Raw genomic sequence first — 72,089 nt, 5'->3', positions numbered from 1 at the left:
CTCATTCCTCCCTCTCCCCAGACTCATCTGCTGCCCGCAGAGCCAGGCTGGGAGGAACTGACAAGGAGCCTGCCTGCCTGTCCAATTGGGGCACAGCAGGGGCCAGTTCCCAGATCAAGGGATTGGGGTAGGGAGGGGTCAGTCCCTGCAGTGAGGGACCAAGGCTGGAGAAATCATGGTGGGACAGACAGGATCACAAACACGCACCGGATAGCAGCATCTACCTCTTGGTGCCGGGTCCGGAAGCCAGCCACTACTCTCTGTCAGGCTTTAGCAAGTGAGCAGAGAGCAGCTAATCCATGTGTCTCCGGCTGCAGCAGCTGTTCTTCCCATCTCCCAGTCGCAGAGTCCAGTTACTGCGACCAACCGGACTTTCAGCATCTGGTCAACTGTGCTGACTGGACACTGCCAACTTCCCTTTTCGACTGGACATTCCAACAAAAAACTGGACACCTGGCAACCCAGAAGATAGTGTCTGTTTCCAGACAGTGACAGACATCTGCATTGTTGTTTCATGTAAGAGTACAGGAAACAACAAAGAAGGACTAAAGTAAATTTCCCACAAGAGAGCACGAGGGATGTGTTTCCTTTGTATCATTGTGCAGCACCTGTGAGATCAAAATGGCTGCTCTTTACAGTATTAAAGCTTAGTTTACCAAAAGGAAACATGTCCAAGTATTGAGCTGTGTCTCAGGATGTGTGCGTAGAGTCTGTCATATCACAGTATAAAATGATTTGAACTATCATAGAAAAGCTCAAATAACTAGTATCAGGGGTTAGCTGTGTTAGTCTGTATCCACAAAAACAACAAGGAGTCCGGTGGCACTTTAAAGACTAACAGATTTATTTGGGCACAAGCTTTCATGGTTTTCATGGGGAGAAGTGTTTTTTTTACCCAGGAAAGCTTATGCCCAAATAAATCTGTTAGTCTTTAAGGTGGCACCGGACTTCAAATAACTAGCCATATGTCGGCTTCTGATTGATGCTAATAGTTTTAAACCTCTCAGGATTTTTATATGTCACTCTCCCAGTAAGGATCTTATTAGGATGTTAGAAAACATTATTTCACTAGGAGCGTGGTGAAGCATTGGAATGGGTTACCTAGGGAGGTGGTGGAATCTTCATCTGTAGAGGTTTTTAAGGCCCAGCTTGACAAAGCCCTGGCTGGGATGATTTAGTTGGGGATTAGTCCTGCTTTGAGCAGGGGTTTGGGCTAGATACCTCCTGAGGTCTCTTCCAAACCTAATATTCTATGATTCTATGATTTTCAGTAAGTACCTGAGGACACATTCAACCATGGAATTTTCTCATTAGTACTCACCATAATGACTCTGCCAGTCTGATTCCATTATAACCCCTTCTTCTCACATGCTTGTCCATTTCTTGAAAGGTCTCCTTTCTGGATATCATTTCTGGATTTGAAAGGTCTGCTGTCCTCAGACTTGGGGGGAGTCAGAGGGACCTGTTGTGAGTCTCTCTGGCAAGAAAGAGAGCAGGGAAAAGCAGGAGGGCTGATCTTCACCCCAAAATGACTTTAAAATGAAGCCTGCAAAAGCAAACTGAGAGGAGCTTAGAGAAGTGCTGAGCAGAGGAGAATTGGGAGCCCTACATGAAAGCAGCCGAGGGGAAGAAATGTTTACTCTATCTTGGAGGAAGCATCTCTAACCCAAAGAGTGAGTGTGTCTTTTTTTTTTAATTAATTTTGTTTTGCCCCAGATGGGGGAGGTTTTGGTTCAGCGAGGAAGTTAAATCACTGACCCAACAGGGGAAACTGAGGCACTGGCCAATTCAGATGATGAGAAGGGAAGCTGTGCCCAAATAACATGGATAAAACCATGATTTTCCCATAGTCAAACAAAAGTATTTTCAAATCATTCCACTCAAAACTGGAAGAACAATGAAACACAGTTTGTGGCCTGGACCTCACTGTAGAGTCCATCCACAATGACAGTGTGAAAACCTGGAAATGAACACAGTGATGAACATGTGAGGATTGCGGATAAATTATGGGCTGTGCAGCATTCTTGGAGCTGTGTTAAAGAACATTTGTGTCCAGATGCTGCAAACATGCGGAGCTGTGTTGAGCATAAAGTTGCTCCTATATGTGTTTGTGGGACGGAGGTGATTTTGAGCACCTGTGATGGCTGCCATGCCATCTTTGCCAGCGCTCTGTAGTTTGAACCAGGACCCTCTGGAGCTAAATGCTCATGTGTCCTCAGCTTGAACTAAAGAGCCAGCCTCTAGCTGGAGCGGGTAACGGATGTGTAACACGCACTGACTGCTGGGGCACATGTGCATTATCAGATCTGCTCACTCTTCAATGCAATTCCATAAGCACGAGTGCACTTTAAGGATTATTGCTACTTTCAGTCTTTAAGGTAGCTCAGTACATACATGGAGCCTTAACATTTCTCCTTTTAGCATTCCAGAGCTATTCCAAACCTTGCTGACTTTGATGCTAGCATTGTTCAGTATTCCTTTTTACTGGTTTAAACCTGAAGGTTCCTAGAGTAAAGTGAGTAAAGTTTGAAATGCTAAGGGATGAAATGCTAAGGGAAATTAGAGAGGCTATCAAAATTAAGAACCCAATAATAGTGGGAGATTTCAATTATCCCCATATTGACTGGGAACATTTCACTTCAGGACGAAATGCAGAGATAAAATTTCTCGATACTTTAAATGACTGCTTCATGGAGCAGCTGGTATGAGAACCCACAAGGGAAGAGGCGATTCTAGATTTAATCCTGAGTGGAGCGCAGGAGCTGGTCCAAGAGGTAACTATAGCAGGACTGCTTGGAAATAGTGACCATAATACAAAAGCATTCAACATCCCTGTGGTGGGAAGAACATCTCAACTGCCCAACACTGTGGCCTTTAATTTCAAAAGGGGGAACTATACAAAAATGAGGGGGTTAGTTAGACAAAAGTTAAAAGGTACAGTGACGAAAGTGAAATCCCTGCAAGTTGCGTGGGCCCTTTTTAAAGACACCATAATAGAGGCCCAACTTCCATGTATACCCCAAATTAAGAAAAACAGTAAAAGAACTAAAAAAGAGCCACCGTGGCTTCACCACCATGTAAAAGAAGCAGTGAAAGATAAAAAGACTTCCTTTAAAAAGTGGAAGTCAAATCCTAGTGAGGGAAATAGAAAGGAGCACAAACACTGCCAACTTAAGTGCAAGAGTGTAATAAGAAAAGCCAAAGAGGAGTTTGAAGAACGGCTAGCCAAAAACTCCAAAGGTAATAACAAAATGTTTTTTAAGTACATCAGAAGCAGGAAGCCTGCTAAACAACCAGTGGGGCCCCTTGACGATGAAAATACAAAAGGAGCGCTTAAAGATGAGAAAGTCATTGCGGAGAAACTAAATGGATTCTTTGCTTCAGTCTTCACGGCTGAGGATGTTAGGGAGATTCCCAAACCTGAGCTGGCTTTTGTAGGTGACAAATCTGAGGAACTGTCACAGATTGAAGTATCAGTAGAGGAGGTTTTGGAATTAATTGATAAACTCAACATTAACAAGTCACCGGGACCAGATGGCATTCACCCAAGAGTTCTGAAAGAACGTGAAGTTGCGGAACTATTAACTAAGGTTTGTAACCTGTCCTTTAAATCGGCTTCGGTACCCGATGACTGGAAGTTAGCTAATGTAACGCCAATATTTAAAAAGGGCTCTAGGGGTGATCCCGGCAATTACAGACCGGTAAGTCTAACGTCGGTACCGGGCAAATTAGTTGAAACAATAGTAAAGAATAAAATTGTCAGACACATAGAAAAACATAAACTGTTGAGCAATAGTCAACATGGTTTCTGTAAAGGGAAATCGTGTCTTACTAATCTATTAGAATTCTTTGAAGGGGTCAACAAACATGTGGACAAGGGGGATCCGGTGGACATAGTGTACTTAGATTTCCAGAAATCCTTTGACAAGGTCCCTCACCAAAGGCTCTTACATAAATTAAGCTGTCATGGGATAAAAGGAAAGGTCCTTTCATGGATTGAGAACTGGTTAAAGGACAGGGAACAAAGGGTAGGAATTAATGGTAAATTCTCAGAATGGAGATGGGTAACTAGTGGTGTTCCCCAAGGGTCAATCCTAGGACCAATCCTATTCAATTTATTCATAAATGATCTGCAGAAAGGGGTAAACAGTGAGGTGGCAAAGTTTGCAGATGATACTAAACTACTCAAGATAGTTAAGACCAAAGCAGATTGTGAAGAACTTCAAAAAGATCTCACAAAACTAAGTGATTGGGCAACAAAATGGCAAATGAAATTTAATGTGGATAAATGTAAAGTAATGCACATTGGAAAAAATAACCCCAACTATACATACAACATGATGGGGGCTAATTTAGCTACAACGAGTCAGGAAAAAGATCTCGGCGTCATCGTGGATAGTTCTCTGAAAATGTCCACGCAGTGTGCAGAGGCAGTCAAAAAAGCAAACAGGATGTTAGGAATCATTAAAAAGGGGATAGAGAATAAGACTGAGAATATATTATTGCCCTTATATAAATCCATGGTACGCCCACATCTCGAATACTGTGTACAGATGTGGTCTCCTCACCTCAAAAAAGATATTCTAGCACTAGAAAAGGTTCAGAAAAGAGCAACTAAAATGATTAGGGGTTTAGAGAAGGTCCCATATGAGGAAAGATTAAAGAGGCTAGGACTCTTCAGTTTGGAAAAGAGAAGACTAAGGGGGGACATGATAGAGGTATATAAAATCATGAGTGATGTTGAGAAAGTAGATAAGGAAAAGTTATTTACTTATTCACATAATACAAGAACTAGGGGTCACCAAATGAAATTAATAGGCAGCAGGTTTAAAACAAATAAAAGGAAGTTCTTCTTCACGCAGCGCACAGTCAACTTGTGGAACTCTTTACCTGAGGAGGTTGTGAAGGCTAGGACTATAACAATGTTTAAAAGGGGACTGGATAAATTCATGGTGGCTAAGTCCATAAATGGCTATTAGCCAGAATGGGTAAGAATGGTGTCCCTAGCCTCTGTTCGTCAGAGGATGGAGATGGATGGCAGGAGAGAGATCACTTGATCATTGCCTGTTAGGTTCACTCCCTCAGGGGCACCTGGCATTGGCCACTGTCGGTAGACAGATACTGGGCTAGATGGACCTTTGGTCTGACCCGGTACGGCCTTTCTTATGTTCTTATGTTCTTATGTTCACTTGGTCTCATTGCTTATCTGTGGCCATTCTAATCCCTGTTTTCCGGGTTGCTGGAACTATTTGTATGATGAGAGCCATTGAACCTGTCGAAGAAAAACTCAGTTCTCGCTTTTTGTTTGGGTACAGCAAAACCAAATACTTTATTATTTCTCCAGTAATTACCATGGAGGGAGAGAGTGCCATAGGACACAGGGTCCTGGACAGGTCTCTCAACTGGTAAACAATCACAGCAAGCCTTTATACCTTTTACAGACAATTTCTAACAATAATACAGACAGTAAAAAGCAACAAATACATTTTGTTTATACATAAGCTTCTCTGCTATCTCACTAGAAAAACAAGACTGCAAGACTGCATATTGCAAGGTCGTAATAACTTTCACACAATTCCCTCTGTCTTACATTATCTTGCTTCCTCACGTTACCAGGGTCACAGTTAACCTAACTCATGCTAACTAACATTCATTAAGATCTCTTTAAAACCTTGTTAATTATTTACTGGCTTCCACACTCCCCCCTTTTGTACTTCTAGTACAACAAACAATTTCAACTCTCAATTCGCATGAAACCATGGACTTCAGATTCTACAGCAAACATGTCAACCATCATGGGATGTAATGACAATGCAAGATTAGAATGAACATGAAAGGTATTGCTATTCTTACGTTATTTACAACAACAACAACAATAATATAATCCTAAATTAACTAACAACATTACAAACAATAACAATCCCATAGGAATAATATAATGGGGCTGTTGTACAATTGCGAACACAAAGCACAAAACATCATACCTAGTACATAAAGTAAACACTCTATAAACTGTATGAAAGGCATTCCTTCCAGCTTGATATATATTCTAAAGCATGGGAATTTGCCCTTGCAATTCAGAGATTCTTAGAACCTTTGGTAACAATGAAAGCAAATTTTGAAACCGATCAGGCATTATTCTAGTCCAATCAAAATATACCTAAAATCTAAGAGCTACTTGCAATATTTTATCTGCATTCTATCTACATTCTATCTGCATTCTATCTGCAGGCCAGTAAATGATATAATTGCCTGCAGCAGTGGTAAAATCAATATGTATATCCCATCAGGTGTTATTCTAGGGGTACTGTCTATAAATCAGGTAGGTATACCAGGTGGTCTAATTTCCCAGATGTCTCGGTAAATAATTCAGTTCCACATGCATCCTCCCCATGGACCCAGCAGGATTCGGTATGTGGGAGCCCACACCCCCTAACTGGTCCATATGCTTGGAAGGAGCACTGCGAATGTCCACACTTCCATCCAGAAAGTGTCCAAGTATGTCTTCATGACCACAGATCAGATGGTACTCCTGACGTGTCTGTAAGGGCAGTGGGCCAAGTCTGGTCCAGATCCCACTGCAATGCCTTCCCAGCCTCAGTGATATTCAATACCATCTCTGTCAGTCTCCTTCTGGGTCATAGAACTAAGGGTGGAAACGACAATCTGGGTATGTAGAAAACTGGATAAGGGCAATGTCAGTTAAAATCCAATTAGGGAGGGCAATACATACTGAAGGATTTATCCAGAACACAGGGCGCAGCCTGTAGAATAAACCCCAAAATCCAATTAATACCACAGTCCCAAGCATGGGTCCCACAAATTTCTTCCTGCCAGAATGTAATTCTTTGTTTCTTCACCAGGGTCAGTTCTCAATGTCCTTTTCAGTCAGGAATTCCTGGACTTTGGCAATGTCAGTGGAGTGAGTGCTTCTTCTTCTTTCCCAAAACAATTAAGGTTCAGCATCCTACAGGGGAGAGGTTTCCAGCACATATCACCCTGTAATAGCTGTGCTTTTTCTAGAAAAGTCTAAAGGCACAGTTGGTCTGTCAGTGGACAAGAGAGCTTTTTCCCTGCTGTCCAGAAGCTCAGTAGAACTAGAAGAAAGAATAGGCTAAGCATCAATAGGAAAATTCTTCTGATGTGGAGGGGTGTTTTTGCAGTGAGAATCCTGGGTCCAAGCAGTCAGTCTGTGGCACTGCACAGCGGTGTCGGTAGTCAGCAGGACTTGGAAAGGGCCTTTCCAGCATGGAGCCAAGGCAGTCTTTCGCTGATGGATCTTTATGTAGACCCAGGCTCCTGGTTCCAACGAGTGGCAAGGTTGCACAGGATCCTTTGGTAGTGCTTCCATCACCTGTGTATAAAAAGACTTAACACATTTCATTAGTGCCTGACAATATTTAAGCATTATGTTATCCAGCAAATGAATGTCCATCTGAGCTGGGGTTAGTGGGGATGCAGTTGGTAGTCACATTGGGCGTCCTGTCAAAACTGCATGAGGGCTGAGTCCAGTCTTTCGATTGGGAATGGCCCTCATACACATCAGTGCCAAAGGAAAGGCATCTGGCCACTTTAAGTGTGTCTCAGCACAAATCTTGGCCAGTTCATTTTTTGTAAGTCCCGTTCCGGCGTTCCACTGTCCCAGCAGACTGTGGGTGGTGAGGGCAGTGAGTTGCACATAACCCCTTTACAATCTGTCCAGTAAAATGAGTTCCACGACCACTGTTGATAGTCACAGGGATGCCAAAACGTGGTACAAAATCTGTAAGCAAAGACATCTACTGTCCTGCAGGGAAAAGCTTCAACCCAAGTGGTAAATACATCAATTAAAACTAATACATATTCATAACCACAACATTTAGACATTTAAATAAAATCAATCTGAATATTTACAAAAGGTCCCAAGGAGGAGAGTGGGCTAGCCGGTGCACACCAATCTCGTGTAACTGCAGCAAGCATTCCCCCCCCCCCCCCCTTCTCTTGGTAGGCAGCCAAGCGGTGTCCTCGACTGGGGCCAGCGCATGTTAGCCATTCTCTTGTTGGCTTTTTTTTTTTTTTTTTTCATTTAACCTACAAAGGAAACTTTTACTCTTCAATTATACACCTTTTTCATACCATGAACACATAAACAGTACTGTTATACAGTACAGAAGTATTATCATTCAATGTATGCCACATATACCCTTTCACTAAAATAACCTTATTACAGAACTTTGGAAGAACAAGCCAGGACAAGCACACCCACTTTGAGAAGTTCACTTAATATAACTTCTAGTCCAATAGCTATCCACCATCCCCAGCCCGCTGGCTAAAAGTCTGAGGTAGCCAGAAGGATCCCTTGTACAATATGGGGAGTGGGTTAACTTTTCATGTCCTCGCTTCCAAAGACTGTCAGTATGCAAATTTTAACAACAATTCTCAATTAAAAGATTTGGCCAATGTAGTTTCTTTCTCTTACTGAAGAAAATGTATTAGACTTTAGTATATCACATTTTCTGATGTAACCAAACACTTTGTATTCCAAATTGAACAAAACAAGTATCTGCATCTCAATCCAACATTTCCGCTTGATATCAAATCAGACCATCTCATGAAAATATTAAACACAACAATTCTGGCCACACAAAAAAAACACAACAAGACAGAACATAGAACACACAACATAATTTTTTACTGTGCCAGTAAATCAAGGTACGTTGAATGCTGTGCTGCTGGCATTAGTTTTCTTTGATTATCTGAAAGACAAAAACAGAGGTCCACCCCGTCTGGGCAATTAAATACTTAAAATATACAAATACTCTTGTTGATTCTAGGCAAAACAGAGGAATTACCTCATATTTTCTCGTATGTGTTTCTTAGACAGCCTTGGTTTCAGAGGCCTTTACCTTATCAGTTAGTTAATTTGCAGTAACACAGATTATTTCTGGCTTGCTTTTTATTTCTTCTAACTCCTGCTTTTAAACACTGAAAGAAAACATCACCACTTATAGTGCCTGTAGAGCCTAATAAAATTTTCATTACATAGCACTGTATACAGTCTTCAACTGATTTAACAAAATTAGTCACAGCCAAATTATTACAATCTAATAAATTTATTTGCCTGAAGTTATTTACAAACAGTTCAAAGACACCAAAACTGTTCTCTTAAAAATCACTCGCTTTTCCCTTCCAACAGCCACTTTACCAATTCAAATCACCATTCCAAATATCCTCTTGAGTATTTGAAATCCTCATGCTTATATTCACTTACTCCTTCTTTCCACTACACCCTCAAAAGTTTCCAACCTGTTTTCCAATCACTCTGTCTGTTGCCTGGTCGCCTGGGCCCGATCCTTTTTTCTCGCTGAATCGTCCCGTCCATGGACACTAGCTTGTTCCACAACCAGTTTAGCTAGGATGGTGAGCTTCTCAACTAGCCCCACCCTACTGGTCTTTTCCCCAAAACATTTCTACTCACAAGACTACCTGAGTCCTCCCTAGTAAGGCTTGCCACCTGGGCAAAAATACATGGCCATTCACTTAACACATAATCCAGACCCCTTTGGGGGTCTACCCAGAGACCCACCCATTTGTCTGCTGACACTTAAACAGAAAAGAAAATTACACAAAAAGCAAAAAATTACAGTCTAAGCCAAATTTTTCTACTTCTATTATATTGTCCGCTACGGGGGGGCGAGACTGTAAAAATCTCAGGACAACCTCAGAGCTTCATCGCACACATGGCTTCCACCCTGAGGAATTACGAACGAGAAGTTCAGTTCCGCTCACACACCTAACGCCCAAATGAACAGAGCAGAAAAACATCAGTAACCGGTTAAACAAAACAGAGCCAAAGCTAAATAGTGTTTCCTTATTCTATTAGAGCTCACCTTTAATCATGCAACCAACAATACCAAACAAAGCAAACACAAAATAACAAGGGTAAACAGAGAGATGGTGTAAATTCTGCAGGGCCCCCCCATTATTAATTGCACACCAAACTGTGACAAATTCCTGTTACTAATTTATCCCTCATGTCAGGTGATCAGACTGACAGAGCATACAATCAAATTTTAAAGCTTCATTAAAATAATAAAACAACAATGGAGAGTATTGGGAATGCTCCCACCTCACACAGGAAAACATGAATGCCCCAAGCCTTAAACCACTTCAATACTCACACATGTCTCACTGGGAAGTTAAGCTTTGCAAATATAATTCCAATTCTGTAACTTGTACAGCCTTTGCACTTAGCATAGTCCGCACTGATTCATGACCTTGAAGACAAAACAACTTCTCCTTTATCTCAGGGCTAAGCCGAATTTCAAATTAACCCGTTCCTAGACAAATTGCTCACACTGTGTCAGAGGCTTTTCTCTGTGATTAAAGCTCCACTGAGATATATGATCTTATCTAGATTGAAGGTACCTTCTAATGGGCATTGTTTAAATGAATTTTTCACGCATGTACAGATTCCAATCATTTAAATACCTGCAGATTTTAGAACCATAATGTACGTACATGTAATATGCTGGGGTACCCTTAGGGGGTGAGGTGGAATATTTAGACAGTCCCTTACCCATTTTCCACTCACACAGGAGAGACTCACAAGGAAAGGGGAGGGAAGATGGGTTCACACACTCCTAGACCCAGGCAGCTTCCTCGCCGGACAATGCCTGGCCGAGTCAGCCCACTGTGGGTCGGATCTCCTAAAGATCCACTAGTTACCGGGCTAGCCCGGTAACAGCCACTCACACTGGTGTACACACACACACACCAAGGCCTCTTTTTCTTCCTTTTTATCTCTTTTTAAATTTTTTTTCCTTTTTATCTCTTTAACCACGATGCATCTTTACCTGGTCCGGACCAATACCATGAGGCGGTATGACAACCCCTCTTGAGGCGGTAAAAACCCCTCAGCACCGGTGCATTCTAATGCATTTACCTATGCATTTACCTTATGCATTACCTTATGCATTTCCTTGGCCAACTCAGCAGTTCCCAGTACTGCTATAAACTAACCTTATTGGGGCCTCTCCCCAATACCACTTGCATCTGATCCTGCTGCACAGTCAATAAGTTCAGATGGCGTGAGCCCAACAGAGACAGACGTCCTCACGGAAAGTCCTCCTCCGATACCCCAATAGAGATTTCAAAAGGTCTCATACCTCTCATGTGGCGCCATGGGGTTCGAAGGGGAATGATCCGTAGTAGCCGTCTGTGGGTCCGTGGGCGTTGCCATCCCGGACGAGCCCCCAAATTGTCGAAGAAAAACTCAGTTCAAGCTTTTTGTTTGGGTACAGCAAAACCAAATACTTTATTATTTCTCCAGTAATTACCATGGAGGGAGAGAGTGCCATAGGACACAGGGTCCTGGACAGGTCTCTCAACTGGTAAACAATCACAGCAAGCCTTTATACCTTTTACAGACAATTTCTAACAATAATACAGACAGTAAAAAGCAACAAATACATTTTGTTTATACATAAGCTTCTCTGCTATCTCACTAGAAAAACAAGACTGCAAGACTGCATATTGCAAGGTCGTAATAACTTTCACACAATTCCCTCTGTCTTACATTATCTTGCTTCCTCACGTTACCAGGGTCACAGTTAACCTAACTCATGCTAACTAACATTCATTAAGATCTCTTTAAAACCTTGTTAATTATTTACTGGCTTCCACAAACCAAACTGTCAACTCTGTATATAATGGAAACTCCTTCAAGTCACGGGGTGCGGCAGCACTCCCACACCCGTAGTTCCAGCACCTATGACTGTTCTTCTTGTCACCTGGTGGATTAACCCTTAAACTATCCAGGATGCCCAGCTTCTCAAATTAGTGTCACAGCAGGGACAGTACTCAGAGAGGAAGTTGGGAGGGGTGAGACGCTTTCCCAGACAGTGTGGGCTTGTTTTCTACATCTGAACTGCTACAGTGGCACAGCAACACGGCTGCAGCTCAGCCAAAGCGCTTCAGTGAAGATGTTACCTGCACTGACGGGAGTGGTTCTCCCATCTGTGTAGGCACTGCAGCTCCCCAAGAGATGGTATGAACGTCAACGGGAGAATGCACCCATTGACCTAGCGCTGTCTTCACCAGGGGTTAGGTCGGTTTAACTGCATCATTGGGGGGGAGGGAGTATTTTTCATACTCCTGAGCGACATAGATAAACCAAACTATTTTCCTAGTGTAGACAAAGCCTAAAGCACCATAGAGACAGTTTAGGGCTATGAGATATGAAGATAGGAATTCTGTGGTTGCAACTGCACTGCTACTCTCTTGGCTGCTTCACTGAGCATGTACATTTATTATAATTAGGGAACTACCATCTGAATAAGGTCAGGCTTTAGGCTTACGTGAGCTGGAAGACAGAATAATCCAGGCATTCTTTATGAATAACTTATGTATCCTATAAGTAAATATTTATTGTTTTAGTTTTAGCTATGAACAAAAGTGTGTTTGAGAAGAAAACTATATGGACGTGAGTCACATTGTTCTACATCTTACATATTTTTGGTTTTAGTTTTCTATGTCACAGAGAGAATCAACATTTTTAAAGGTCACAATTTTGATTAATTCCCTCCATGGAATTTCAAATTTCAACTTATTTCTGCACTGCTGCTAGCGGCAACTCTGCCTTCAGAGCTGGGCTCTGGGCGAGCAGCCGCTGCTCTCCACCTGCCCAGCTACGAAGGCAGCACTGCCACCAGCAGCAGCAGCACAGAAGTTAGGGTAGCAGTACTGCAACCCCCCCCCGCCCACAATAATAATCTTGCAATCCCTTCACATCTCCTTTTTGGGTCAGGACCCCTACAATTACAACTCGGTGACATTTCACATTTAAATAACTGAACTAATGAAATTTACTATTTTAAAAATCTTATGACCATGAAATTGACCAAAGTGGACCATGAATTTGGTAGGCCTCTAATTATCAGGAGTAGATGAGCAACCCTCTACAGAGCCTTCTGGGGAATTTGCTACAATATTTTTCAAAATAATCCACAAGGGCTGTTGTATTGTTGAGGTCATTTCCAGCCATCTTTTCTTTTAGAACCCTGGAGCATATACTGGCCATCAGGTTTCTGAACAAAGCAATATGTTTTTTTCCAAATGTTTTTAAAATACTGAAGACTTATGGCTAGCTTACTGAGAGAAGAGACTAGTGCATAACAATTTTCAAATGCTTCCCAAAGAGATATGTGGGCATTACATCAGGTTTCAATACTTGTTCTTTTTATTCAAATCCCTACAGCGCGTGCTCTGGGTTTGTTAATCTGTGTGGTCACACTCATAATTTTCTCAGGACTTGGTATGGTGTTGACCACTGAAGAACTGAGATGGGTTTGCATGGTTACTTTTTAGCAGCGGCTTTTGTTTTGTCCTTTAGCTTTGGACTGTCCTGAAACCTTGTATGTGCTCCTCACGCTCCTGCCGGAAATGCAGGGGACTGGACTAGATGACTTTGCAAGGTCCTTTCCAGCCCTTAGATTCTGTGATTCTGTAGTTTTGTGCTGGCAATGTAATTAAAAGTCATAGCAGATTCCCAGTTCTTTCTTGGCGGTGTCTCTGTAGTTGACTATGGTATTATCAAGAGAGCTGCACAGGCTTGATTAGGAAATCACAAACATTCCAATCAAGTAACCATTTTACAAACTTCACCAAAAATACCCTCTCTGATCTCTCTTTCTCACCAAAACCCACCCACACCTATATATTTGATTAAAACCAAAATTGTTTAAAAAACCCTCCCCTCCCCCAAAAATCAAAATCAAAATATATTTACTGGGATTCAACCACCTGTCAGCTGTTGATGCTGGAGAAATTTCCATTTCAACAGTCTCTTTCTTTTCAATTGTGAAGTCGTTTACATTCGGGTCTAAGGGTCTGTGCTGTTTTGATTATATTGTGCAGGGGAGAACATTATTACAAGAACACGTCAAAACTCAAACAAATCCCATCGTTCTCATGGGGAGGGGGGTAGAAGGAGGCCCTGTTTCCTCTCAGTATTTCCATGATTTCTGAGAAACACGCTTTTGAAACAAGCCAGCCTCGTTCATGCACCGATGGTGCTGCGGTGCAGCCTAAACCCCTAGAATCATAGACTCCTGAAATCACAGGGATAGAAGCACAGCAAGAGTGATCTAGCCTAACCCGCTGCCAAGACACAGGTATCTTTGGCTCCAAACCAGCCAAGAGAGATGGCTATACAGCCTCTTTCTGAAATTGTCCATGAAGGAAATACCCTGACTTCCCGCCCTGGGTCATTCTGGCTCCAACTCTCCAACTGGGCCACTTAACAGTTCAGTTTCCATTTCTGGGAGTTTATCGCTGTCCGATTGTATCTCACTTCCACAGTGGCCTATGGGGGGAACCCTAGCTCATCCACTACTCTGGTTCCTAGCCTAGGGACACTTAGGCCTGGTCTACACTAGGGGGGGGTCGAACTAAGGTACGCAAGTTCAGCTACGCGAATAGCGTAGCTGAACTCGAACTACCGTAGTTCGAACTACTCACCCATCCAGACACCGCGGGATCGAAGTCTGTGACTCCCCCGTCGACTCCGCCACCGACGTTCGCGGTGGTGGAGTTACAGAGTCGACGGGAGCCCGTTCGGAGTTCGAACTATCGCGTCTAGATTAGACGAGATAGTTCGAACTCCGAGAAGTCGAACTCTACACGTCCACCTGGCGGGTAAGTATAGACCTACCCTTAGAATAGCAGCCATGCACTGCGATGTCCCTTTTCTTAAAATGCTTTCAGTTCCCTGGGCAACTTCCCCACAGCCCAGCCTTCAATAAAGCTTCACCATTTGATCAGAAGCAGCAAAGAATCCTGTGGCACCTTATAAACTAACAGACGTTTTGCAGCATGAGCTTTCGTGGGTGAATACCCACTTCTTCGGATGCAAGCAGTGGTATTCACTTTATTGCCACAGGATTCTTTACTGCTTCTACAGAACCAGACTAACACGGCTACCCCTCTGACATTTGATCAGGGCTCTTCTGTGTTCAGGCCCAGCAGCCAGCCAGGAGCTCCTTCTCCCTTCCCTGGGTCCCAGCCAGCACTGAACTGTTTGTGGTGCTGCAGTTCGCTTTGACCGCCCAGGAGCACCATCTGCTCTCATCTGAGTCTTTTGTGGTGCATATCCATTTTATACAGGCTTCCTGGGCCCTGATTGGATGTTCCCTGCAGCCTCTCTGATTGTCTAGCTGTTTGCAACCTCTCTAAGCCACTCGGAGAACTTTGCTCTCCTGCTCCTTTCCTGGGAAGGGTGTGGCAGGACCCAGAGGCTTCCAGCTGGGTGACTCAAGGCCTAGTCCACACTGTCACATATTGTTTGAAGCCACTGCATCTTGTTCTGCCCTCTGTGGCAGGAGAGAAAATTTCCCATTTCTAAACAGCGTTCTATACAGCTGTGCCAAAGTTGGACACAGTACTCCAGCTGAGGCCTAACCTATGCCGAGTAGATTAATACTATCACCTCCCGTGACTTGCAAGCTATGCCTCTGATAATGCAATGCAAAATTGTATTTGATTTTATTGCAACAGCATCCCATTGTTGAGTCACGTTGAGGTTATGATCCACCACAACTTCCCGATCCTTCTCAACAGTGCTGATGCCAAGTCAGTTGTCCTGTTGCAGTGGGGTCAGATATTATGAATTTGGGCCTTTGTTTATTCTTCCCTTTGTCCTTATTGAATTTCATTTGGCCCAATACATGTTCTGATTGGTATGTGTTTTCCTTCTGGTAGGGCCTACACATTGAGACCCACTCCGATTGGTAGAAGTTGGTGGGTGGAGGTCTTTGGGATAATGTGCCCCCATATGCGATGGGTTAGTTCTCCTCAAAACTTTCCCTGGCTGACCAAAGCCTCTCTTGGGTGGTCCTATGGGGCTGAAACCCCCTCTGCTTGCTAGAGGGCAGCAGGAAGAGTACTTTGAGGATGCACATGATCCTCTTCCATAGGAGTCAACTCGTCCCAGAACTGATGGGTCAAACCCGCTCTTGGGATGGTGCCAAGCGCCTGCACCGGGACCCCACTCTGAGTGGCAAAGTGTGTGTGGGAGGGGGGTGAGCTTTTAGTAGGGAAACCATGTCATATTTTGCTACTGGTTTCACCGGTCTTCAATTTTTGAGAAGTCGTCTGCTTCAGAGATAAAATGTGCTATTTATTGTGTATTTTGATGTGCTGAGTTCAAATTAACAATTAAAACAACTGATTGGCTACTGTTTCTAAGATATTAAAGTTTTTACATTTTATGTCTATGTATATTGTGTAGATAGTAGAGTTTTAATCATAAATTGTAAACCTAGGTCTTTTCATGTGTTTATGGTTGCTTTACATGATAAGATTTCACCTCTCCTCTTTATGTAACACTTTAAAAATCAGCAAAAGGGTTATCTAACTAAAATTTACTATGAAACAAAAGGCAAAAAACTATTATGTACATAGTTTAATCCTATTCAGTGTCTACTCGGCGCTTCTTGGCTTGTCTATTGTATTCATTAAATGGAGCATCTCTTCTCACTGTCCAGCAATAGTCTGCAAGCATTGATGGGCTCCATTTGCCCTGATAGCGTTTCTCCATTGTTGCAAAGTCCTGATGAAATCGCTCGCCATGCTCGTCGCTCACTGCTCCGCAGTTCGGTTGAAAAAAATCTAGATGAGAGTGCAAAAAATGTCTCTTTAGTGACTTGTTGCAACCAAGGCTTTTGTATGCCTTGAGGAGGTTTTCCACCAACAACCTGTAGTTGTCTACCTTGTTGTTTCCGAGAAAATTTATTGCCACTAACTGGAAGGCTTTCCATGCCGTCTTTTCCTTGCCACGCAGTGCATGGTCAAATGCATCATCTCGAAGAAGTTCACGAATCTGAGGACCAACAAAGACACCTTCCTTTATCTTAGCTTCACTTAACCTTGGAAATTTTCCACGGAGGTACTTGAAAGCTGCTTGTCTTTTGTTAATGGCCTTGACAAAGTTCTTCATCAGACCCAGCTTGATGTGTAAGGGTGGTAACAAAATCTTCCTTGATTCAACAAGTGGTGGATGCTGAACACTTTTCGTCCCAGGCTCCAATGACTGTCAGAGTGGCCAATCTTTCTTGATGTAGTGGGAATCTCTTGCACGACTATCCCATTCGCAGAGAAAACAGCAGTACTTTGTGTATCCAGTCTGCAGACCAAGCAAGAGAGCAACAACCTTCAAATGGCCACAAAGCTGCCACTGATGTTGGTCATAGTTTATGCACCTCAAAAGTTCTTTCATGTTGTCATAGGTTTCCTTCATATGGACTGCATGACCAACTGGAATTGATGGCAAAACATTGCCATTATGCAGTAAAACAGCTTTAAGACTCGTCTTCGATGAATCAATGAACAGTCTCCACTCATCTGGATCGTGAACGATGTTAAGGGCTGCCATCACACCATCGATGTTGTTGCAGGCTACAAGATCACCTTCCATGAAGAAGAATGGGACAAGATCCTTTTGACGGTCACGGAACATGGAAACCCTAACATCACCTCCAGGAGATTCCACTGCTGTAGTCTGGAGCCCAACAGCTCTGCCTTACTCTTGGGTAGTTCCAAATCCCTGACATGGTCATTCAGTTCACCTTGTGTTATGAGGTGTGGTTCAGAGGAGGAGGATGGGAGAAAATGTGGGTCCTGTGACATTGATGGTTCAGGACCAGAAGTTTCATCCTCTTCCTCTTCCTCGTCTGACTCAAGTGAGAATGATTCTGGTGCATCAGGAACCGGCAGTCCTTCTCCGTGGGGTACTGGGCGTATAGCTGATGGAATGTTTGGATAATGCACAGTCCACTTTTTCTTCTTTGACACTCCTTTCCCAACTGGAGGCACCATGCAGAAGTAACAATTGCTGGTATGATCTGTTGGCTCTCTCCAAATCATTGGCACTGCAAAAGGCATAGATTTCCTTTTCCTGTTCAACCACTGGCGAAGATTTGTTGCACCAGTGTTGCAGCAGATGTGTGGGGCCCACCTCTTGTCCTGATCACCAATTTTGCAGTCAAAATAAAGGTGATAGGCTTTCTTAACCATAGTGGTTATACTGCGCTTTTGTGATGCAAAAATCACTTCACCACAAAAATAGCAGAAGTTATCTGCACTGTTCACACAAGTACGAGGCATCTCTGCTCACTTTGGCTAAACAGAAATGTGTCCCTTTGCAAAATCAAACACTGACAAATAAGAGAGCACGAGACTGTATGATTTCTATAGCTGATATAGGGCAATTTGTTCATCAGAGTGATGTAAGCTTTGTTATGATTGCATCATCCATGACTTCTAGGAATAACATGATGCAATTCATATCATGTATGACGCAATACCATCTTCAAATTGCATCATTCATTGTTTTTCCTAAAAAGCAAGTACTGTCCAAACCCAGTCAGAGATTTATTCATAGATCCAGTCAAAGATGTATTTTTGTCATTGCTGGTTTAAATTGAGATCCCTTCCCTTTATAACTCTCTTATCCTCCGCTATTCCCAAGTCAAGGGTCGTATATACTGACCCAATAGCATATCAATCAACAATTTTAAGCATCATTTTCATTCTCAGTGACCCAGAATTAATAAAGTTTGACAACATTTATTTCAGAAGCATTTTGGCTGTAGAGCAGTGTTATATATCAATCTCTACGATGGAACTTGCCCTAATTTGTCAAACTCCCTCTTGGGGTCAGCCTTTGTGTCACCCCAGGTCTTCTATGTCCAGGGCAGTGCTCTTTTCACGAGGCTGTTTATACAGAAAGAAACACCTTTCCAAACACAAAGCCTTTTCCCAGTAAAGTCCCTCTAGCACCGCTCACTGAAGATGTCACAGCAAGGGCTGAGAGGGAGACCTGGGCGCAGGCCAGGGGGATAGGGCACTAAAAACGGGAGCTGGCTTGTGGAAAAACGATGCAGGTCACAATACCTTGCTGCTGCTGCACACAAATGGCAAAGGAACTGTGAGCTCCATTGTTTCTCCCTCTCCCAGGCAGGACCCCATGTGGCTGCTGCAATTCAACCCAGACTTGGAAATTTAGCCAGGTTTCTATACGGCTGGGTGTTTAGGGATTAGTGCTGCCATCCTGATTCCTGCACAGAAGCCTGTTGCACATGGCCATGTCTGGAAGCTCAGGTACAAGAGAAGACATGGGCACTGCATGAACCACCGGCTGGGGGAGGCTAGTCCCCAAGTCTGCCCCTTCTGCCCGAGGCCCCATCCCTTCCATACACGCCCAAGAGCCCACAGACCTTCCCCCCATGGCCACTATCCCAGTCCTGCCCAAGGTGAGCCCCCGAGTCCCGGAGGGCGGGTGGCCACAGCTCCTCCACTCCCAATCCATTGGGAAGGTTGGCAGCAGGATTTGATAAAGGAGGAAGAAACAGGTAAACATTGATCCTAGTCAGCTTGCTGAGACATACAAATGTGTGTCCCCTCATCCAGAGACAGAGCTGTGTGGATTTAACACATGACAGTGAACTTTTATTTTATTTATATTTAATGTAAAGAGAAGAAGAAAGGAATTTTTATCGAAAAGAAATAGCAAAACAGCCACATTGTGCTAATAAAACAGTCCCACACATGTGTGCAATACACCACCACAACCAGTTACTTTTATTGAAGCAAGAAGAACAAGATATTTTGAGTGACACAAGGGGTCTCTTGTGGATTTTTTTCTAGCTTGAGACATTCTCTGCAGCCCAGAGGAAAAGGATCCAGGGATTTTAGAAGCAAGGCGTCATCTGCCAGATTTCCAGATATCCTGCATTGATAATCTCTGCTGCCGTCATTCACTGGCTCAGCTGCAAAAAGGAAAGAAACTCTCACATTCTGTGTTTATATCCATTCACACAAGGAAAATGTGGCATTGCATTTCAAATCAAATCCAGAGCAGGAATTTCCCCATCACTGAACGGTGAGTGCAGCTATTCCCGGTTATCTCCAGAGCAGGGGATTCATTTCTCTCCTGCCATATTGTGCTACAGAGACTTAATCAACATAGTCAGATATAGCTAAACATGTGAGCTAGCTGCCTACCTGGCTCACCTGGTAAATATATTTGACTTTGGAACATGGATCTCCCCTCTATGCCTTACTCTCTAGAAAAAAAGGCAGGTTATTAAAAAATAAAATTCTTTCTATTAACATTCTAAAAAGATAAGAAACAACCAAAAATAGAGACATGAATTCAAGGGGTGAGGAGAGGAATCAGTGCTTATTGACTGTTCACCAGCTCTAAACATGATGGATGCCTACACTGATGGGAGAACACCTCCCATTGCACTAGGAAGCTTCCTCACTGAAGCACCTTGGCACAGCAACAGTGCTGACGAGGTGCTACAGTAGCTGTTTATGAGTAGACAAGCCCACACTGTGTGGGAAAATGACTCACCCCTCCCAACTTCTTCTCTGAGTCCTGCCCCTGCTGCAAAATTATTCTGAGCCTGCTGAGGCTCCTGTATAGTTTAAGGGGAAATCCAGCAGGTAACAAGCAGCACAGGGCTACAATGGACAAAAGATAAGCAAGGAGACCAAATTAACTTCACTCTAAGAATTTTCACATTTAAACCAGTAAAAAGAAATTCTGAACAATGTGAGCAATGAAGTCACCAAGGATTGTAACTGCTCTGGAATTCTGAAAGGAGAAACGTGAAGGCAACGAGTAGGTACTGAGGGACCTTAAGGACTGAAGGTAAAATCAGTCCTTAAAGTGCACTGGTATTTATTGAATTCCATTGAAGAGTGAGCACATCTGATAATTCACACGTGTGCCCCAGCGGTCAGTGTGTAACACATCCCCAGCAGTGGTGGCTGTGAATCTGTTACAGGCTCCAGCTAAAGGCTGGATGCTGTGAAGCTGTTTTGAACAAAAGTTGCTTTTGTTCAAACTGAAGACACTGGAGCGTTTAGGCCTGGAGGAATCTGGTTTTAACCACAGAGAGCTGGCCAAGCAGGCATGGCAGCCTTCACACATGTGCTCACAAGCACCTCCATCCCAGAAACACACTTAGCAGCAACTGTATTCTCATCATATTTTCAGGATCTGGACCCACATTTTCTGTAACCCAGCTGCAAGAAAGCAGTTCTCACATTTTCATCATTTTGTTCATTTCCAATATTTCACAGTGGAATGGAGTTTGTACTGAGGACCAGGCCACAAATTGAGTTTCACTCTGTTGCCATTTTTAAGTGGGGTGGTTATATCCGCACGGTGAGGGGGCAGCTTACCTTCTCATCAGCTTGGGTGGGTGATTTAGCCCCCATTGGAACCATGAACTGGGGAAAACAAAAGTCAAAACTTGAATAAACAAATCTTTCTGAACTGAATGAACATTTCTTCCCCACAGCTCTTTTCATGTAGGACTCCCAAATCCTCTCCTACTCAACTCTTCTCTGTGCTCCTCCCAGTTTGCTTTTGCAGGCTTCATTTTTGAGTCATTTCTTTCTGTTAAGATACGTTCTCCTACTCTCCCCTGCTCTCTTCCTTGCAAGAGAGACTCACAACAGATCCTCCCAACTCCTTGGAGTTTGATGATAGCAGGCCTTTCATATCCAGAAATGATATCCGGAAAGGAGACCTTTCCAGGAATGGACAAGCATGTGAGAAGAAGGGGTTATAATGGAATCAGATTTGAAGTTGTTAATATGGTAGGCGCTAACATTAAAATACTATGGTTGAATCTGTCCTCATCTACTTATTAAAAATAGAATCCTTCCTTCAGTGATTGGGAGAGTGATATATGAAAATCCTGAAAGGTTTAAATGTATGTGTGTCAATCAGAAGCCAACATATGGTTAGTTATTTTAGTTTTTCTGTAATAGATTCAATCCTTTTATACTGAGATATGACAAACTATGAACGCCCCTCCCCTCGCCTCTCTGCCCTAAAGACACCCAGTGAAACATAGCTCCAAACTTGTACACATTTCTTTTTGGCAAACTGAGTGTTAAAATTGTAAAGAGCAGCCATTTTGGACACATAGGTGCTGCACAATGATCTAAAGGAGAAACATCCCCCCTGCTCTCTCCTCGGGACTTTACCTTTGTCTTTCCTTCTTGTTTTCCACATTCTAAAATGAAACAACAAAGTAGACATAGGGGCGAGTCTGTTCAGAGACCCTGTTCATATGATGCCAAGCTGGCAACAGAGATGAGGCGTTGAAAGTGGTTGGGCGAGTGTAACTGCAATACATGAACAATACATGGCTCACATAATTTCCCATTTGCTACCTCCGTGCGAGCATTGTCCTCGGGTGGTGCTGGATGTTATTGGGTCTCAGAGGGGCAATATTCATTTCCAATATTTCACAGTGGAATGGAGTCAGTAGTGAGGACCAGGCCACAAACTGAGTTTCACTTTGCTGCCATTTTTATGTGGAGTAGTTATACCCACACACTGTGAGGAGGCAGCTTACGTTCTCATCACGTTGTGCAGTGTGTGATTTAGCAATAAAGTGGCAATCTCTGTAGCACTGAGCACTGTGGAGATTCTGAGTAAAGCAGCTATGAGGTCATTCAAATATGTGAACCCCGTATAGTCGAGAATGAGGGCAACATACAATTTTTTTTTGTCCCATGTCACAAGGTTGTGCCCTTGTCCTGAGCCTTCAAGATCATTAAATAACAGCTATGGAAATTAGACACAGAAAGATTCTGTTCACACAGTGACGTTTGCTTTGTGGAATCCTGAACTTACCCGCCACTGACAGCAAGAGGCCCCACAACCGCAGCTCCCAATCTCTCTATAAGGGGCGGGACATGAACCATAGCACAAGCCCCCAAGCTCTATACATTCACGGACGTTAGTAGGAGGACACTGGGTGAATCCTGCAGAAAGAAAAAGTCTTGATTTTCATTCACACAGCAGGGTAAACAGGAGCTGTGATTGCAGCATAATGGGCATTTCTCATTAACTGAATTTCCAATTCACTGAGCCAAGGCAAGTCGGCCCAGTTATCTTCCTGTGCAGCTTTTCACTAGATATTTGACAGTACATAAATGTCTGTAATTCTGTGCCCTTTCCACAGTTCCCCCTAAGAGTTGGACAGAGCGAGTTCATTCAGCAGATGTGCTGACTCCCCAGCTGTACTCATGGTAGCTGTTGAAGTGGTTTTGACTCTTTCTGATTCTTAACACTGATGTTCCAAGCAGTGTCATAAGTACTGATTGGCTGAGCCTGGTTGAACCAGCTCTGCACTGTGTTCAGTGGCTGGTACTTTTAGTAACAGGAGGGTTTGAACTAGTCCCTTCCAGTCTGAAGGCCTGATTGTCTGGAGACTCTGCACAGTGATGTTTGTGAAGACTCAGCACTTGGGAATACTTTCTCAATTAACAAATGCCAGGTTTAGACACACCACACAGGCCGGCCCTTTTTAATTGTAGCCCAAATGTCCTTTTGGGTTTTTAGATTATAATATTTTAAATTAGATTTTAGCTGTGCTTTCCTTCAAGTATCCAGAATCTGATACAATGGAGTCCCAGTCCATTATTGGGGCTGCGAGTTGCTAAGTGTATAACATTTTATTTATTATTCATAATAATAATGATTAATACTAATTAATTAATAGCAATAATACAGGTGCATTCTCATTTCTGCAGAACTATTCTAACCCCACATAACTGCAATTCCAGTAAGAAAGCCAAACACACAAATAAGACTGGGGGAGAATATAGGTAAGAGAATTGGAAAATGCTCTGCCACATCATACATCTGCTTTCTAGTTCTAGACGACGTATTCTTTTTTTGGGGTATAAGATACCACTTAATAATAAAGAGATCCTTATTAAATTGTTCTAATAGTTAATTATTGTCACTGTTCAAAAAAGATTTATCTTGTTTATCTTGTTTTCTGTCTGAATTTGTCTAGTTTTTAACTTCCAGCCATAATACCTTTTGCTATTAGATTGAAGAGTCCACTATAAAATATTTTTCCCTCACTTACGTACTTCTAAATTGTGATCGTCTTACTTTCATCTTCTCTTTATTTAGCTAAATCAATTACCCAATTACCCAATTTCCCAACCCTTGCCCACGCCTCTGGGCAGCCCTCCAGAATTGTAGTGGTAGTACATGTTCAGCTGATAATCCACCCACAACTCCCAAAACTTTTAGAATTACTGCTTCCAAGGATAGAGTCTCTCATCTTGTAAATATGGATGACGTTCTTTGTTCCTAGATTCATACATTTATGTTTCGCTGTATGAAAACAAATATTCTTTCCTTGTGCCCATCTTACCAAATGATGCAAATCCCTGTGTATCACTGAACTGTCCCTTCATTCTTGTCACCTGCCAAATTTATAGGTGATGATTTAATGTTTTCTTTTCAAGTCCTGGATAAAAATGTTGAACATTGTAGCAGCAAGCACCAATCCCTATGGGACTCCACTAGGTCGAATTTTGAGGATATTATTTCTGGTTATAGTTCAGCCAAATTGAATGGCTTTAAATAGACACATCAAAGGCACCTTTCTGACCCCAGCACAATTTTCAAAGAAAATGTCAAGTGTCTGCTGCAAACATGTAAGCCCTATAACTCTTGGGGAAAAAAAGTTGGAAAAAATTAGAAGTTTTAGGAAACTGTAGTACAGACTCCCAAACATCCTTCCATACTCCCCCTTCATATTATTAATGTCTTACCTGCAGAGCTTTGCAGTACCAGGAGGAAGAGAGCAAAGAGATGGAAAAGAATCTTCATGGCTGAAGTTTAGCTGGGAACTGAATGTCTCTGGAGAAAAGAGACACAAGATAGACAGGAGATGGAGAGTCTGTATTTATGGGCTGGCCAAGGGTTGGGAAATGCTGATCTGTTGAAATCTTGTTTTGAAGAATGTCAAATTTATTAAATTCGTGCTGCTATATGTTAATAATAATTATTATTATTAATTATATAATAATTATAATATATAATAATATAATTAACAATCTCTTCCCTTAAGGAGTTAGAATATGAACATTTATAGGTAGCAAATATCAACTGTCTGGTCGCAAACGTTTTGTTGTCCACGGAAGCCTCCTATTAAATTTAAATGAAGGTCTTAACCAAGGGAGGAATTCAAAAACACAGCTGAAGCTGGGAAGTATTATCAGAAAGATGTATGCATTTGTGTATTTGTTTTGTACAATATTTCTCAATATTTTCTTTGTATTTAGGGAATTTTCCTAATTTCATGTATCAAAACCCATTACAAAATTCCCTTTTAAGATAAGAAATTAAGTGAATAACATTGTAAATACTCTGTGCCAGGAATGTATGTGGTTTTGTTCTGTATCTAATATGAGGAATTTTACATTAAGTGATGGGTGAGAACCCTAAGTTTTCCTGTTCTTTTCCTCCCCATTACAGGCATGAGGCTTAATGATAATAGGCCACCATGTAAAGTAGAGAAATAAAATGTTGCTGCATCAAACACGTGGAAGCCAATGGTAATCGTAGGTGCTAATCACTTGTCAGGATTTGTCTCATTCTGCCAGGGAGGAGAGGAGGGGAAGTGATTGGGCTTAAACTGCAGCCAGGAAAACTGTAGAAAATGTCTAAGGGTTCTCTAGTGCATATGACATCTAAGTGTTGCCTGACTGATTCATTCTAACTAGGGCCCAGAACCACCCCACATAACTTCACAGCATCCTGTGGAATCTCCCTCCCAGTCATCTCCTTTCTCTTCCCCTCCCACATTTCCAGCCATTTGGAGGTACCAAATATCGGCAGTTGAGAAGAGCGGACCAAGAATGAGAATCCATTGGGAGGAGGTCATCAACAGGGCAATGAGGAACTGTGTCAGGGCAGTGAGTTGCCCCTCTCATCCTCTAGTCATTGCCCTCTATTTCAACTATGGCTCTGCGGATGGAGGTGGCAGGTCTCCTTACATGCCACTTCCTCCACAGAGACAGAACAAAGGACACTGGATGCTTCCTTGCCCAGTGGAGACACCAGGATCTGGTACATCAGCCTGGCTGGCCACCTCACTCCTCTTATTTCCTATTGATGTTCTTGCCATACGCAGAGAGAAGTTGAAAAATAAAAGCAATACTCTTGCGGGAAGTTGGCTGGTAGAAAAAAAATCCATAATGGCTTTATTTTATCCTCTCTATTTTATAAATGTACTGTGGTTAAAGGGGACACCTCGTATGCTGCTTTTTCAGATTTGAAGATAACATTTGATTCTTTTAATCTAGAAAAACTTTGGGTGAAATTAAGGAAGGTGGGTATCGATCAAAGACTTCTGCATATTTTGGAGGATCTCCACTGGAGCAAGATGGGTAGAGTAGGAGCTAAAGCCAGTGGAGAATGTTCTAACATTTTCTCTATTTCTAGGGGAAACACCAGGGTCACTTTCTAGCACCTCTTCTTATTAATTGACATATTAATAATGTGGTGGATGTTTTAAAGGAAGAAGATTTTATCCAATGCATGTTCAAGGTAAATCTCTCCATAACAAGAGGCACAATTTCTTGTCTTCCACTTCTTCTGTCAAGTACCCTCACCTTGACCTCTTTTCACAACCAGCTGGAAGTTGGAATGATCCTTAGATGAAGTTTGAGGAGAATTCACTCACCCATTGGCACCTATCTACCCTTCCTCCAAGTCTACGCCCATCTGTCAAGGAGAAAGGGGTCTACATTTTTCCTTCTGTCCACAAAAAAACCCACGTGTGCTCACCATGTTGAAAATGACACTGACCTCTGGTTTCTTGGTGTTGCTGTTGATGTTCTCATTGATGTTCTCTACTAAATGCTGAATGGTTGAATAATAACCTGCTTCTATGTGGTAGTACCGTGTTTCTTTTTTCAATGCTATCACAAACAGTATATCATGAGCGAGTATGTTCCACCAGTGACAATAACTAATTTCCAATAAAGCGACATCCCAGTTCCCGATCAAATTGAAAGACTTAGCCAGTTGTATTGAAAAGTTGGAACTAGTATTTTAAGGAAAAGCCCCCATAGATGTGTTGCTAGATAAGGTAACATAAAAGCCCCCGTCAGTCATTTCCCACCTCCTCAGAAGTGTTTAATCTGAGATGGTTCAACCCAATTGTTAAAGCTTTCAGGACACTCTCTCCATATCAACAAAAAATATGTGTTTCTCCCCTATCCTTTCTTTTCTAGAATCTTTTCTATTCTGTGAACATGGTCATTGTTTCGGTTTACTTTTAATAATTCTGTTTTAATAGGAGGCTTCCATGGACATCAAAACGTTTGCGACCAGACAGTTGATATTTGCTACGTGTAAATGTTCATATTCTAACTCCTTAAGGCAAGAGATTGTTAATTATATCTGCATTATATAATTAATAATAATGATGATTATCCCAGTTCCCGATCAAATTGAAAGACTTAGCCAGTTGTATTGAAAAGTTAAAACTAGTATTTTAAGGAAAAGCCCCCATAGATGTGTTGCTAGATAAGGTAACATAAAACCCCCCGTCAGTCATTTCCCCCCTCCACAGAAGTGTTTAATCTGAGATGGTTCAACCCAATTGTTAAAGTTTTCAGGCCACCCTCTCCATATCAACAAAAAGTATGTGTTTCTCCCCTATCCTTTCTTTGCTAGAATATTTCTATTCTGTAAACATGGTCATTGTTTGGGTTTACTTTTAGTAATTCTTCAGGGTAAAAAGTCCCTACAACTTCCTTTTCTCCATAATCTTTTAATGTGTACAGAGGTCGCTGCCCACATAATAAAACCCTCGCCTTGTTAAATATTTCATTGGCAAAGGTTTGCTGATATCCCTATTCTAAAGCTTCTTTTGATTTAAATGCCCTTGCATGCTCTGCTTTCTTAAAAACACTCCCGGCACCTTTGTTTTAAAACTATCCCCGTAGATGGCTTTCTACACACTCAGGGAGTTAGCGGGGGTAACATCAATCCTTTGATAGTTCTGTGATAACTTCTGTTGTAACTGTCTATGAAGGCTTGCAGTACATTGATGTATCTAAAAGTACTATAGACAGTAAAATATCTCCATATCTTTTATTTTAAAGTTCTGTTAAGCCTCTCTGAAATCTCTGCTTTGACTTCATTATTAGTAACAAAATGGAGTACACTTTACTGCTTAAACAAAGTCTTTAAAGCTTGGTTTAAAAACTGTTTTCCTTGATTTTTTTGTAATTTTTGAGGCACGCGGCCTTGTCTAAAAATCAATTTAAACAACTTTGCATCCTCTCTCTTGGTCCTATTCTCTACCATTAAAATCACGTGTATTTAGACAAAATGTCTATCACTGTTAAAATATATTTACAACCATCATTGTGGTTAGAGTAGGGGGAGACACATTGACCAAATTCAAATGCCATTATATGTCCACCTCAGACACAACTGGTTTATTTATTTTAAATTCAATTCATACCGCCTTGTACAAAGTGTAAGCATCTTGGCCTGTAAGCAAAGCTGCAACCTTGTTTCTGATCAAAGTTTTACCTTTTTTTTTAGTGTCATGAAATATGGGTGTTATACCACCAAAACGTCCAACCCCCTTGGTAGAGAGGTACATTTTCTTTAGTAATTCCACCAATTGTGACGCGTCTCACTTTAAAACACAAGTATATATAAGAAAACGAGACTGGATTTTTTTTTTTTGGTATTCATTCAAAAGATACATTAATTCTTAAAAGTAGAGCAATATGTGAAGCAGTTAAACCTATCTTTCTATTTTATATTTGTTACCAACTGTGGGCCGTGTATACATCAATCAATATTCTTTTTTTTTTCTTAACCTTTTAGGAAGAAGCTTTGTCATATCTGTTCTATTTTACCAAACCTCCTACATATCAACAGGCATAACTTATTTCCAGTGCCGCTCAGCACTGATATTAGGCGTAGTGACTTTTCTACATTCCTTTACCATTCTAATAACTTCAGTCCTAGTTTTGGTGGTAAAGTTGAGATCTTTCAGTTTTTAAGCTTCAGACATAATTATACTTGGGATCTGTGCACATCCAGTTTATAAGAAATACATCTAATGTGGTGGAATATTTCTGCATGTCCCCAAAACACATGATCGTGGTTGCATTGATTGAGTGTGTCTATCAGACAGGCTTCACAGTTATCAATTAGCTGCCCTTTCAGAGAGTGGTAAATGATTTTTCCTACAACAACCCTAACAACAACAGTCAGAATGTCATTTATACAGCTCTACTGGTCAATCTCCTTTTATTTTACAGTCACATTTTTTAATTCTTGTCTCATGCAAAAGCATCATTTGCATATCATGTTTATTCTTCCTAATGGCCAATTCTCTTTATCCTCTTCATCCTCTGAAGATGTCTGTCAAGAGCAAAGTAAAAGGTAGGCTTTAAATTCTTTGTTGCAAATTTTTAAAAATAAAAAAGGGAAAAAAATTGCTCCTGCTACCTAAAGCATTCCCTTGTCTGTTTCGAAAACCATCTGTCTCTCCTTATCAGCCGGCTCTGCTCTCTGTTTAAAAATAAACACATCGATGTATTTAATCCCTTATAATTGGACAGCTTTATTCTTTCAGAATTCTCTAAGCTGTTTTTCTACATCATGTGCTTCTGGGTCAGATTGCTCTGCATCCGATGTCCACTTCCTGCACCAATGGATTCTGATCCTGTAAGGTTCTGGCTTGGTTTTCTATCAAAAAACAAACAAAAAACCCATTTTAAGCACAAAATTGTAAAACTTTTCAGCTGCTTTTCCCATAACAATGTCACCATTTCCCATGAATCACTGTTTTTTCCCGGACTATTGGCCTTGCTATCCTCCGACGATACCTCAGCTTCCATATTCACGCATAGAGGCTCTTCTTCCACCCCCGCCTGTTAAAAACATTAATATATTTAACCTCTTATAATTTTTCAGCCATTTGTTACAATACAGGCCATTTTACCTCAGCCCTCAAGTCTGCCTCCTCCATAGCTGCAAGAAATCTCTCGCACTCTCTCCTTTCCATCTTTTTCCTTATTTATAAATTGGGGAAGACACCATAAAGTCTTCCTGGTTCTTCAGTTCAATTTCAGGTTGGAACATGGGTTCAGTATCAGTTGTAACTCTTTATCAAATCAGTGTAAATGGGTTGTCTCTTCGGAAAATGCACAGGTGCATCCAAAGGATGTTTAGGTTTCTTGGCATCTGTAGGCATGTTGTCAAAGGATATGCTCACAATCTATAGGTTCCCAACTTGAAACCCAACTTTCAAAATAGCGCAGATTTATACAAGGTGGTCAAATGATCATTGGCTAGAATTTTTCAAGGAACCCATTCTACAAAAGCCCATTTCTAATTAATGTCTTATCTGCAGAGCTTTGCAGCACCGGGAAGAAGACAGCAAAGAGATGGAAAAGAATCTTCATGGCTGAAGTTTCGCTGGGAACTGAATGTCTCTGGAGAAAAGAGACACAAGATAGACAGGAGATGGAGAGTCTGTGTTTATGGGCTGCCAAGGGTTGGGAAATGCTGATCTGTTGAAATCTTGTTTTGAAGAATGTCACATTTATTAAATTCGTGCTGCTATATGTTAATAATAATCATCATTATTATTAATTATATAATGCAGATATAATTAACAATCTCTTGCCTTAAGGAGTTAGAATATGAATATTTACACGTAGCAAATATCAACTGTCTGGTCGCAAACGTTTTGATGTCCACGGAAGCCTCCTATTAAATTTAAATGAAGGTCTTAACCAAGGGAGGAATTCAAAAACACAGCTGAAGCTGTGAAGTATTATCAGAAGGATGTATGCATTTGTGTATTTGTTTTGTACAATATTTCTCAATATTTTCTTTGTATTTAGGGAATTTTCCTAATTTCATGTATCAAAACCTATTACAAAATTCCCTTTTAAGATAAGAAATTAAGTGTATAACATTGTAACTACTCTGTGCCTGGAATGTATGTGGTTTTGTTCTGTATCTAATATGAGGAATTTTACATTAAGTGATGGGAGAGAATCCTAAGTTTTCCTGTTCTTTTCCTCCCCATAACAGGCATGAGGCTTAATGATAATAGGCCACCATGTAAAGTAGAGAAATAAAATGTTGCTGCATCAAACACGTGGAAGCCAATGGTAATCGTAGGTGCTAATCACCTGTCAGGATTTGTCTCATTCTGCCAGGGAGGAGAGGAGGGGAAGTGATTGGGCTTAAACTGCAGCCAGGAAAACTGTAGAAAATGTCTAAGGGTTCTCTAGTGCATATGACATCTAAGTGTTGCCTGACTAATTCATTCTAACTAGGGCCCAGAACCACCCCACATAACTTCACAGCATCCTGTGGAATCTCCCTCCCAGTCATCTCCTTTCTCTTCCTCTCCCCCATTTCCAGCCATTTGGAGGTACCAAATATCGGCAGTTGAGAAGAGCGGACCAAGAATGAGAATCCATTGGGAGGAGGTCATCAACAGGGTAATGAGGAACTGTGACAGGGCAGTGAGTTGCCCCTCTCATCCTCTAGTCATTGCCCTCTATTTCAACTATGGCTCTGCGGATGGAGGTGGCAGGTCTCCTTACATGCCACTTTCTCCACAGAGACAGAACAAAGGACACTGGATGCTTCCTTGCCCAGTGGAGACACCAGGATCTGGTACATCAGCCTGGCTGGTCACCTCACTCCTCTTATTTCCTATTGATGTTCTTGCCATACGCAGAGAGAAGTTGAAAAATAAAAGCAATACTCTTGCGGGAAGTTGGCTGGTAGAAAAAAAATCCATAATGGCTTTATTTTATCCTCTCTATTTCATAAATATACTGTGGTTAAAGGGGACACCTCGTATGCTGCTTTTTCAGATTTGAAGATGACATTTGATTCTTTTAATCTAGAAAAACTTTGGGTGAAATTAAGGAAGGTGGGTATCGATCAAAGACTTCTGCATATTTTGGAGGATCTCCACTGGAGCAAGATGGGTAGAGTAGGAGCTAAAGCCAGTGGAGAATGTTCTAACATTTTCTCTATTTCTAGGGGAAACACCAGGGTCACTTTCTAGGACCTCTTCTTATTAATTGACATATTAATAATGTGGTGGATGTTTTAAAGGAAGAAGATTTTATCCAATGCATGTTCAAGGTAAATCTCTCCATAACAAGAGGCACAATTTCTTGTCTTCCACTTCTTCTGTCAAGTACCCTCACCTTGACCTCTTTTCACAACCAGCTGGAAGTTGGAATGATCCTTAGATGAAGTTTGAGGAGAATTCACTCACCCATTGGCACCTATCTACCCTTCCTCCAAGTCTACGCCCATCTGTCAAGGAGAAAGGGGTCTACATTTTTCCTTCTGTCCACAAAAAAACCCACGTGTGCTCACCATGTTGAAAATGACACTGACCTCTGGTTTCTTGGTGTTGCTGTTGATGTTCTCATTGATGTTCTCTACTAAATGCTGAATGGTTGAATAATAACCTGCTTCTATGTGGTAGTACCGTGTTTCTTTTTTCAATGCTATCACAAACAGTATATCATGAGCAAGTATGTTCCACCAGTGACAATAACTAATTTCCAATAAAGCGACATCCCAGTTCCCGATCAAATTGAAAGACTTAGCCAGTTGTATTGAAAAGTTGGAACTAGTATTTTAAGGAAAAGCCCCCATAGATGTGTTGCTAGATAAGGTAACATAAAAGTCCCCGTCAGTCATTTCCCCCCTCCTCAGAAGTGTTTAATCTGAGATGGTTCAACCCAAATGTTAAAGTTTTCAGGCCACCCTCTCCATATCAACAAAAAATATGTGTTTCTCCCCTATCCTTTCTTTGCTAGAATCTTTTCTATTCTGTAAACATGGTCATTGTTTGGGTTTACTTTTAATAATTCTGTTTAAAGTAGAACTATTGAGAAATATTGTACAAAACAAATACACAAATGCATACATCCTTCTGATAATACTTCCCAGCTTCAGCTGTGTTTTTGAATTCCTCCCTTGGTTAAGACCTTCATTTAAATTTAATAGGAGGCTTCCATGGACAACAAAACGTTTGCGACCAGACAGTTGATATTTGCTACGTGTAAATATTCATATTCTAACTCCTTAAGGGAAGAGATTGTTAATTATATTATTATATATTATAATTATTATATAATTAGTAATAATTATTATTATTATTAACAGATAGCAGCACGAATTTAATAAATGTGACATTCTTCAAAACAAGATTTCAACAGATCAGCATTTCCCAACCCTTAGCCAACCCATAAATACAGACTCTCCATCTCCTGTCTATCTTGTGTCTCTTTTCTCCAGAGCCATTCAGTTCCCAGTTAAACTTCAGCCATGAAGATTCTTTTCCATCTCTTTGCTCTCTTCCTCCTGGTGCTGCAAAGCTCTGCAGGTCAGACATTAATGACATGAAGGGGGAGTATGGAAGGATGTTTGGGAGTCTGTACTACAGTTTCCTAAAACTTCTAATTTTTTCCAACTTTTTTTCCCCAAGAGTTATAGGGCTTACATGTTTGCAGCAGACACTTGACTTTTTCTTTGAAAATTGTGCTGGGGTCAGAAAGGTGCCTTTGATGTGCCTATTTAAAGCCATTCAATTTGGCTGAACTATAACCAGAAATAATATCCTCAAAATTCGACCTAGTGGAGTCCCATAGGGATTGGTTCTTGCTGCTACAATGTTCAACATTTTTATCCAGGACTTGAAAAGAAAACATTAAATCATCACCTATAAATTTGGCAGGTGACAAGAATGAAGGGACAATTCAGTGATACACAGGGATTTGCATCTTTTGGTAAGATGGGCACAAGGAAAGAATATTTGTTTTCATACAGCGAAACATAAATGTATGAATCTAGGAACAAAGAACGTCATCCATATTTACAAGATGAGAGACTCTATCCTTGGAAGCAGTAATTCTAGAAGATTTGGGAGTTGTAGGTGGATTATCAGCTGAACGTGTACTACCACTACAATTCTGCAGGGCCGCCCAGAGGCGGGGGCAAGGGTTGGGAAATTGGGTAATAGGGTAATTGATTTAGCTAAATAAAGAGAAGATGAAAGTAAGACTTGATCACAATTTAGAAGTACGTAAGTGAGGGAAAAATATTTTATAGTGGACTCTTCAATCTAATAGTAAAAGGTATTATGGCTGGAAGTTAAAAACTAGACAAATTCAGACAGAAAACAAGATAAACAAGATAAACCTTTTGTAAACAGTGACAATAATTAACAATTAGAACAATTTAATAAGGCTCTCTTTATTATTAAGTGGTATCTTATACCCCAAAGAAAGAGTACGTCGTCTAGAACTAGAAACCAGATGTATGATGTGGCAGAGCATTTTCCAATTCTCTTACCTATATTCTCCCCCAGTCTTATTTGTGTGTTTGGCTTTGTTACTGGAAATGCAGTTGTGTGGGGTTAGAATAGTTCTGCAGAAATGAGAATGCACCTGTATTATTGCTATTTATTAATTAGTATTAATCATTATTATTATGAATAATAAATAAAATGTTATACACTTAGCAACTCGCAGCCCCAATAATGGACTGGGACTCCACTGTATCAGATTCTGGATACTTGAAGGAAAGCACAGCTAAAATCTAATTTAAAATATCATAATCTAAAAATCCAAAAGGACATTTGGGCTACAATTCAAAAGGGCTGGCCTGTGTGGAATGTCTAAACCTGGCATTTGTTAATTGAGAAAGTATTCCCAAGTGCTGAGTCTTCACAAACATTTCTGTGCAGAATCTCCAGACAATCAGGCCTTCTGACTGGGAGGGACTAGTTCAGACCCTCCTGTTACTAAAAGTACCAGCCACTGAACCCAGTGCTGAGCTGGTTCAACCTGGCTCAGCCAATCAGTACTTATGACACTGCTTGGAAAATCAGTGTTAAGAATCAGAAAGAGTCAAAACCACTTCAACAGCTACCATGAGTACAGCTGGGGAGTCAGCACATCTGCTGAATGAACTTGCTCTGTCCAACTCTTAGGGGCAACCGTGGAAAGGGCTCAGAACCACAGACATTTATATATTGTCAAATATCTAGTGAAAAGCTGCACAGGAAGATAACTGGGCTGACTTGCCTTGGCTCAGTGAATTGGAAATTCAGTTAATGAGAAATGCCATTTATGCTGCAATCACAGCTCTTGTTTACCCTTCTGTGTGAATGAATATCAAGACTTTTTCTTTCTGCAGGATTCACCCAGTGTCCTCCTACTAACGTCCGTGAATGTATAGAGCTTGGGGGCTTGTGCTATGGTTCATGTCCCGCCCCTTATAGAGAGATTGGGAGCTGCGGTTGTGGGGCCTCTTGCTGTCAGTGGCGGGTAAGTTCAGGATTCCACAAAGCAAACGTCACTGTGTGAACAGAATCTTTCTGTGTCTAATTTCCATAGCTGTTATTTAATGATCTTGAAGGCTCAGGACAAGGGCACAACCTTGTGACATGGGACAAAAAAAAATTGTATGTTGCCCTCATTCTCGACTATACGGGGTTCACATATTTGAATGACCTCATAGCTGCTTTACTCAGAATCTCCACAGTGCTCGGTGCTACAGAGATTGCCACTTTATTGCTAAATCACACACCGCACAACGTGATGAGAACGTAAGCTGCCTCCTCACAGTGTGTGAGTATAACTACTCCACATAAAAATGGCAGCAAAGTGAAACTCAGTTTGTGGCCTGGTCCTCACTACTGACTCCACTCCACTGTGAAATATTGGAAATGAATATTGCCCCTCTGAGACCCAATAACATCCAGCACCACCCGAGGACAATGCTCGCACGGAGGTAGCAAACGGGAAATTATGTGAGCCATGTATTGTTCATGTATTGCAGTTACACTCGCCCAACCACTTTGAACGCCTCATCTCTGTTGCCAGCTTGGCATCATATGAACAGGGTCTCTGAACAGACTCGCCCCTATGTCTACTTTGTTGTTTCATTTTAGAATGTGACAACAAGAAGGAAAGACAAAGGTAAAGTCCCGAGGAGAGAGCAGGGGGGATGTTTCTCCTTTAGATCATTGTGCAGCACCTATGTGTCCAAAATGGCTACTCTTTACAATTTTAACACTCAGTTTGCCAAAAAGAAATGTGTACAAGTTTGGAGCTATGTTTCACTGGGTGTCTTTAGGGCAGAGAGGCGAGGGGAGGGGCGTTCATAGTTTGTCATATCTCAGTATAAAAGGATTGAATCTATTACAGAAAAACTAAAATAACTAACCATATGTTGGCTTCTGATTGACACACATACATTTAAACCTTTCAGGATTTTCATATATCACTCTCCCAATCACTGAAGGAAGGATTCTATTTTTAATAAGTAGATGAGGACAGATTCAACCATAGTATTTTAATATTAGCGCTTACCATATTAACAACTTCCAATCTGATTCCATTATAACCCCTTCTTCTCACATGCTTGTCCATTCCTGGAAAGGTCTCCTTTCCGGATATCATTTCTGGATATGAAAGGCCTGCTATCATCAAACTCCAAGGAGTTGGGAGGATCTGTTGTGAGTCTCTCTTGCAAGGAAGAGAGCAGGGGAGAGTAGGAGAACGTATCTTAACAGAAAGAAATGACTCAAAAATGAAGCCTGCAAAAGCAAACTGGGAGGAGCACAGAGAAGAGCTGAGTAGGAGAGGATTTGGGAGTTCTACATGAAAAGAGCTGTGGGGAAGAAATGTTCATTCAGTCCAGAAAGATTTGTTTATTCAAGTTTTGACTTTTGTTTTCCCCAGTTCATGGTTCCGATGGGGGCTAAATCAACCACCCAAGCTGATGAGAAGGTAAGCTGCCCCCTCACCGTGCAGATATAACCACGCCACTTAAAAATGGCAACAGAGTGAAACTCAATTTGTGGCCTGCTCCTGGTTTAAATGTGAAAATTCTTAGAGTGAAGTTAATTTGGTCTCATTGCTTATCTGTAGTCCATTCTAGCCCTGTTCTGCTTGTTACCTGCTGGATCTCCCCTTAAACTATACAGGAGCCTCAGCAGGATCAAAATAATGTTGCTGCAGGGGCAGGACTCAGAGAAGAAGTTGCGAGGGGTGAGTCATTTTCCCACACAGTGTGGGCTTGTCTACTCATAACCAGCTACGGTAGCACCACGTCAGCACTGTTGCTGTGCCAAGGTGCTTCAGTGAGGAAGCTACGTAGAGCAATGGGAGATGTTCTCCCATCAGTGTAGGCATCCATCATGTTTAAAGCTGGTGAACAGTCAATAAGCACTGATTCCTCTCCTCACCCCTTGAATTCATGTCTCTATTTTTGGTTGTTTTCATTAAACCTCTGTAGCAGCATGTTGTAGCAGGGAAAATGAATCCCCTGGTCTGCAGCTAACCAGGAATATCTTTACTCAGAATTCAGTGATGGGGAAATTCCTGCTCTACTTTTGATTTGAAATGCAATGCCATATTGTCCTTGTTTTAATGGATATAAACATAGAATGTGAGAGTTTCTTCCCTTTTTGCAGTAAAGAGACACCCTCTAAAAACTCCTCCCACTGCTCTTTGCCAATCAGAGTGGGGTTCAGGTGCATAGCACCACCCCAAGAGTGGGTTTGACCAATCAGTTCTGGGATGGGTTGACCGATATGTAAAAGGATCATGTGACCTCTCTAAGACCTCCTTCTGTCGCCTCTAGCAATCAGAGTAGGTTTCAGCCATGTAGGACCACCCCAAGAGCAGGTTTGAGCAATCAGGGAAAGTTTTGGGGTGGGCTGACCCATCCAGAAGAACTATCGGATTCATTTGAGTGTTTTGACTCTTATTTATCTCTATGACGTTGTCCAATCCCCCCCCCCATCATTTTGACAATAATGGTCAAAATCTTTGCAAAAGGTGTTTCTGCTCTCAGGTTCCCAGTTTTAGTCAGGGAATAGTGATCGGCAGGGGGGACAGGCCACAGGTAAAGCAGGTGTAAAGTGTCCCTGCTGCAATTTAAGCCCACTGCTTCTTGTCCTATCCTCAGAAGTTAAGGAGAACAATTTTTCTTCCTCCTCCTTGCAACAACCTTTTATGGACTTGAAAACTGTTCTCATGTCCCCTCTCAGTCTTCTCCTCTCCAGACTAAACGGACCCATTTTTTCCAATGTTACCTCATAGGTCATGCTTTCTAGGCCTTTGATCAATTTTGTTGCTCTTCTTCAATTTGTTCACTTCTTTCCTGAAATGTCCACATCTTTCCCAGAACTGAACACAATACTGCAGTTGAGGCCTAATCATCGGGGAGTAGAGCGGAAGAATGACTTCTTGTGTCTTGCTTAGAACAGTCCTGCTAATACAGCCCAGAATGATGTTTGCTTTTTTTGCAACAATGTTACACTCTTGACTCATGTTTAGCTTATGATCCACTGTGATTCCCAGATCCCTTTCTGCATTACTCCTTCCTAGGAAGTCATTTCCCATTTAAATGTGTGCAACCGATAGTTCCTTCCTAAGTGGAGTACTTTGCCTTTGTCCTTATTAAATTTCATCCAATTTACTTGAGACTATTTCTCCAGTTTGTCCAGATCAATTTGAATTTTATTCTTCTCCTCAAAAGCATTTGCAACTCCTCCCCGCTTGGTATCATCCGCAAACTCCATAAGTGTACTCTGTATGCTATTATCTGAATCATTGATGATGATATTCAATAGAACTGGACCCAGAGCTGATCCCTGTGGGACTGCACTCAAGATGTCCTTCCAGCTTGACTGCGAACCACTGACAACTGCTCTCTGGGAATGGTTTTCCAACCAGTTATGCACCGACCTTATAGTAGCTGTTAGAGGGCTTTCCCTTTATCCCCTCCCCTGGTTCTTGTCACACAGACAGAAAGCAGAAGACCAGAAGTACGAAGTGCAGACAATGTGATATTTATTGGGGTAAGTTCCAAGCAAGCATATTTATAGCTCTACCTGCTGACAGTCTGTTCCCCAGTGTTCCATTCCCAGCTCTGATGCCGCAGAGCCTTTACCCCGCGTCTGATTCACCTCCCACCAATTCCCGGTGAGCCCAGATCCAAAAAACCCTTGGATCTTAAAACAAGGAAAAATCAATCAGGTTCTTTAAAAGAAGACTTTTAATTAAAGGGAAAGAGTGAAGGGAATACCTCTGTGAGATTAGCATACAAGGTACTCTCACAGACAACAGATTCAAAACACAGAGGATGTCCCTCTGGGCAAAAGCCTTAGTCACACAAAGACGCCCAATTTGATTCTCCCTCTTATGCAAAACGAAGTCACAAAAGAAAATAAACATAATCTAATACATTCCATCTCTAAACACTTACTACTTTTAAGAAATGCTAGATGGCGGATTCCTGGATCCTTCACTCCGGCACAAACTTTTCTGAACAGACAAAAGACTGATTTCCCTCCTCCCTCTTTGAAAACATCTTGTCCTCCCATTGGTTCCTCTGCAGGGCCGGCTCCAGACCCCAGCGCGCCAAGCATGTGCTTGGGGCGGCGTCCCAGCGGGAGGGCGGCAGGTGGCTCCGGCAGACCTCCCGCAGACATGCCTGCGGAAGGTCCGCTGGTCCCGCGGCTCCGGTGGAGCATCCGCAGGCATGCCTGCGGGAGGTCCACCAGAGCCGCAGGACCGGCGACTGCTAGAGCGCCCCCCGTGGCGCGCCGCCCTGCTTAGTGTTCTGTAAGACATTTAACTTGGTACCACATGACATTTGGATTAAAAAAACCTGAATTATATAAAACTATAATGGCATACGTTAAATGGATTAACAGCTGGCTAACTGATAGGTGTCAAAGTGTAATTGTAAACAAGGCATCATCATTGATGGGGTATATGTCTCATGCGTTCTGGTAGGGACTCCGTAAATTTTAAAGAGAAATATATCGATAGATAGATAGATTAGATAGATAATAGCTCATCATACTGCAACATAAAGTCATTTCACTTACTAATAATACTGGTAACATTAATGGCACAGTAAAAGAAAACAGCTCTTCTCTCTGTACCCTTCCCTGGTTATTCTCTACACTTCATCTGCTACTTAGATGAAGGATGACTGCCTGTGTTATGAGATCTCTTCAGAAATGCCAGTCGAATGGATCATCGGGCGAAATGGTCAAATAGCACTTATGAGATTTTCACTTTCCATTGGTTCCACAACATATCAACAGAGCGTATCAGCTTCCTTATTGCAAACAAATGCCTTGGTACAGTATATCAGTGATCACTGATAAAGAGAATGAGAAGTGACTGGGCCTCAGCTGTAGCCAGGGAAACTGAAGGAAATTTCCAAACTTCTGTAATGGAGTCAGTGCTCACTGGGAGCCCAAGTAGGATCAATGAGGTAGAACAACTGTACCCCTGATAACGGTTAGTTTTTCACCCAGGGACGCAGAGCTGTGAGTATTAAGGGCTAGACGCTGCCATACTTAGGGTATGTCTACACTGCAAGAGCTACAGCAGCATAGCTGATCTCTAAGGCTGAAATTTGACCCCCTAATCCAAATTTTACCTCAGAGGGAATGTCTGCTCAGCAACATGACACCTGTGGCTGGCCTCAGGTTGTGGGGCTGTTTCACTGCTGTGTAGATCATAGACTCATAGAATATCAGGGTTGGAAGGGACCTCAGGAGGTCATCTAGTCCGACCCCCTGCTCAAAGCAGGACTAACCCCAACTAAATCATCCCAGCCAGGGCTTTGTCAAGCCTGACTTTAAAAACCTCTAAGGAAGGAGATTCCACCACCTCCCTAGGTAACCCATTCCAGTGCTTCACCACCCTCCTAGTGAAAAAGTGTTTTTCATTTATCCAACCTGAATCATCCCCACTGCAACTTGAGACCATTACTCCTTGTTCTGTCATCTGCTACCACTGAGAACAGTCTAGCTCCATCCTCTTTGGAACCCTTTTCAGGTAGTTGAAAGCAGCTATCAAATCCCCCCTCATTCTTCTCTTCTGCAGACTAAACAATCCTAGTTCCCCCAGTCTCTCCTCATAAGTCATGTGCTCCAGCCCCCTAATCATTTTTGTTGCCCTCTGCTGGACTCGTTCCAATTTTCCACATCCTTCTTGTAATGTGGGGCCCAAAACTGGACACAGTACTCCAGATGAGACCTCACCAATGTCGAATAGAGGGGAATGATCACATTACTCGATCTGCTGGTAATGCCCCTACTTATACAGCCCAAAATGCCATTAGCCTTCTTGGCAACAAGGGCACACTGTTGACTCATATCCAGCTTCTCGTCCACTGTAACCCCTAGGTCCTTTTCTGCAGAACTGCTTCCTAGCCATTCGGTTCCTAGTCTGTAACAGTGAATGGGATTCTTCTGTCCTAAGTGAAAGATCCTGCACTTGTCCTTGTTGAACCTCATCAGGTTTCTTTTGGCCCAGTCCTCTAATTTGTCTAGGTCCCTCTGTATCCTATCCATACCCTCCAGCATATCTACCACTCCTCCCACTTTATTGCCATCTGCAAACTTGCTGAGAGTGCAGTCCACGCCATCCTCCAGATCATTAATGAAGATATTGAACAAAACTGTCCCCAGGACCTACCCTTGTGGCATTCCGCTTGAAACCAGCTGCCAACTAGACATGGAGCCATTGATCACTACCTGTTGAGCCCAAGGATCTAGCCAGCTTTCTATCCACCTTATTGTCTATTCATCCAGCTCATACTTCTTTAACTTGCCGGCAAGGCTACTGTGGGAGACCGTATCAAAAGCTTTGCTAAAGTCAAGGAATAACACATCCACTGCTTTCCCCTCCTCTACAGACCCGGTTATCTCCTCATAGAAGTCAATTAGGTTAGTCAGGCATGACTTGCCATTGGTGAATCCATGCTGACTGTTCCTGATCACTTTCCTCTCCTCTAAGTGCTTCAGAATTGATTCCTTGAGGACTTGCTCCATGATTTTTCCAGGGACTGCGGAGAGGCTGATTGGCCTGTAGTTCCCCGAAACCTCCTTCTTCCCTTTTTTAAAGATGGGCACTACATTAGCCTTTTTCCAGTCATCCGGGACCTCCCCTGTTTGCCATGAGTTTTCAAAGATAATGGACAATGGCTCTACAAGCACATCCGCCAACTCCTTTAGTACCCTCGTATTCAGCGCATCCGGCCACATGGACTTGTGCTCGTCCAGTTTTTCTAAATAGTCCCGAACCACTTCTTTCTCCTTCTCCCCATACTGTGCTGCCCAGTGCAGCAGTCTGGGAGCTGACCTTGTTTGTGAAGACAGAGGCAAAAAAATCATTGAGTACATTAGCTTTTTCCACATCCTCTGTCACTAGGTTGCCTCCCTCATTCAGTAAGGGGCCCACACTTTCCTTGACTTTATTCTTGTTGATAAGATACCTGAAGAAACCCTTCTTGTTACTCTTAGATGTCTGGGATGGGGCTGCTGCCTGGGCTCTAGGACTCTGTGTGGTGGGACGGTCCCAAAGCTTGGGCTGCAGCCCCAGCCCAGAAATATACACAGCAATTAAAACACCACAGCCCGAACCCCACGAGCCTGAGTCAGCTGCCATGGGCCAGCTGCAGGGTCTTTTTTGTTTTTGTTTATGGTGTAGACATACTCATCGAGCATCTGCAATATTATTTTAGTATTAAAAACTCTTAGCACTGGGGCAAATCTGCTCCCCCCATATGAGCAGGTAAAACACAGCACCTCTTGAGCAAAGCTAAGGGCCTTTTGTTTTAACTCTTTATGATAAGGGGACCAGCTGCCTCAATCATGACATTTTATCCCGAAAAAAGTCAAAGCAGAGATTGTTCTACAGCGTAGCCTCCAATCTTCCACTCAATTTGCACAGGGTTTTTCCCAGAAATTATGACTTGGTCTCATTATAAAAAAGAACCAGGCCTTGCGAGTTAAATAAGAGGAAAATTAATATAACAGACAGAAGATGCCTCATGGAATTTGCGATAAAACAACCATTTCATCTGCATATAGTAACACTGAGATAAGTCTACTTTTAATGTGTGGTGGGGAAAATGTATTTTCCTTTAAACATCCACCACATTATTAATATATAAATTAATAACAAGAGGTGCGAGAAGGCATCCCTGGTATTCTCCCAACCCTGGCTTTACCCGACCCACATCACTCTGGTGAAGAGCCTCCAAATGTTCACAAGTCTTAGATTGATACTCATAATTCTTAATTTTTCCCAAAGATTGTCTAGATCAATAGAATCAAATACCATCTTTAAAATTCTAATAGTAGCAAACAGTTTGTACCCTTAACCACAGTATATTTATAAATCATAGAGGAGAAAATAAAGCAAGTATCAATTGTGTCTCTACCTCTTTTTATCTAACTTCTCTCTGTGTATGGCAAGAACATAGCAGGGAAATAACAGGAGTGAGGTGGCAGTCAGGGTGAGGTGCCCGCTCCTCGTGTCCCCCCTCGTCAGAGAAGCATCCAGTGCCCCTTGACCTTTCTCTGTGGAGAAAGTAGCAGGTGAGAAGACCAGCACCTTCCAACAACAGAGAGACAGTTGAAATAGAGGGCACTGACTGAGAGAAGAGAGGGACAGCTCACTGCCCTGTCACCGCTCCCTATTGCCCTATGGATCTCCTCCTCCCCATGGATTCTCATTCTTCATTCACTCCCCTCCACCTTTCTATTTGGTGCTTCCAAATGGAAGGTAATGGGGGAAAGAGGAAGAAGGTGAATGGGAGGGGGGCTGTGAAGGGGTCTGTGAAGCTTTGTGCGGGGGGTTGTATTTTGTAGGCTCTGAACCCTGGTTAGAATGAATCCCCCAGGGAACTTGGAGGTGTCATACAGATCTATAGAACAATTTAAGCCCAATCACTTCTTGTTCTCTCTGTCCTGAAAGAATGAGACAAATCCCGAGAGGTGCTTGGCATCTGCAAGTGCCACTGGTTTCCACGTTTGATACATTGATATTTTATGTCTCTACTTTAGACAGGTATTGCTAAAGCTGATGCTTGTTATAGCGGGAAAGAAAGGGAAAACTCATGTTTTTCTCCCATCACTAACTCTAAAATTCCTCAGTTTACATATGCAGAAAAAATCTATGGATTCCTGGCACACCATATTTATAACGTTATTCACTTTATTTCTCATAAATCTCTCTTAAAAATGATTTTTAAACTCTTTAGAATGGGTTATAAAGCATGAAATTAGTAAATTTCTTAAATACAAGTAAAATACTGATTAAATATTGTATAAAACTAATACACAAATGCACATGCCGTACTATAAATGCTTCCAAGATATAATTGTGTTCTGAAATTCTTATCTGCAAAAGGACCCTCATTTCAATTTAATGGGAGACTTTCCATTTTTTCAGAGAGCTTTCGATCAGGCAGTAGATATTTGCTAGTTGTAAATATTAATATTGTAACTTCCATAAGGCAGGAACCTGGCTACTGTGTTCCCCTGAAATTATCCAGGAATGTTTATGATGATGTATAAATTATCACTATGATAATAATTATAAGCAGATTGTAGCACAAATTTAGTAAATGTGACATGCTTCAAAAAAGATTTCAACAGATCAGCATTTCATAATCCCCGGTAGCCCATAAATAGAGACTCTCCATCTCCTCTCTATCTCACAGTGTCTTCTCTCCAGCAGCACTGAGCTTGTCTATCTCGCAGTCTCCTCCCCAACAACGTTGAGTTCCCAGCCAACTTCAGCCATGAAGATTCTCTACCTGCTCTTTGCTCTCTTTTTCCTGGTGCTCCAAAGCTCTCCAGGTAATATCTTAATGAAATGAAGGGGGAATATAGAAGGACAATTGTGAGTCTGTATTTTTCCAGAGTTCTATGGTTTTCAGCAAATACTTCACATTTAACTGGAGAATGGACCTGGGGTGAGAATGTTCCTATTAAGATCCAGTCAGACTTGGCTGAACTATGGCCTATACTATCACCAACGTTCTACCTAGTGGAGTCCTACAGGGATTGGTTCTTGCCACCACACTAGTCAAACTTTTTATAAAGGACCTGAAAAAAAATAAACTCATCACTTATAAAGTTGGCAGGTGACAAAAATTAAGGGACAGGTCACTCATACAGAGGGATTTGGATCACTTGGTAAACTGGGAACAAGGTAACAATCATACAGCAAAATCTAAATGCATGGATCTAGGAACAAAGAAGGTTGGCCACAGTTATAGGATGAGGGACTCCATCCTGGGAAGCAGTGACTCAGAAAAATGATTTGGATGTTGTGGATGGATAAACAGCTGAAAAATGTTTAAAGGGTTAATTCATAACTTGGATGCAGAAAGAGGGAAATATTGAGTAGGAGTAGAGAAATTATTTTACCTCTGTATTTCACACATCCAGATGTGACCACATCTTGAATACTGTGTCCAGTTCTACTGTCCACACTTCAGGAAGAATGTTGATCAGTCGGAGAGGGTTCAGAGAAAAGCCACAGGAATGATGAAAGGATTAGAAAACATGCCTTATAGTGATAGACTCAGAAAATTCAGTCTCTTTATCTTAACAAAGAGAATGTTAAGGGGTGACTTTATCACAATTTTTAAGTACATGTATGATGGAAAAGATTTAATAATGGGCTCTTCAATCAAGAAAATTGGAAGTTGAAGCTAAACAAATTCAGTCTGGAAACAAGATGTAAATAGTTAACAGTGAAAGTAATTAACAATTGGAACAATTTACCAATGTATTCTCCATCACGGGTAGTTTTTAAATCAAGAAATATGGGGTGGGGGTTCCTAGAAGATACCTCTAAAAATATTTTGGGGAAGTCCCTTCAGACTAGATGATCACAATGGTCCCTTCGGACTAGAAGGTCACAAAGGTAATTCAGTACCAGGCAAACTGGTTGAAACTATAGTAAAGAACAGAATTATCAGACACAAAGATGACCACGATGAGTTGGGAAAGAGTCAATATGGGTTTTGCAAAGGGAAATCATGACTTGCCAATCTACTAGTATTCTTTGAGGGGGTGAACAAACATATGGACAAGGGTGACCATGGGAGAAGAGGGAAGGTCCTCTCATGGATCAGTAACTGGCTAAAAGATAGGAAACAAAGGGTAGGAATAAATGGTCAGTTTTCAGAATGGAGAGACATAAATAGTAGTGTTCCGCAGGGCTCTGTACTGGGATTGGTACTGTTCAAAATATTCATAAGTGATCAGAAAAAAGGGGTAAACAGTGAAAGGGCAAATGTTATTGACGCTACAAAATTACTCACGGATAGTGAAGTCCAAAGCAGAGTGCAAAGAAGAGTTACAAAGGAATCTCATAAATCTGAGTGACTGGGCAACAAAATGGCAGATGAAATTCAATGTTGATAAATGCAAAGTAATGCACTTTGGAAAACGTAATCCCAATTATATGTATAAAAAGATGGGGTTTAAATTAGCTGTTATCATTCAAAAAAGAGATCTTGGAATCATTGTGGAGAGTTCCCTGAAAACATCTGCTCAACGCACAGCAGTGCTAACAGAAAAAACAGAAAGGTAGCAACCATTAGGAAAAGGATAGATAATAAGACAGAATATATCATGATGCCTCTTTATAAATCCATGGTACTCCCAGATCTTGAAAGCTCTGTGCAGATGTGGTCGCCCCAGCTCAAAACATATGTTAGTATTGGAAAAATTACAGACAATGGCAACTAAAATGATTAGGAGTATGAAACAGCTTCCGCATGAGGAGAAATTAAAAAGGCTGGACATTTTTAGCTTGTGTCCTCTTCCTCTGGCCTAACCCAATGAAAATACTCTTTGATCTAGGGCATTCAAGTGTTTGGACTGAAGTGTTTGGGAACCTTCACTTGTGATAACAGGGTCTTTGCATATCCTTTTCCTTTGATGAAATGACAAACTTCCTATGAGCTTGTATTGTCCAGGAGGATACTGAACAGTACAAGATGCACATTTCTGGAGGACGAGGCTGGCACTGGGAATTGACTGGTGTCGGTCTGCAGGATGTCTTGCTGGAAGTTTTCCTCTAATTCAGCTGGGAGTGACTTTACATGCTAGGGCTGTGCATGAGCCGGACCAGAAGTGGTTGCTTTCACAACGGAGCAGTGTAGGAGGGATCACAGGTTGGAGAACTGAGGGGACACAACTGTTCATTGATCCAGATTTCTACCCTGGGGAATGTCACAGTGGATACTTTAAGGAAAGCACAGCTAAAATCTAGTTTAAAATAGTCTAATATTAATATGCTAAAGGACATTTGGCCACATTCTCATAAGGACCAGCCTGTCTGGAATGTCTAAGCTTGGCAATTGGTGACTGAGTAATTATTCCCAAGTGCTGAGTCTTCACAAGAATGTCTGTGCCGAGTCTCACTGACAATCAGGTGTTCTGAGTGGGAGGGACTTGTTTAAACCCTTCTCATTCTAAAACTACCAGTCACCCAACCCAGTGCTGAGCTGGTTTAACCCCTGCTCAGCCAATCAGCATTTAGATACTGCCTAGTACATCAGTGTTTGGAATCAGAAAGAGTCAAAACCACGGCAGCAAAATCATTGCCCCAGCCTTAGAAGTTGGTGATGAAGGCAGCTGCCTGCTTTCCATCCTGTACAGCTGTGGGGCTGTGAAGGATTCCCATGCTTAGTGCTACAGTTCTGAAACATACTATCTGCTGAATTAATTCACTCTGCTCAATTCTTAGGGGCAGCCGTTGAATGGGCACAGAACTACAGACATTTATACATTATCAAAGATCTACTGAAAGGGGGCATGGGAAGATAAGTGGGTTGACATGGTCTTGTCTCAGTGAACTGAAAATTCAGCTAATGGGAAATACCCGTCATGCTGCAATCACAGCCCTTGTTTACACTTATGTGTAAGTGAAAATCAAGACTCTTTTTCTCCGTGCAGGATTCACCCAGTTCATCAGTAACACCGCAGCTTGTAGACGTGCTTGGGGCTTCTGCCGCCGTACATGTCACCCCTATTCCATTTCGATTGGAACCTGCAGTGTTGCACTGAGTTGCTGTAGAAGAAGGGTAAGTTCAGGATGCCACAAGGGAGACATCACTGTGTAAACAGAATATTTGTGTCTCTCCTTTCTATAGCTGCTGTTTAATGACCTTGCCGGTTCAGAGCACATGGCACAACCCTGGGACATGGGACAAAGGAAACTTCTGTGCTGCCCTGATTCTGGGCTATCTGGAGTTTTCATATTAGAGTTACGCTAATCTTATAGCTGCTTTACCAAGGCTGCCTAAGGTCTGTCCACAACCCAGAGCCTCAGGTCTTGCGATCTGTTTTCCACAGCTTGGCTGTGGCCATTCATTATACTAAAGCCTCCTTTAATTATTAGCAACTTCCTCCCCTGCTCCGACACCCCAGCCCCATGACATCTCAGCTCTTGGATGGCATGCTGTAGAGAGGGGAAATGGGGGTCACAGTCGTTGGTGTCACTAGGCATAAATCTAGGTAACTCGGGAGGATGAAAGACCACGAGTGTCGATGAAGTCTTCTTGCTCTAGGCCTGAGTGAACCAAAGTTCTTCCATGTTGTGAACTTTAACCATTCGAAACTAACAGCCAAAAAGCAAAAATTTGTAACTGTCAGCTTTCTTAGCTCGCAGCTGCAGTACAGCTCGAAACAGCAAAAAGCGGTAGTGATACGGGGGAGAAGGGGGGGGAAAGTCTGCATGCATCTGTGTCGTAAAGGCCAGAGATAAACATGCGAATGGGAAGGTTTCTAACAAGCTACAATTTATTGCTTAATGTATCTGCTGCAAGGGGAGGGAGGAAGGGGGAGACAGGGAGAAACAAAGGCCAGTACAGACAACTTGGAATATAAAAAGGGGAACTTGCTTTTATCAGTGCGCTTGATTTGAGATATTGCTTCTCCTAGTGCCTTTTCAAGATCTTGAATAAACTTGGTTTGCTTCTCCACCCTGGTGTGTTAATTAGTGCGGCGCACACCGGGCAACGAACCCCACTGTTGCCCCCTCGGGCCCTCTGGGCCGGCAACACACATACTCCATTTGGATGGCACTCCCCTCGGGTCTGTGGCAGATCTCGCCTTCTTTCGCTCTTTGGGTCAAGGGCCTCACTTCCTTCCTGCCCCAGCCCCTTCCTCGGGTCTTGTGTCTGCCAACTTGGAAATGCCAAACTCCATCTTTCCATCACCCCAGGAAAGCCCTGCCCCTTATCTCCTAGGAAGTTTCTCTTTTGAGCCTTGTGCAAACCAAGTGCCCCATGGAGTCCCCTGCTTTCCATCCGCTAGTATAAACATCTCTGGGGCATTTTACCCCACTGCTGCCTCCCTTCGATGTCTAACACCAGGTCAGCTTCTGAAAACTTAGAGGGTTTGCTGTTCTCCTCCTCCATGGATTGTTGGCTTTTATTCACACATGTAGCCAAAACATCTGTAAGGAAGAGACTTTGGCCATGCATCTGCCTAGGAAGGATTGATTCTTGAACCAGAGGAGGTCACGTAACAAATCCAGTGAGCTGTTCACACCATCAGTCTCGTCCAAGCCCCAGGCCCCGCTTTCATCTTCGAATCCGAGGTTAAACGTCACACCCCAAGGAGAGTCTCTTATACGTCAGTCTCTGTGTCCCAGGACAACACACTATTGTTCTCAGCCACTTTGGCCCATGCTTACCAGGCCCGCTGGATGGTAGGGAGACGGTGGAATTTGTGGGCCCTTCTGTTAGTGGGCCTGCTGGCAGGGTGGGATTCAGTAGCATGGGAACCGGAGGGAGTATATGGGCCCTTCCATCAATCAAACCCTAACTCTGCCCCTTGGCCCCTAAACCCTGCCCCTTGACCCCTTAAGCCCCGACCATCTGTCACCCGAAGTCCCACCCGTTGGGGATATTACTTCCGGGGTCGAGGCGGACACATGACTGGAAGCAAAGTGTGTCATGTGACCCCTCTAAGAACTCCTCCCACTGCCCTCTACCAATCAGGATGGGCTTTGCCCCTGTAGGCCCGCCCTGAGAGGAGATTTGACCAATCAGGGGTGTTCTGGGGTGGGGTGACTCGTCCGGAAGTGGTTCGTGTGACCTCTCTAAGAACTCCTCCCACTGCCCTCTACCAATCGCAATGGATTTCAGCCACATAGGAGCACCCCGAGAGCAGGTTTGACCAATCGGGGGTGTTCTGGGTTGGGGTGACCCACCCAGAAGAGGGTCGTGTGACACCTCTAAGAATTCCTCCCAGCGCCCTCTGCCAATCAGAGTGCAGCACCATCACCCCATAAGTCCCAGCGCCAGGGCAGAAGAGGCCCTCTTTTACCCAGAACGCATGCTCTGGAGATCATGGAGACATGGACTCCTTCACCACCCCCGTGAGAATGTCAGACTTCATTTTAGCCCCGAGGCCTTTGGACTTGTGTGGGAAAAGCGCTACATCAGCAAGAGTTGCGACGAGGGCCCTTTGACTCAGCCGTTGATAGATACACTGGAACCCGAAACCCAGACCTTCGTGAAGCACCCCAATGAGCGTGACCACCTCTCATTGTCTGCCCCTCTAGAGGGGGAAGGCGAATGCAGCTCGGGGGAGTCACTGGAGGACAAGGTGAACGGAAAAGATGTCACTCAGGTAAATGAATGAATAAGAAGTGATGGTTGATGATGGGGTGTAATGGGTTAGGAACCGTGGGGTTGCGTAAATCTAAAAACAAGCAGTGGGGGGCTTACACTGTTTCTTTTTCTGAAAATCTCTCAACATCTCGATGTCTTTCTAGAGGCCTTTGAGAACTTACAGATTGGTAGCCCCGTGGGAGTAAATATATCATGCATCAGCTGTTTTTGCTCATGTCTGAGACACAGATCTCAAGAGGAAAATCCGGAAAAGGACAAAATGGAAGAATGAACCAGCTCAGACTCCCTTATGGCAGGGGTCGTGGTGTCCGTTTTTACAGGCAGGCGGCTGTAAAAGTTCGTGTTAAACCAGGCGATTAATAAAACGTATTTAAATATGTCAATATGAATGTGTCCCCCTTCATATTTGTGTTAGTAAAAGACAGTGCCAGTAACAGTCATGTCTACACCGGCAGCTCTGTTAAAGAAAATATATTACACCCCCGGGGAAGTTGGGAGCTTCGGCGGGTGACCCTTCTTTTTCAAGTGGCCAAAAAGCCTCGTAAAACGCTTACACTTTACATAAACCGGCTCGAATACGTTTTAAAAGAAACAAGACCATTGGGTCAGATGTGGATGCGCAAAGGCAGGCAGATTCGGTGAAGATGCATCAGTTCTCCAAATGCAACATCGGTTTTAAGTCCATCTTAACAGTGATAGACATTCTATCCAAATCTGCCTGGGCCTTAGGCCTAAAAGACCAGACGCGTGGTGAGGTATCCAAGGCCTTTAAACCTATTTTCAGCAAAGGTCGCATGCCTCAAAAATTACAAACCGATCGGGGGAAAGAATTTTTAAACAAACCTTTAAGCAGATTGTTAAAGCGGCATGGAGTTCACCAGTTTGTTACTAATAAGGAAGTCAAAGCAGGGGTTGTAGAGGATGTGGAGATATTTTACAGCCCATATCACCTTTTGCTACATTGACGTGTTACCTGAGTTTATAAAGAGTTACAACCAGAGTTTTCACAGAACTCTACGTACCAGACCCGCTGATATTAGCCCTTCAAATTCTCTGAAGGTATGGAAAACGGTTTACAGAGATGGTTTTAAAATAAAACCGGTTGTTGCCTCTTTTAGGAAAGGCGACCATGGGAGACTATTTAAAACCAAAGGAGCTTTTCAAAAAGTTATGAACAGACATTTACCGATGAGATATTCCTTGGGCATGCCTAGCCTTGCTCAACACGTGCTTCAACAAGCCCAGACATGTATTTTGCAATGATTTTCATAGCCCTATTACCCAATGAAGCCCCCCAGGTGAGGGGATTATAGACAATTGATGTTTGGGGTTTGTTTTTAAAAAATAAAAATGACCAATTCAGAAAAAAGGACACAGATTATTATTTTTTTAATAAAAATAATCGCTTGTGAGGTCCCCTAAATAATCCCCCAGAGGGGGATTCCAGTCACCCTCCCTTTTCACAAATATCACGAGTCAGTGTCGTGGTACAGGCACCGCTCTTGCAACCTGTCTAGGAGGTTGTATAGTTCTAAGCGGGCATAAGCGGTGGTGAAACAGGCTATGAAGACGTTGGTATTGCCAGAGACAGAGTATTGGTCTTTTGAGAGCTTCCAAGACACGCACGCGGTTTCATCGTTGATAAACTCGCAGGATGAAACCTCGTAACTGGGGGAAAACAGGTACTGAAAGAGTATCAGAGGGGTAGCCGTGTTAGTCTGGATCTGTAAAAGCAGCAAAGAGTCCTGTGGCACCTGATAGACTAACAGCCATATTGGAGCATGAGCTTTCGTGGGTGAATACCCACTTCGTACCCACTTTCAGGTACTGAAAGCGTTCATCAGGGTCTCTCACCATGCAGCTGCTGGGTAGGTTTGTTCTTTGGCCAAATTTACCCCACAGAGAATTTAAAAACAGTTTAGCCATTTGGCGTTTAGGGTTTGTCAGTTAGACCGTGTGCTTGATTGTTTGTTTGAACAGTGTGAATTGGGAGGCTTTGTTCCAGGTGGGACTTGAGTGGGCCCGACTGCTATAAAAAGGCAGTCAGCAGCGAACCAGCTGAGCGGCGAACAGCAGAGGCTAACAGAGGGCGTTTGCCTGGGATCTGTCCGAGAGGAGGTCCGCTAAGTGCTGCATTGCGGGGCTGTGTTGGTGAGTATCTGAGTGTCTGTTGCAGGGGACAGTTTGTCAGTTGGACCGTGTGCTTCATTGTTTGATTGTTTGTTTGAACGGTGTGAATTGGGAGGGCTTTGTTCCAGGTGGGCCTTGAGTGGGCCTGCTATAAAAAGGCAGTCAGCAGCGAAGCAGCTGAGCGGCGAACAGAGGGAGTTTGCCTGGGGAGAGCCCACTGAGGCTTTCATCTTGCGGGCTTCTGTGAGTTGCTGCAACAGCTGAGGAAGAAAGGAACAAGGAAGAAGGAAGGAAGAAATTAGAAGGAAGAAATTATGGAAGGTGAGCATTCAGGTGTTGTAACCTGCACAGGTTGTGCCATATTTGTCTTTCTTCCACAGGACAGAAGCGACTTTGTCTGTACAAAGTGCAAGCTGGTCTCCATTTTGGAAGAGAAGGTTCGAGGTCTAGAGAAACAAGCATCGACCCTGCGTTTCATAAGAGAAAATGAAGATTTCCTGGACAGACGTCAGGATATGCTTCTACAGGCACAACATCCTGAAGAATCGGAGCAGGTTGGGCAGAGGGGAGAGAGGGACGGTGAAGAAATTTGGCAGCATGTGACCTCCAGAAGAAGAAAGAGGAGCGTCCATGTACCAGCAATGGAGATGCAGATGAGCAACCATTTTCATGTTCTTTCCACAGGTACTAATGTGGAGAGTGGACTAGATGATTGTGACGTTATGAGTGTGGTATAATATTTCATTGAAAGGTGACAGGGCCAGAAAGAGTTAATCAACTCACAGACTGACCTGACCCATGGGTGAACCTTAAGGACTGGTTAGGAAGATATGTAAATTAATAGAGCTTTGAAATGCAAGTCTGCATTGTTAGCGGTAAAAGGGTAGATGTTTGCTCAGGGCTTGTGATGTAAGCAAACAAGTCTTGTCTATTGCTATAGTTTGAATTCAAAGATCAAAAAAGGAATATTAACATTTAGGAAGATACTTGAGTGAAATAGTATTATTGTCTATGAGTCTCTTTGAAGGTTGTGGTAACCTGTATCTGAACTGTTTAATGGATAAATTACCCTGTGCTAATTGCCAGGATGTTTGGGAGAAGGAGAGGTAAGCCTATCGTTTTCTCAGGCCGAAAGGCTGCTGGAAATGTATAAAAACCCTGGGACACGATCCTGGTTCATCCCAGATCTGCTTTGGGTTTCAAGAGGGGGAAACCTTAAGCCACAAGGACTGAGATCCCCAGTCACTGACTGTAGTCACCCTGAATATGGACATCGGACTATAACCTATGGACTATTTCTAAAAGGACTTTTGGCAACTACAAGCTCATCTCTGCTATGTATCTGAACCTCAAGAGTTGAATTCAAGTCTGTCTGTATCTTGATCTTTTAACCAGCACTCTCTCTCTTTTTTCTTTTTAAATAAATTTTAGCTTAGTTAATAAGAATTGGCTGTAGCGTGTATTTTGGGTAAGATCTAAGTTATAATTGGACCTGGGTGTGTGGCTGATCCTTTGGGATTGGAAGAACCTTTTCTTTTATATGATGAGATAAGATTTTCAGGAATCATCAGCATATCTGACAGGTGTGTCTGGATGGAGGCCTAAGACTGGGCACTTTAAGGGAACTGCGTGGTTTGGACTTCTGAGTAACCAGTAAGGTACTACAGAAGCTGTTTTGTGCTGGTTGGTAAATCTAAGTACTGGAATAACCACTAGCATTTGGGGTTTGTCTGCCCGGTTTGGTTTCCAGTTCACCCTGATTGAGTGACCTCAGCTGGCTCCCACGGGCAGCACCGTCACAATGATACATCTGAGAGAAGGGAGCAGAAGGAGACTCCACCAATTGGAAGGCACGAGATGCACTGTCCTAGGGATGGGGGTTCCACAACCACCGCTCCCAAGAGAAGGAGAAGGGTGGTGGTGGTGGTTGGGGACTCCCTCCTCAGGAGGACTGAGTCATCTATCTGCAACCCGACCGAGAAAACCGAGAGGTCTGCTGCTTGCCAGGGTCTAGGATTCACGATGTGACGGAGAGACTGCCGAGACTCATCAAGCCCTCAGATGCTACCCCTTCCTGCTTCTCCACTTGGGCACCAATGATACTGCCAAGAATGACCTTGAGCGGATCACTGCAGACTACGTGGCTCTAGGAAGAAGGATAAAGGAGTTTGAGGCGCAAGTGGTGTTCTCGTCTATCCTCCCTGTGCAGGGAAAAGGCCTGGGTAGAGATCGTCGAATTGTGGAAGTCAATGAATGGCTACGCAGGTGGTGTTGAAGAGAAGGCTTTGGAGTGCTAGGCAGAGACGGGCTCCACCTAACGAAGAGAGGGAAGAGCATCTTGCAAGCAGGATGGCTACCCAAGTGAGGAGGGCTTTAAACTAGGTTCGCCGGGGGAAGGAGACCAAAGCCCCGAGGTAAGTGGGGAAATGGGATACTGGGAGGAAGCCCAAGCAGGAGAGTGCAAGAGGAGAAGACTCCTGTCTCAGACTGAGAAAGCAGGACAATCAGTGAGTTATCTTAAGTGCCTATATGCAAATGCAAGAAGCATGGGAAACAAGCAGGGAGAACTGGAAGTCCTGGCACAGTCAAGGAGCTATGATGTGATTGGAATAACAGAGACTTGGTGGGATAACTCACATGACTGGAGTACTGTCATGGATGGATATAAACTGTTCAGGAAGGACAGGCAGGGCAGAAAAGTTGGGGGAGTTGCATTGTATGTCAGAGAGCAGTATGACTGCTCAGAGCTCCGGTATGAAACTGCCGTAAAACCAGAGAGACAGTGACCATGAGATGGTCGAGTTCAGAATCCTGACACAAGGAAGAAAGGAGAGCGGCAGAATACAGACTCTGGACTTCAGAAAAGCAGACTTTGACTCCCTCAGGGAGCTGATGGGCAGGATCCCCTGGGAAAATAACATGAGGGGGAAAGGAGTCCAGGAGAGCTGGCTGTATTTTAAAGAATCCTTATTGAGGTTGCAGGAAAAAAACATCCCGATGTGTAGGAAGAATAGTAAATATGGCAGGCGACCAGCTTGGCTTAACAGTGAAATCCTTGCTGATCTTAAAGGCAAAAAAAGAAGCTTACAAGAAGTGGAAAATTGGACAAATGGCCAGGGAAGAGTATAAAAATATTGCTCGGGCATGCAGGAGTGAAATCAAGAAGGCCAAATCACACTTGGAGTTGCAGCTAGCGAGAGATGTTAAAAGTAACAAGAAGGGTTTCTTCAGGTATGTTAGCAACAAGAAGAAAGTCAAGGAAAGTGTGGGCCCCTTACTGAATGAGGGAGGCAACCTAGTGACAGAGGATGTGGAAAAAGCTAATGTACTCAATGATTTTTTTGCCTCTGTCCTCACAAACAAGGTCAGCTCCCAGACTGCTGCACTGGGCAGCACAGTATGGGGAGAAGGTGACCAGCCCGCTGTGGAGAAAGAAGTGGTTTGGGACTATTTAGAAAAGCTGGATGAGCACAAATCCATGGGGACAGATGTGTTGCATCCGAGGGTGCTAAAGGAGTTGGCGGATGTGATTGCAGAGCCATTGGCCATTCTCTTTGAAAACTCCATGGCAATCGGGGGAGGTCCCAGATGACTGGAAAAAGGCTACTGTAGTGCCCATCTTTAAAAAAGGGAAGGAGGAGGATCCGGGGAACTACAGGCCAGTCAGCCTCACCTCAGTCCCTGGAAAAATCATGGAGCAGGTCCTCAAGGAAACAATTCTGAAGCACTTAGAGGAGAGGAAAGTGATCAGGAACAGTCAGCGTGGATTCACCAAGGGCAAGTCATGCCTGACTAACCTAATTGCCTTCTATGAGGAGATAACTGGCTCTGTGGATGAGGGGAAAGCTGTGGAAGTGTTATTCCTTGACTTTAGCAAAGCTTTTGATAGTCTCCCACAGTATTCTTGACAGCAAGTTAAAGAAGTCTGAGCTGGATGAATGGACTATAAACTGGATAGAAAGCTGGCTAGATTGTCGGGCTCAACGGGTAGTGATCAATGGCTCCATGTCTAGTTGGCAGCCGGTTTCAAGCGAAGTGCCCATAGGGTCGGTCCTGGGGCTGGGTTTTTTCAATACCTTCATTAATGATCTGGAGGATGGTGTGGACTGCACCCTCAGCAAGTTTGCAGATGACAGTAAACTGGGAGGAGTGGTAGATACACTGGAGGATAGGAATAGGACACAGAGGGACCTAGACAAATTAGAGGACTGGGCCAAAAGAAACCTGATGAGGTTCAACAAGGACAAGTGCAGAGTCCTGCACTTAGGATGGAAGAATCCCATGCACTGTTACAGACTAGGGACCAAGTGGCTAGGCAGCAGTTCTGCAGAAAAGGGTCTAGGGGTTACAGTGGACGAGAAGCTAGATATGAGTCAACAGTGTGCCCTTGTTGCCAAGAAGGCTAACGGCATTTTGGACTTTATAAGTAGGGTCTTTCCAGCCCTCCTTTCTTTTAGACCCCCTGAGGATATAGCAGCCACCAGTTTTCTGAATGAAGCATCATACTTTTCCCAAACACAAGACTATGGGGAAGCTGTGACGAGCTTATGGTGTTGGGAGAATGGTTTGTCAGTCCTTGGTTTTTTATTCACAACCCCTAGAGTGCGTGCTCCAGGTTTGTGAATATGGGCATTTTCACACACACAGTTTTCTCAGGGCTTGATGTGGTGGTGGCCACTGAGGAACTGGAGTTGTGTTTGTGTGGTTGGTTCTCAAAGGCTTTGATAAAGGCATCATCGAGCTGTTGAGAGATTTTCAGAAAAGAAACAGTGTAAGCTCCCCACTGCTTGTTTTTAGATTTACGCAACCCTGTGGTTCCTAACTCATTACACCCCATCATCAACCATCACTTCTTAATCATTCATTTACCTGAGTGATGTATTTTCCATTCACCTTGTCCTCCGGTGACTCCCCCGAGCTGCGTTCGCCTTCCTCCTCTAGAGGAGCGGACAATGAGAGGTGGTCACGCTCATTGGGGTGCCTCACGAGGGTTTGGGTTTCGGGTTCCAGCGTATCCATCAACAGCTGAGTCAAAGGGCCCTCGTCGCAACTCTCGCTGATGTAGCACTTTTCCCACACAAGTCCAAAGGCCTCGGGGCTAAAACAAAGTCTGACATTCTCACGGGGGTGGTGAAGGAGTCCATGTCTCCATGATCTCCAGAGCACGCGTTCTGGGTAAAAGAGGGCCTCTTCTTCCCCGGCGCTGGGACTTACGGGGTGATGGTACTGCACTCTGACTGCAGAGGGCACTGGGAGGAGTTCTTAGAGGAGTCACAGGACCCACTCCTGGGAGGCCACCCCACCCTGGAACACCCCCAATTGGTCAAACCTGCTCTCAGGGCTGTCCTATGCAGCCAAAACCCATCGCGATTGGTAGAGGGCAGTGGGAGGAGTTCTTAGAGAGGTCACACGAACCACTTCTGGATGGGTCACCCTGGCCCGGAACACCCCCTGATTGGTCAAATCTCCTCTTGGGGCGGGCCTACGGGGGCGAAACCCATCCTGATTGGTAGAGGTCAGTGGAAGGAGTTCTTAGAGGGGTCACATGACACACTTTGCTTCCGGTCATGTGTCCGGTGACAGGTGGTTGTGGCTTAAGGGGTCAAGGAGTGGGTTTTGAGGGGTCAAGGGGAGGGATTAGTGTTTTATTGATGGTAGGGCCCTTATACTACTACCAGACACCCTTGGAGGCCCTTGCCTTCCCAAGGGGTGGCTTTGTAAATTTAGCATCAGGTGTTCTTGAACAAGAGTCCTTGGACATTTGGGACTTCACTTTGGTTTGAAGCTTAGTGCAGGTTTTCTTGAGGCACATTAACATCCGTTTGAGAATTGTAACTTTGCTCCTTGAAGGGGATGATGTCCTAGCTCTAGAGGCCTTTGGTGACTTTGGGGGAGAATCGTCAGGAGTCCCAGTTGTTTTCTCCCCAGCTTGCGAAAGCCCTGTTGTACTTGTAGCAATGGACACCATCTTTGGTTGCTTACTGGGAGCCGTTTTCCCCATTCCATCCTGCGTCTTTCTCCTGTCTGCTGGAAGGAGCCACACCACTGGCATCTTTTTGTGGTTGGATGATGCTGAGGAGTCTCCTGGAGTCCATCGCTGTGGAATTCCATGGGATCTTCCGGGCAAGTCAGCACCTGCAGAGCCAGCTGGTCTCTTCCGTCGAAGCTTACTGCACTTCTTGCAGACACTAATTGGCAGCTGATCCCTGAAGAGCTTCGAATTCACAGTTCCATCGAGCCCATGTGGTTCCATGTCGTCTCGAAGACCATGCAGCTCAGCAGATGTCTCCTCCTGAGTTTTCTTACCGTTCATCTTTCCTGGATATGTCTTACGGCACTGCTGGCAGACTGAGACCTGGCCCGCCAAGGGGCGGGAGCTGCTCAACATTTCCATCAGGTGCTTCAGCTGCAGGTTGTGTGCAGCCTGCCCAGCAATGAGAGAGTCAAGGGTGGATCTTGTTAGCTGCTCAGAGCCTGGGGCCTCTGGGGCAACCTGGTGGCTTTGGGTCCTGGGATGATCTGCCCTGCCCTCACCTGCCTGTGCCCCTGGCCCCAGACAAGAGCCTTCTCCCAAGAGAACCTTCCTCTCCATGTGCAGCTCCAGCTTCTCTTCAGTCCCTTTGGTGCCGCTCACACTGGTAAGGGGCTTTCTCAACTCGCTCCTATAGAGGTGGAGTGTGGCTGTGAGCGTCTTCTCTGCTATTGCCGTCTCTCTCACGAGGGGAGCATCTCTGTGCGACTCTCTCACCATCTTTGGGAACGCCTCCATTTGGATCTCTGAGCATTTCTGAGCAATGTGTTCCTGCAGCTTGACCACCACCGTGGGCACAAGCCTGGCCAGATTGGCATCAGGGGATGCCATGATCCTGTGGGCCTTTTGAGGCAGGGGTCCAGAGGGGCAGACACACGGCTCCTGGATCGCCTGTGCACGCTGAGGGCTGGTGTTGGATCTGAGGGGCTCCGGGACCTTTGCTGGAAATCCACACTTGGGCCGATCTGTGTCTAATATCAATTGCTGCTTGGTGTCCCGCTCACCCAGCAATGGCTCCCCCGGGATGGGGGTTTGTGGAGCTGGAGGCAGAAGAGCTGTGTGGGGTTTCTGGGGGGTGAGGGGTAAGCCCTGCTCATGCTGGAGTCTCTTTGTGTGCACGTGACAGTCCAGTTCCTCCAGGACTTCACAGCTTAGGAAAGGGACCCTGCTCATGTTGAACTTCACCCTGGGGTCTCTGTCCGGTGGGCGCAGAGCAGGGACGTTAGGGATCATCTTGGCCAGTGACTCTGTGTATGGGGTAGGAGCCCCCAGTTGACTCTGCAGATGCTTCTGGCGGATGTTGAAGTCTAAGCCACGGACTGACGTCTGGTCCAGACCCATGGTCTGCTCTTGCCGGTCTCGTCTGCTGTGGGCAGGAGGCCTGGTGAGAGGCTGGGCTTGGATGGGATGAGCGGATCCTTCCCAGCCCCCGACAGGCATGATCTCCCCCATGTGGCAGAGGGGCTCTGACTGAATCATGGCGGCTTCTCTCAGGGAAAAGCAGCTGGGACTCCAGAGGGCAGAGGTGGTGGATTCCCTAGAGGAGTAGGAGAACTGGCTCGTGGCAGATGTCGACACACTCGGCCTGTGGGAAAGAGCAGACAGGGACAGATGGGGCATGGCTCTGCTGAGCAAAGGCAGGGCTTGGGCGCAGCCTTCCAGCAGTAGTGCAGTGGGGCAGTGCCTAGGCATGCATTGCACACCACACCCCGACACAAGGACATCAGCTGGGTAATGAAGGACTGAGAGGGGGAGCTGGCACTCATTTTATCTAGAACGATAACCCCTTCGTCACACGCACATGTGCAGCACCTAGCACGATGGGGCCTTGAGCATGATCAGGGATGTACTGCTATTTGAATAGAAAGATTAGCTAACAACAATTGGTTTGGGGGAGGAAGATGTGAGCATGTGGGTGTAACCCTTGACAGAGGATGTTGTGAAGGCCAAGACTATAAACTATAAAAGGAATTAGATAAATTCATCAATGGCTATTAGCTAAGGTGGGCAGGGATGGTGTCCCTAGTCTCTCTTTGTCTGAAGCTGGGAATGGGCGACAGGGGATGGATCATTTGATGATTCCCTGTTCTGGCCATTCCCTCTGCTGCACTGGCATTGGGCAGTTTTGGAAGACAGGATACTGGGCTAGATGAACCTTTGTCTGACCCAGTCTGGCTGTTCTTATGTTCTTACATTCTAACCCACTGGAAAACTGTCCTGTTCTAATGGCTGATACCCTAGAGGCTAACAACTTACTATTGCTCCCAGTTAATGGAGTTTCTCCGGTGGTGGAGGTCTGTGCTATGGTCCTGAAAGTCCTGGCTGATGACTCGTGTTTAGGGTGTATCACGTGGTGTCCCACTCACTGCTTGTCTGGTGCCTACTCTGGGGATGGGATTAGCTCTCGGTGTCAATGCCCCTTCCAATTGTCGCATGTGGTCACTGTCACTCCCACAATGACCCAGACAGTTTTCCTGTTCACTGCCCCGCCGGTCCATGCCATGCCCTCGGGGGCTGGTAGGGAAACCTGGGCCCACACTTCACACTGGGCTCCAGGCCAGGGACCCTCAACCCAGCAGTTCTGGGCTTTCCTCTCCCAGCCTGGACTGTTTCCTACTACTCCTGGTTCCCCTCCTTGCTCTGGGTGCACCAGCTCCAAACACTCCCCCCTCTTCCCAGGGAGGGGCTGCCCTTTCCCAGCCGCAGCCCCTGTCTCTTGCCAGCTTCCTGACTTTATAGGCCCCATCTGTTCCTGCCAGCTGAGCCTGCTTGGAATCAATTCCCTGCTCCCCGGCTCTTCCTGCAGGTGCACCCTGTGGAGTTCATGGGCCTGCCTGGCCACCGGAGCCCCTTCCAGTGCTGTGTGGGGTGGACACCCCCTCGCAGGGTGTCATTGGATTGCTTTGTCTTTCAAACACAGCACGGGCAGGTTCTAGACAGTCGCCTGCTGGCAGATATTGCCCTACAGAAGGATTTGATCCTACTCACAACCCCAACTTGTAGTCTCTGCATTTAATTTCTGATCATCCCTCACCTCACTTTCACTGGTATCTCACCTTGGAAGCTAAAGCCTCTTAGTGGCTTTTTCCCTGTTATTTTAGGATCCTGGAGTGTCTGGTTTTCCCTGCTCCCTCCTCTCTACATTCACTCGCCCCTCCCACCCAGACCCCAGTCTGGTGCCCCCCGCTCAGTTCCCTTACGGTATCAGAACTTCCTCCAGGAGTCTGGCCATGGACTGTACCCTCCTCTCAACGAGCCTGAGAGCCAAGCGGTGCTTCTCCGGGCGCATAGGGCAGCTGTGGAACAGAGAGAGCAGATAGCTGAGTGCAGGCCCTGCCCTCAGGCCCTCTTTTACCCAGAGGGGAGGCACCGAAAGGCTCCCTGTCCCATTCTCCACTGAGGCAGCCTCCTCCCCTGCAATACCCGGGCCTTGGATGCTCTGGTTTGGGGTTAGCTGGATTGTTAGGTGAGCCCTGTCTAGTGCTGAGGAGGTGAGAGTGTATCCTACTGGCAGCGTGTGTGTCATGTCCCGCCCACGGAAGCTAATCAACATATAGGATAACAGCCTACTATAGCTGCTAACTAATACAGCTACCTCTTCAGCTCTAAGGGATGTTTTATGCTGCAGAGCTGAAGGTCCAGGGTTCAAATCCTGCTGGGGACTGGAGAAGGGGCCGTTACACAAGTGCTGTTGGATCCCTTTCACCCTTCTCACTGTACCAGAAAGGCTAGCCTTCCTCCTGATCTGTCCACCTCACCTCCCCGGGGTGCACGGGGCTGCTCTAGGAAAACATTTTCTCCCCCTCTCGGGAGGGGAGGATGGTCCAGTCCAGTCCAGTCGACACAATCTACCCCCAACCACCACTGCCCCAGGTTAAATGAACTGTATGATGCGTGGGGGTGGATTAGAGATGGCAACTTCTGCTGGGTGGGAATGAATTGCAGGAGTCTAAAGGAGAAGAGTTCCTTGCGTGGTACATAGGTCGGGGCAGGGGAGGGATTACTCGGGTGGGGATGAATTGCATGACGCTAAAGGAGGGGACTGACCCACTGCAGATTCATGGAGGGGGGCATTGCTTACCATGTCTCTCGGGATGCACCAGCCTCCTCCAGCTCTTCCTCACAGCACCCAAAAGCTGCCAGAAGTGAGACATAAAGGAGCCATTGAGCTGCTTGGGCACTCGTTGCTTCCTAGCACCCTAGAGCCCCAGATTTCAGGGGCAGCCTGTGAACGGAGCCCCAGCCAGTGCCTCTGCACGACTCTGGGCACGACTGAGCCTTCGCAGGAAGAGGGGAGGCAGGTGGGGGAATAGACCCTATTTCTCTGCTTTGCATGGGGCCTGAGTCTGCCACCGCAGCTGTGGGGTCAGGGGCTGCTTACCTTTTGGTTTCTGCTTTTTCTTTCGGTGTGTCCTCTTCCTCCGAAGAGCCTGCCACACACAGAGAAAGCAGCAGGGTTAGAAGAGAACTCCTCAATAAACCTGAGAGAACAATGAGCCAGAGGTGATTGCCATGTGGGGCCAGGGGGAAGTTTTTCTTTGTGGAAGAGTATTGCACTATGAGGCCTCCTGGGTAGGCATTGTGATGCAGACAATGTAGGGCACACAGCACAACCCATAACAGGGGTCACTGGAACAATCCAGGGGTTGGAGAAACAGGGATTGCTGGTATCCGGAGCCTGCAGAGTTTATAAGCATTGAAGGAGACAGCCTGCAAAGTTCTCTCTCCTGCAGAGATGACAAAACTCTGCAGGTTTTAGGATTGCAAGGTATGCAACTAACCTCAGATACCATGCACGGAATTCAGGCCTTGGGGGAGAAATCCAACCTCTGGACAACAGTGTTTCCTAGATACATATTTAGGGAATGCATGCTATTGCGGTTTTATCTGCATGCATTTGGGATGGCCATGCTACTCCTGAGTGGTGAAGCCATGAATGGGTTATGCAAATACACCCAAACAAGTGCTGATATAACCCCAATATCATCCTTAAACGGCAGCTCTTTTACAACAAACAACAACAACAACAGTTTGGCATGAGTTCAGCCCACTTGCCTGGGAGCTGCAAAGTTTCTTGAAGGTAAACCGCACTGCTTGCAGCTTAACTAACCAGGTATTCCTTTCACAAGCTAGATCTTTCTCGCCTGGGCTCAGCCCCTGTCCCCCTCCCCCACAGTATAGTTCCTTTATTTCTCCAGGTGTTTGCAGCAGTCTTCCTTTTGGGGCAGCGAGGTGGTGGAGAAGAGCCTAGATTAACTCCCTTCCAAGCCTTAAATAGTGTGGAAGCAGGAAAAGAATTAATAAGGATTTGAAGGGGATTTTAATGCATGTCAGTCAGTTAGCAAGTGTTAGGCTAGCTGTGACCCTAATGACGTAAGATTTATAAAAGCAGGATAGTGTGAGGCAGAGGACAAGAACTGTGTAAAAAGTTATTACGACCTTGCAACTGATAACCAAATATGCAGACTGTCGTCTTTTAGGAGTGAGACAAATAAGATAGCAAAAAGGCTTATGTATAAACAAAATGTATTTGTTGCTTTTTACCATCTGTATTATTGCTAAAAATTGTTTGTAACAAAGGTATAAAGGCTTGCTGTAATTGTTTACCAGTTGAGAGACCTGTCCAGGACTGGGGCGACCCTGTGTCCTATGGCACTCTCTCCCTCCATTGTAATTACTGGAAAAATAATAAAGTATTTAATTTTGCTGCACCCAAACAAAAAAGCAAGAACTGAGTTTTTCTCCGACAATTTGGGGGCTCGTCCGGGATGGCAACACCCACGGACCCACAGACGGCTACTACGGATCATTCCCCTTCAAACCCCATGGCGCCACATGAGAGGTATGAGACCTTTTAAAATCTCTATTGGCGTATTGGAGGAGGACTGTCCTTGAGGACATATTGGCAAAAAAGAGGCACTCTCTCCCTCCATTGTAATTACTAAAAAAAAAATAAAGTATTTAATTTTGCTGCACCCAAACAAAAAAGCAAAAACTGAGTTTTTCTCCGACAATAGGATTTGGCTATGACAGGAATCCTTTGTCTCCCAGTTTGACCCCTCACTCCCTCCTAGTGGAAAAATACCGCCAGTCCCAAATGATGTCCATCTGAGGGAAATTAGATTGTTTAGTCCGCAGAAGAGAAGAATGGGGGGGGGGGATTTGATAGCCGCTTTCAACTACCTGAAAGGGGGTTCCAAAGAGGATGGATATAGACTGTTCTCAGTGGTGGCAGATGACAGAACAAGGAGCAATGGTCTCAAGTTGAATGGGGGAGGTTTAGGTTGGATATTAGGAAAAAACTTTTTCACTAGGAGGGTGGTGAAGCACTGGAATGGGTTACCTAGGGAGGTGGTGGAATCTCCTTCCTTAGAGGTTTTTAAGGGCAGGCTTGACAAAGCCCTGGTTGGGATGATTTAGTTGGGAATTGGTCCTGCTTTGAGCAGGGGGTTGGACTAGATACCTCCTGAGGTCCCTTCCAACCCTGGCCTTCTATGATTCTATGAGGTGACATGATCACATGATGCTGCAGTGTCAAAGCAGCATCCCAGGAAACTTCTCAGGAAGGAGGAAGATTAGTATCTTCCAAGTCCTATTGTCCTTCCTAATGGCCCATCCAGGCTGATTGCCCACTGTTTGGGGGCATTCCCCCGGTGCAAGCACTTTTGTAATTGATACAGAGCCCATATTCCTTGCTTCAGATACAGAAATGATACATCCATACAGATAGGATAATCCCATTCAGTAAATCAGAACCTTTCCAATGATATCTCACATAACCCATCTTGCATAAAACATACCTTAGTTATGCCATATTCATAGAATAATATTTCTATGAAGAATATGGGGCGTAATGTCACAGGGGTGAAGAAGCATGTGGACAAGGGTGATCCAGTGGATATAGTGTATCTGAACTTTCAGAAAGCCTTTAACAAGTTCCCTCATCAAAGGTTCTTAAGCAAAGTAAGTTGTCATGGGATAAGAGGGAAGGTCTTCACATGGACCAGTAACTGGTTTAAAGATAGGAAACCAAAGGTAGGAATAAATGGTGAGTTTATGAAGAGAGATAAATAGCAAGGTCCCCCAAGGATCTGTACTGGGACCAGAGTTGTTCAACGTATGCATAAATGATCTAGAAAAGGGGGGAAACAGTGAAGTGGCCAGATTTGCAGATGATATAAAACTAAAGATCGTGAAATCCAAATCTGAATAGGCCCTCCTTGTTCCCAGATGTATAACTCTGTGTTGGGCTGTGTGAAAATGCATTTTGTTTGAATGGGCCCCATTTGCCAAACCAACTCTCCGGAACTCTCTGTATGACTGCCCTGTCCTCATCGTTATTTACCACTCTGCCAATCTTTGTGTCATCAGTACATTTTTATCAGCAGCAATTTTGCATTTACTTCCAAGTCATTGAAAAAATGTTGAATAGCCTCAGACCTAGTACTGATCCCTGCAGAGCCCCATTAGAAAAACCCACATTCGAGGAGCCCTTTGACAATTACTTTTTAAGATCTGTCAGTTAGCCATTAGCCTGTTCTCAGTCCCTTTAACCTGTGCTCCATTGATATTGTATAGTGCTGATTTTTAATCCAAATGTCCTGCAGTACTTGTGTGCATAAACAGGGGAATCTCAAGTTGGAGGAGAGAGGTTATTTTACCTCTGTATTTGGCACTGGTGCAACCAGTGCTGGAATCCTGTGTCCAGTTCTGGTGTCTAACATTCAGGAAGGATGTTGATAAATTGCAGAGGGTTCAGAGAAGAGCCATAAGAATGATTAAAGGATTAGAAAACATGCCTTGTAGTGATAGACTTTAGGAGCTCAGTCAATGTCGCTTAAAGAGGTTAAGGGTGGTTTGAGGAAAAGTCTATAAATACCTACCCAGGGAAGAAACAATTACAAATGGGGTCTTCAATCTAGCAGAGAAAGGTCTAACATGGTCCAATGGCTGGAAGTTGAAACTAGACAAATTCAGACTGGAAAGAAGGCGTCCATTTTTAACAGTGAGAGGAATTAACCATTGGAACAATTGACCAAGGTCATGGTGGATTGATTCTCCATCACTGGCAATTCTTAAAATCAAGATTGGACATTTTAATAAAAGGTATGCAGTAGGCATTATTGTGTGGAAGTTCTTTGGCCTGCGTTAGACAGGAGGGTCAGACTAGAAGATCCCAATGGGCCCATCTTGCCTTGGAATCTATGAAAAACAACACCTTACACAAGTCTAAGTTTGTCACATCTATGTTTGACATGGCCCATTTTCCATAAAACGTTGTTAACCTGCTTTAAATATATTCCCGTCCTTTAATTCTTTATTGATTGATTCCCATATCAGTTTGATCCAAGCCTGCTGATTGAAAAATACTTATGTTTGGTTCCTGCATTCAGCTGGCATCAATCCAGCTTTTCTATCTCTCTAGGAGTCTCACTTACCTCAGATCTGGCGAGCCTCAGCACAGCATAAAAGACTACAAAGAGCAGATAGAGGAGGAGTGAACTCATTTCCCCGGGCTCAGGCACTAAGACACTCTCAACACAGGCACTCTCAAAGCAGCAACAAGTACCCAGGCTGCACCTGAGGGCAGGTTGCTGCTCTGACATCAGGCAGGTGCTGATGTCATCTCTAGGTCACAATGGGGTTGCCCTCCTGCAATCTCCCTCTAGTCTGTGAGGTGTCAATGCTGTACTTAGATCAGGAGATGGGATGGGGCAACTGCCCAAGTGGGCTGAGCTCAGAATAAGGCAGGAGAGAGGGCATCAGGTTTCCCAGGAAAACCCTGGGTCTTTTCCGAGCTCTAGGACTCTCCAGCCCTTAGGCAAGGGACATTTTTCCCTACTTGTGGGAACTCCTAAAACCCTTGTGACTGAGGCAGAATCTCCCAGCCTGAAGTGAGAAGCAGCCCTGAAGTGATTCTCTAGTGCTACCAGTGCAGAAAAACGTTCATGGTATCGCCAGCCCAAGCATTCCAACATCATGAGCTGGGCCCCACCAAAATCATGAGATTGGCTTCAAAATAATGAGATCTTCAAAAAACATTCATCTGGGGACCTCTTCATTTGCCTTCTGGTATCTGAGCCGCTAGGGTGCACTCAATTCATGTTCTCCAGCTTCTCTTTGCAACCATGAGGGCTTAAAATTGGCTAACAAATAAAATAAAATAAAATAAAGAGCAGAGATTCTCAGATAAATCACTTGACTCCAGCAGTGGGCACTTTAAGAAAAGCACCCTATATCATAAGATAATAAAGAGCCCTAACTCCTATCTAGCATGTTCAATCAGTAGATCTCAAAGCACGTTACAAAGGAGGTCTGTAGCATTAGCCCCCTTTTCGAGATGGGAAATTGAGGCACAGAGAAGAGCAGTGACTTGCCTAAGGTCACCCAGGAAGACAATAGCAGAGCCAGGACTAGCACTTAAGTCTCCTGAGTTCCATCTAGTGCTCTATCCACTAGGCCACAATGCATTTGAAGTAAGGGGTCATAGTCAATACATTCCTATAGCGGTTATTTTGGGCTCTTCCAATACCATTGTTATTGAAGTTACACATGTTGACCTGTGGTCTGTGCTGGTACAGGGGCATCCTTGTTAAAACGAATTTCTCACAGCAGGTTGCATCTGAGTTCTTGTTAGGCCTGAACACAAGTTAACTGGACCATGTCTCCGATGTCCCCATGGGAAAGTTTAAAAGCCATTGAAGGCCTTGCAGTGCACTGACATACTGGGATTTTCAGAAAGCCTTTGACAAGGTCCCTCAGCAAAGGCTCTTAAGCAAAGTAAGCTGTACTGGGATCAGAGGAAGGGTCCTCTCATGGATCAGTAACTGGCTGAACCATAGGAAACAAAGCGTAGGAATACTGCATGCAGATGTGGTCTCCCCATCTCAAAAACGATATCTTGGAATTGGAAAACGTTCAGAAAAGGGCAAAAAAAATGATTAGGGGTGTGGAACAGCTTGCATAGGAGGAGAGATTAATAAGACTGGGACTTTTCATCTTAGAAAAGACAACTACAGGGGATATGATAGAGGTCTACAAAATCATGATTTGTGTGGAAAAAGTAAATAAGGAAGTGTTATTTACTCCTTCTCAGAACAGAAGAACTAGGGGTCACCAGATGAAATGAATAGGCAGCAGGTCGAAAAGAAACAAAAGGAAGTATTTCTTCACACAATGCACAGTCAACTCCTTGCCAAAGAATGTTGGGAAGGCCAAGACTATAAGAGGATTCAAAAAAGAACTAGATAATTTCATGAAAGATAGGTCCATCAATGGCTATTAGCCAAGATGGGCAGGGATGCCCCACCATGCTCTGAGGGTCTCTAGGTTCTGTTTACCAGAAATTGGAAATGGATGACAGGGGATGGATCACTTGATGATTCCCTGTTCTGGTTATTCCTTCTGAAACACCTGGCATTGGCCACCGTCAGAAGACCAGATACTGGGCTAGATGGACCTTTGGTCTGACCCAGTGTGGCCATTCTTATGTTACAGCTCTTCAGCCTCCTTGATACCTGTGATGTCATAATCCTGCTCAGTTCTCCAGTCTTCCATGGAGTCTGGATGGAAAGACAGGGTAGATGTCACCTAGTGAGCAGGGCCTGTGAGAGCAACCGGTGTTCAGGCAGAGAGGGGCTCCTGGGAGAGCAGAGTCAGGGCTCCGTTAAAGAGCCAGAGACAAGGGCCTGGCCTGAGTGTAACCCACCAAACTTTGATTACACCCGTACCCGTAATAATTCCATTATATTGCAGGGACAGTGAGCAGGTTCAGTCTGTTCTGACAGTGGAACTCCCACCTGTGGAGACCACCACAAATATGCAAATTGGGACAGTTGGGGATGCCAGTAGCCTGAGTTGCTCCAATGTGGAGGAAAAACACCACAGTGTAGTAAAGCTGCTCAGACTAAACAAAAAAAATCCTTCTGTTGATAAGACGACAATTTGTGGGTTAACTAAGACGCCTCGTAAATCGAAACATGCTCTTATCATTACAGCAATACAGCACATACCAGTCAAAGAAAAATAACAGTATCTAACATACAGATTTCTTCAGTACTGAAAGGTACACGGGCCACTAATCCTATGCATTGAAAGCATGTGCTGCTTATTTGGCATTTATGTCCTCACACCCTCATGAGCTGACCAAGCAGCAAGCACTCTGTTCTTTGAATAGGCTGGGATCTTTCTCCTGGCAGTTATCTGCTTGCTGCAGGTAGCCAAAGCAGGCCTGCGAACATCAGCCCTCGGGGAAGAGATCTTCAGCGCCCTTCCAATATGGCTGTCTCTCTCTGGGGCTGGCTGAACTGGCGGAACTGTAGGTTCAAATCAAGTCTCTGGAGTACATCCACAGCAGGGATCGGTCATCAGTGCTATGTTTAGATGGAGTTGAGGCATCAGCCTTTTATAATCTCTTGCCAAAAGATTAGGCACATTGTTCATTTTTACAATTCTTGGTAATAGCAGCACATTAGATACAAAAATTACCATTAGCAATAACAACAAATTCATTGCAAGTGTCCATTTACAATCATTTTTGCTATGCCACACCTTTGGCTCAATACCATTGGGGTTTGAGGAACCCCAACTGACCAAACCCAAAGATCTGTCCTTGATTCCCCCTTTCTCCCCACACCTCCCCTAGGGAGGCCAGGGATCCGGAAAGCTTGTGGCTTTGGGCAGGAGCTGGGAGGGTTTGTTCAGCTTCCCCCAGCGGAAGGAAATAACTGGCCAGAGCCGGCTTAGTGCCAGGGGTGCCAGGAACCCTGGGACCACGAGGGAGAGCCCTGGCATTTCGAGCACTAGCCGGAGCAGTAAGGAACAACCAATGAATGGAGCCACGAGCTCTGTCGGTGGCCCTGTCTCTCTCTGTGGATGTGCCCCGTCAGCCCAACAGGGCCTGGTCAGAACAGGGGGCCTCAGGCCCTCCCACCCTCCCTTCCATGGGGCTGTGTCCAGGCAAGCTCTGCTGAGAGCGCAGGACGGCTTGGGGCTGGGGGGGGGTTGGGGAGGGTCCTCCTACCATCCTGCTTCTCCAGGAGAAGCTGTGCTGCATCGCCATGGCCACCCAGATGAACAGGACCAGAAGGATGCAGGTGTATATCACCCAGGAGCTGTCCCAGCAGGCACAGAACCAGCTCTGCAGGATCCCCACTCCAGCGTCAAACATGCTGGGAAGGACGGTCTGGACACACACTGGGGGTGGAGATGCTACACTCCCTGCTGCTGCTGTGGCTGGATCTCTCCTGAGGGGCTGTTTGGTCCAGTGACGCATCATAAAGGGCCAGGACCAGGCAGGTCCTGACATCACAAAAGGACTGCAGGTGTCAGAGGTGGGCAAGACCCTGGCTCCCTGCAGTCCCTCCCCAGCACCCCATGAAGGTACTTAGAGACTGTGACTGAGTCACCCCGTAACCTTCTCTTCATTAAGCAAAAGAGATTGAGCTCCTGAGTCTCTCACTAGGCGGCAGGGTTTCTAACCTTTGAATCAGTCTTGAGGCTTTTTTCTGACTTCTCTTTCATTGATAACATCCTTCTGGAAGGGCATTCACCAGCATAAGCCCTTGGAGAATGGCATTAAATTGGAGTAACACCACAGTGAATCAGGCAGGCGCTGTGAGGCTCTGGATGGGACTGGTCCCCAGACCGGGTGTCTGTCTGTCAACATCCACCGGCCAATGTCAGAAGACGAGATACTGAGCTAGATGGACCTTTGGTCTAACCCAATATGGCCGTTCCTTTGTGCCACTGTTCAATTTAGAGACAGGGAGAGGAGAATTTTCAGAAGAAAATCTGATTAAGCAATTCTCTGCTCAGTATGACTAAGGATATCTCCATTTACTGTACACATTCACACAACATTGCCCATGCTTGCATTTTATCAGGAGATTGGTGACATTTGATTCAAAGCCTCAGCTGCTAGAGTAACGTGATTATATGAGACTCTCAGCTTCCGTGACAACAATAAGTAAGTTTCTGGCATTCATGGTTGTTCAGAAAAGAAAAAATGTGACCCAAGTGCATCCTAAAGATTGAAAACCCAGAAGGTGAATAAACAGAATTCAAATTTATTTTTTTTATTCATGGTTAAGGAACCAATCTCTCGATTTTTATGGGACCTGACTCAAGATTTTTGCACTCTGGAGGGTCATAATACTGAAATTATATAGTACAAACTGTTATGTTTGCAACACATTTGTGACCTCTTGATTTGATTTAAAGTACATGTTAGGGATGTTAAGTATCAGAGGGGTAGCCGTGTTAGTCTGGTTCTGTAAAAGCAGCAAAGAATCCTGTGGCACCTTATAGACTAACAAACGTTTTGCAGCATGAGCTTTCGTGGGTATTCACTTGCATCCGATGAAGTGGGTATTCACCCACGAAAGCTCATGCTGCAAAACGTCTGTTAGTCTATAAGGTGCCACAGGATTCTTTGCTGCTTTAGGGATGTTGTCTTACACAATCATGTTTTCAGCTGCAGTTGCTACGGTTTCAAGCTCAGAGTGAAATTGCCTCTGGTGCTTTTCTCAAATTCGG

The 72,089-nt window shown here is 44.1% G+C and overlaps 1 protein-coding gene across 1 annotated transcript; it reads right to left on the bottom strand.

Moving 5' to 3' along the window:
* Positions 1–29,479: 29,479 nt before the first annotated feature.
* Positions 29,480–67,122, bottom strand: LOC123366106. Its single transcript, XM_045009223.1, has 8 exons — positions 66,992–67,122; positions 62,935–62,983; positions 62,635–62,689; positions 61,754–61,849; positions 58,472–60,138; positions 36,325–36,471; positions 32,267–32,400; positions 29,480–29,596 (listed from the first exon to the last, which is right to left on the bottom strand). The coding sequence occupies exons 1-8, from the start codon at positions 67,058–67,060 to the stop codon at positions 29,480–29,482; spliced, it is 2,334 nt and encodes a 777-aa protein (XP_044865158.1). The 5' UTR covers positions 67,061–67,122.
* Positions 67,123–72,089: the final 4,967 nt, after the last annotated feature.

This window comes from Mauremys mutica, chromosome 3 (genome assembly GCF_020497125.1).
Source record: "Mauremys mutica isolate MM-2020 ecotype Southern chromosome 3, ASM2049712v1, whole genome shotgun sequence".
Classification (NCBI taxonomy): domain Eukaryota; kingdom Metazoa; phylum Chordata; order Testudines; family Geoemydidae; genus Mauremys; species Mauremys mutica.
Note: the sequence above shows the minus strand (reverse complement) of the source record. Positions and strands in the feature narration are given on the sequence as shown.

What these genes read in the sequence shown, in the direction of transcription:
- LOC123366106 (XM_045009223.1), bottom strand. Translation starts at nt 67,060, where the DNA reads ATGAGTTCACTCCTCCTCTATCTGCTCTTTGTAGTCTTTTATGCTGTG. An exon ending in CTGGAGGAAGTTCTGATACC is followed by an intron (nt 60,139 to 61,753) that starts GTAAGGGAACTG and finishes TCTTTCCCACAG; the next exon opens with GCCGAGTGTGTCGACATCTG. An exon ending in GATGGTGTCCATTGCTACAA is followed by an intron (nt 36,472 to 58,471) that starts GTACAACAGGGC and finishes CTTTCTGTTAAG; the next exon opens with ATACGTTCTCCTACTCTCCC.